General features: G+C 48.3%; 6 protein-coding genes across 6 annotated transcripts; 3 read left to right on the forward strand and 3 right to left on the reverse strand.

Annotated features, from left to right (window-relative positions):
* Positions 1-2,994: 2,994 nt before the first annotated feature.
* LOC105945567 (olfactory receptor 11L1-like) lies at positions 2,995-3,942 on the forward strand. The gene has a single exon (XM_012953935.2). The coding sequence runs from the start codon at positions 2,995-2,997 to the stop codon at positions 3,940-3,942; it is 948 nt and encodes a 315-aa protein (XP_012809389.2).
* Positions 3,943-11,701: 7,759 nt separating this feature from the next.
* On the forward strand, positions 11,702-12,619 carry LOC105945568 (olfactory receptor 24-like). The gene has a single exon (XM_012953936.2). It carries the CDS (start codon positions 11,702-11,704, stop codon positions 12,617-12,619), a length of 918 nt encoding a protein of 305 aa, XP_012809390.2.
* Positions 12,620-28,805: 16,186 nt separating this feature from the next.
* LOC100491243 (E3 ubiquitin/ISG15 ligase TRIM25) lies at positions 28,806-30,494 on the forward strand. Its single transcript, XM_012953940.2, has one exon. It carries the CDS (start codon positions 28,806-28,808, stop codon positions 30,384-30,386), a length of 1,581 nt encoding a protein of 526 aa, XP_012809394.2. The 3' UTR covers positions 30,387-30,494.
* Positions 30,495-34,727: 4,233 nt separating this feature from the next.
* LOC116409658 (olfactory receptor 11L1-like) lies at positions 34,728-35,648 on the reverse strand. Its single transcript, XM_031898394.1, has one exon. It carries the CDS (start codon positions 35,646-35,648, stop codon positions 34,728-34,730), a length of 921 nt encoding a protein of 306 aa, XP_031754254.1.
* A 206-nt stretch (positions 35,649-35,854) lies between these two features.
* LOC100491417 (olfactory receptor 11L1-like) lies at positions 35,855-39,416 on the reverse strand. Its single transcript, XM_031898395.1, has 2 exons — positions 38,490-39,416; positions 35,855-35,869 (listed from the first exon to the last, which is right to left on the reverse strand). Exons 1-2 carry the CDS (start codon positions 39,414-39,416, stop codon positions 35,855-35,857), a joined length of 942 nt encoding a protein of 313 aa, XP_031754255.1.
* A 7,964-nt stretch (positions 39,417-47,380) lies between these two features.
* LOC100494882 (olfactory receptor-like protein DTMT) lies at positions 47,381-49,556 on the reverse strand. Its single transcript, XM_004919448.2, has one exon. The coding sequence runs from the start codon at positions 49,523-49,525 to the stop codon at positions 48,560-48,562; it is 966 nt and encodes a 321-aa protein (XP_004919505.2). The 5' UTR covers positions 49,526-49,556; the 3' UTR covers positions 47,381-48,559.
* Between the last annotated feature and the right edge of the window lie 20,644 nt (positions 49,557-70,200).

The raw sequence follows: 70,200 nt of genomic DNA on the forward strand, positions 1-70,200 counted from the left end.
TGATTTTTATGACATTTCCAAAAATCACCTAAAAACCTCCAGTATGCAGCATCTTATTTTCTATAGGTCATTAGGTACCAAGATAAAACCCCCTAAATATGAACCCCGGGGGCTACTGAACAGTTTGATGCCCACTGTACATAGGTTTATCAAAGCACATGGCACTTAGAGACCCCCCAAATATACCTTGTGCCACTAATTTCATGGCATACCTTAACCTAATTCATAAGCAGATGGTTTCTATGACATTTCAGAAAATCGCCTAAAAAATTTTGCAGTTTGCCGCATTTATCTCACACAATTTCTTGCGTACAAAGGCGAATTACCCCAAATAGGAACACTTAAGGTCTACTGAGCAGTTTGATGCCCAATATGCATAGATAGTCTGTGGTATAAACTATATATACAGAGCCCCCTGACAGCGTATTATGTGCCGTAACCCCCCCTAATTATACAGAGCCCCCTGTCAGCGTATTATGTGCCGTAACCCCCCTAACTATAAAGAGACCCACACAAAACCATATATTTTTGGAAAGTACACATTCTGATGAATTCAAAATAGGTACAGTTATTTTCCTACACCAAATTACCACATGGCAAAGCTATGCTACAAACAGATCAGGAACACTAATAAAGGGATAAAAATGCAATAAAACCACAAAAATTGTGTAAATCAATGAAACAATAAAATAATTCACACAGCAGCATATTTAGTGGAGAATAGCTGATCCAATAGTCACGCTGCCAAAATAACATTTTTAGGGAAAAAACTAAAGACAAAGGGAAAAAAAGTAAAAGTATACATGTGTACACATCTAAAATTTGTGTGACAGTGTGTAAGTGTGTATATAAGTATGATAAATTGTGTGTGTAAATGTGTGTAAGTGTGTGTATTAGGCAAATAAAGAGCACTTACCAGTAGAAGGTCTCAGGGATCGCAGGCAGGGGTCCTCTCTGTAGTCCTCGCAGCACAGGAAGTGCGTGGGTGGTGCTGGGGGGGCAAGGAGCAGAAGAAGACACAGGACAAGCAGCAGATGTGATGCAATTGCGTCAGATGCTTGTAGGTCGGTCCTGCGATCGCGTCAAATCATTGGACCAACTTGCCAGCCCCCTTGTTGGGTGTGGGGGCACAGCAGACTCTCAGCACTGGCGGCTTTTGCATTGAATCGCATTAGTACCAAAAATGTAGGTACTACGTTGTTGGCACATAACTGCTTTTTTTTAAAACAACATAGTACTTATGTTGCTGGCAGGGAAAGGGTTAAATGGAAAAAAGGTGTGGAGATCAAAACAAACATGAAAAGGGTTCCTGGGGGTGCCAATAAGAGCTATAATTGGCTACCTAATAGCCCCTATGTAGACTGGAAGCCTACAGATGGCTCGGTTTTGGCATTGTACTTTTTTGCAACCAAAACTTGTCTCCTTACCAGGAATTTAAAAATAAGCACCTGCTTTAAGGCACCGGGTTACTGGTTGGGGGTCACTGATGTAGAACAATCATTAACAGAACTAGTATGAGCATCAGTAGCCTCATCAAAGCACAAGGGAAGGGCCCGGCTAACAGAGCGCAATATAACAAGTTCTCCCAAAAGTGTCATAAGAATAGAAGAGGGGGCCTAAAATAATCTTCTCTCCTCACATTCCAAGGATAAGTCCAGAAGGTCTTCGATTGGAGTCAATAGGAATGCTTAGATGATCAACCATAGGAGGTGGTACATTCCTTGTTTTTGGCTAAAATGAAGAACGTGGCATCTAAGTCCAAACTTTGAGGAAAGCCACCACCTTCCACAGGCAGCTGAGATTGTCTAGGACTATCGGATGGGGGGCCGGGGGGGTTAAAATCAGTGGTTGTCACCAACCTGTTCTTCTTTGCCTTCAGTAGGTCCATTATTTCCATTACCTGCAAAACTGAAAGGTTCATCGGCAGTGGGAACCTGAGGTACCAGAAGCCAATTCAGCCCCTCAATCCTCTGTTCAGGGCCTGAGATCAGATAGAAAGAGCAGTTTCGGCTCCAACCAGGAGCAAGGAGCTGGGAGTATCTTCCCTACAGGCACTGTTGCCTTAGTACAGGGCACGGTTAAGAGGCAGGTATCAGGTCAGTTCCTATCCCTGATCCATAGTCGGCTGTGAGGGACCCTTGGCTGCTAAGGGGCACCCTGAGGAACTGAGATACTTGTCCAGAGTTTCCTTTGAAGACTGGAGAAAAGGTCCATGCTCCTTAATCTTTCTGCTGTTGTGTCGGTTACTAATGAACTTTATATTCACTGATTAAATCCATCAGGAAATTACTGTTCCTTATTCTGCTACTGGGAGTTTTAATGTAGAAATTGTAAGAAGAAATAGTTTCCTGCTACTTCCTATGAGAACAAAATATAAATTTTAGATAAAAAAATAAATATTAACGTTTCAATAGCAGCAAATATAAAATATAATTCATTACAAATATTTTTCTTTTAAATTTCTGCTGCTGTTTCAAAATATGGTGAGTATATCATTAAAAATAATTGTCTTTACCCAAAGGATTGTTAATTACCCCAAACCCCCGAGACTCCCGGAGATTCCCCAGTAGGTTTCCCAGCTGTGGGGGTTACTGGCACCGGGTAATAAAAGGAGATCTGTTCTTCCCTGCCAAGTCAGTATCTGGGGCGGTTCTGGTAGGTGCAAATCAGTAGAATATTCCCCCAAGAACATCTTTTCCTGATTTGATTGGAAAGAAATGGTTGGGATTGTGTTAGCAAAATGGCAGGAGAAATGCAGAGCAGGTTACACATTGGGAGAAGCTCATGGAGGCATCTTCCTATGGTTCCACAGTCACATATGATTGTATTTTTCCTGCAGAAATGGATTCACTAATTCCCAAAGAATGAAGAACAACTGCTCGGAGCTTGTGTTCCCCTTTTGGGATGCAGAACCTTGATATAAATAGGAATAAGCTGAGTAGGAACCTCGGCTCATTCTCTTTTGACCTTACTGGGTTTGCTTTTACCAAGGCTATGGATGAGAAGAACCAGACGTGGGTCAGTGAGATTGTTCTCTTGGGATTTCAGAATCTCCACAACTTCAAGGTTCTCCTGTTCTCTCTGTTCCTTCTGATTTATATTCTGACAGTTTGGGAGAACGTCCTCATCATAGTGTTGGTGGCCTTCAGCCGGAACCTCCACTCCCCCATGTACTTCTTTCTCCAGCAGTTGTCCCTCTCTGATCTACTGCAGACTGCAACTGTTGTGCCCAAAATGATCCAAACTATAATAAAGGAAGGAGCTACAACAACATTTGGTGTCTGTATTATACAATTTTATTTTTTTGCAGGCTGGGAAGCTTTTCAGTGTTTGCTCCTAGCAGTAATGGCCTATGACAGATATGTGGCCATCTGCATCCCCCTGAGATACACTTCTATCATGTCCCACAGGGTTTGTGTTGGATTAATACTTTTTTCAGGGTTTTTGGGCTTTGGCACTGTGCTCATTACTGTGAATCTTATTGTTAATCTACCATTTTGTGGACTAAATATCATTAACCATTTCTTCTGTGATCTTTCTCCTCTTCTAGAACTTTCCTGCTCAGACACTTTCCTAGTGAGAATTGAAATTACTTTATTGTCAATCCCTGTCATTATTTGCCCCTTTATCCTCATCACTGTATCATATATGTGTATTGCCCATGCAATCCTAAAGATAGTGTCCCATACCGGGAGGCAAAAAGCCTTCTCCACCTGCAGCTCCCACTTGGCCGTGGTCTCCATGTTTTATGGGACTCTCATTGCTATTTATGTGGTTCCTCCCAGAAAGGAATCTCAGACCATAAGCAAAGTTCTCTCCCTGTTGTACACAGTAGGGATCCCATTGGGTAACCCGGTTATTTACAGCCTGAGATGTCAGGACATGAAAGAAGCTCTGAAAAAATCTTTAATAAACGTTGCATGTTGTGCGCCAACACATTGATAGACGGGATTGGATAGTGGGACGTGTGTAATTCACTGCGGCTCTACTCCCCAAACTAATGAATAACACTGGGTGAGTACATGTAGTTTATCTTCTGGGGGACCCCTATTCGCCATTCAGACCCCTGACAAGCAGAGGCACCCCCATAGGTCACTGTCCCAATCCATTTCTTGGGATGATGGTAAATAAATGGTGGGACTAACTGATTTCCAAACCACTTATGAACTGTACTCACTGCTACAGCAGTTGGCCAGTGGCATCTCAATGCACAAATAGAGCACAGGGTAGTAACGGAGCTAATTCCAGGGATCACGTTGTTGTGTAACATGGGGTAGGGGAGATAGCTCTCAGTACAAGTTGATCCAGGGACTGGTCCGATTGCCATCTTGGAGTCAGGAAGGAGGCTTCAGATGGGGTTATTTGCCTTCCTCTGGATCAACTAGTAGTTAGGCAGGTTATATATAGGCATTATGGTTGAATGGACGTATGTCTTTTTTCAACCCAACTTAATATATTACTATGTAGAACATTCAGCAGATCCCATGAGCCTCCACCCAACTATATAGAGCAGAACATTCAGCAGATCCCTGAGCCTCCACCCAACTATATAGAGCAGAACATTCAGCAAATCCCATGAGTCTCCACCCAACTATATAGAGCAGAACATTCAGCAGATCCCATGAGCCTCCACCCAACTATATAGAGCAGAACATTCAGCAAATCCCATGAGCCTCCACCCAACTATATAGAGCAGAACATTCAGCAGATCCCATGAGCCTCTGTCCACCCAACTATATAGAGCAGAACATTCAGTAGATCCCTGAGTCTCCAGCCAACTATAGAGCAGAACATTAAGCAGATCCCTGAGCCTCCACCCAACTATATAGAGCAGAACATTCAGTTGATCCCTGAGTCTCCAGCCAACTATATAGAGCAGAACATTAAGCAGATCCCTGAGCATCCACCCAACTATATAGAGCAGAACATTCAGTAGATCCCTGAGTCTCCAGCCAACTATATAGAGCAGAACATTCAGCAGATTCCATGAGCCTCCACCCAACTATATAGAGCAGAACATTCAGCAGATCCCATGAGCCTCTATTCACCCAACTATACAGGGTTATGGGAGATAGCTCTTAGTACAAGTTGATCCAGGGACTGGCCATCTTGGAGTCAGGAAGGAATTTTTTTCCCTCTGGGGCAAATTAGAGAGGCTTCAGATGGGGTTTTCGTCTTCCTCTGGATCAACTGGCAGTTAGGCAGGTTATATATATGCATTATGGTTGAACGGGATGGTCTTTTTTCAAGACCTGATTGGGGAAAGTGGCCCCTGACCAGGGCGTTGGCCTCACAGGTTGGACCCTCCCCTTTAGTTATGAGGAATACCCAATGGCCCCATACCATCCCCTCATGTATCAATGCTTTGATTGGAACTTTTTCTTCTCACTTCCCAAATTCAAATTATGTTTTCCAAAATGCAACCGTTGGGGCAGTGAGACGAGGAGAAAAAACCCAGTGTCAAAAATCTGAAACCTCTAAAGTTTAGAAGGAAAAGAAGGTTCTTCATGGGAAGGGACCTCTGCCATTGGCTTCTACGTCATCTCTTTTAGCGGCAGAATTGTCTCATTTGGATTTTTAGCTGTTTTGACGCATAGTAAATCTCAAAAAAAATTGCATATGTGTGACTTTTTGAAGTTTTGACGCAAAAAATCTGAATCAGATAAAAAAAAATCTGCACCTTAGTAAATGGCCCCCATAGTGGGTCAAAGTGACCAGATGAAACCCTCCATGTTCATAGTATATAGATAACAAGGCAGTAGGCACTAATGTAGTTCCAACAGGACAAAATCCAACAGACGCCATTACTGTGCTGTGATTGGCTGAGAGCACTTACTGCAGCATTGCTGCCCTATTCATACAGTACCTGGGGGGGCTGTCTCACAGCACAGGCAAAAAAGCCATCCCATAATCCAGTCCCGGATCCTTATAGAAAAGCCCCCCATTTCCCTTTGATCCCCTGCACTGAGCACCATGGAAAGATACAAAGTTCCCCAAATGTAATAAGATAAGGGGGCTTTTGGCAGAGCCCAGAATACTCACCCCCCCCACCCAGCACTGAGATACAAGTGTAACTAATAAGCTAAACAGGTCTCTTGGGGGGAACTGAGACTCACGGCTTAAAGGGCAACTTCACCTTCATTAGCAAAACTGAAATAACACATAAAACAAGATCCCAAACCTCCAGAAATGTGTTCCAACTTTACATAACCTGACAAATTTTGTAAAATGGGAGTGGCGTTTAGGGGGTGTGGCATCAAAAATGGGCATGGCCAAAAAATTCCACCATGCTACACGCAGCGTTTCTTTTTGTCCCTCTTTACATTTATCAAATTTCGGGGGGGGGGTATGTATGATAAGTTTTCTATGGATAAAACTGTTCTTCACCTTTGCCTGGTCTGGTCAGTGCATAAATATCTTTGTCGCGGTCATTCGGTGGGACAGTTTTCTGGACAAAACCAACAGAAGCCTTACAAGAAGGTGGGCTGCCCCACGTGAGGATCAAACTCACGAGCTTCAGATTATGAGACGCGCTATTTTGACTTGTAAAACTTAAGGTGCAACAAAAACACTGCCCCCCATCAAGCTCTTCCAAAAGCAGCCAGTTTCCATCACTTTGCTCTATGGATTTCGAAGCCATTGGTGGCTAGTCCTGGCTGATAAGACTCGGGGACAGTTGTGCTCTAGATCCTTGGGAAAAGCTTCTGGATGTATAATCTGTGTGGGCACAAAAGCTGCAATTTTGTCTGCCAGATGGCAAAGGGTTGAAAGGAATGATTGTAAGCTCTTTTGGGCAGGGCCCTCTTCACCTCTTGTTTCGGTTACTGATTGCTTTATATGTTACTCCTTGTAGAGTGTAAGCTCTTTTGGGCAGGGCTCCCTTCCCCTCCTGTATCGGTTATTGGTTGCTTTATATGTTACTCCTTGTAGAGTGTAAGCTCTTTGGGGCAGGGCTCCTTCCCCTCCTGTATCGGTTACTGATTGCTTTATATGTTACTCCTTGTAGAGTGTAAGCTCTTTTGGGCAGGGCTCTCTTCCCCTCCTGTATCGGTTACTGATTGCTTTATATGTTACTCCTTGTAGAGTGTAAGCTCTTTGGGGCAGGGCTCCCTTCCCCTCTTGTATCGGTTACTGATTGCTGTATATGTTACTCCTTGTAGAGTGTAAGCTCTTTGGGGCAGGGCTCCCTTCCCCTCCTGTATCGGTTACTGATTGCTGTATATGTTACTCTGTATGCCCAATGTATGTAACCCACTTATTGTACAGCGCTGCGGGGTATGTTGGCACTTTATAAATAAATGTTAATGTAATGTAATGTAAAATTATGCTTTTCTCAGACTGCCCAAGACCAAGGTGAATAAAAGGGAGAGGTGTCTATAATGTCCTATAATATCCTATAATGTCCTATAATGTCCCATAATGTTGTATAATGTCCTATAATATCATATAATGTCCTATAATATCCTATAATATCTCAGAATGTCCTATAATGTCCTATAATATCTTAGAATGTCCTATAATATCCTATAATGTCCTATAATGTCCTATAATATCATATAATGTCCTATAATATCATATAATGTCCTATAACAGTGCTGTCCAACTGGCGGCCCGCGGGCCGCATGCGGCCCGCGACCCCCCTCTGTGTGGCCCCCCACCTGTCTGGCTGCTTTGATGGCTTACTCTTGTGTAAGCTTTAAATGGTATCAGTACTGTGATTAACTGGCACCCTGCATGGTTCTCACCTCAGATTCAGGCTGTAAACCCCCTGTATTGTTTAAATATGTAATCCCCTGTGTTGTTCACACCTTTTAATCTCTGCATTGTTCAACCCCTGCAGTGTTCACACCTCAGGCTCAGGCTGTAATCACTCCCATTGTTCCCCTGTTCACACCTCAGGAGCAGTAGAAACCCATAAATACACCCTGCACACTACAAAAAGAACATATACTGAGGTGGTACTGCAATTAAAAAGTTTTTTAATATATAGTTATTGTGCAGACTGTTGGAGCAGTGCCAGCATTGTGTCACTGTAGGCTGCCTGTGTGTGCCATCATAGGGCAAGCAGAGTATGGCACACACAGGCAGGGTAGGGAAGGCAGAGTATGGCACACACAGGCAGAGTATGGCACACATAGGCCAAGTATGGCACAAACCAGTCAAGAATGGCAAACACAGTGAAAGTATGGCACATGCAGGCAGGGTAGGGAAGGCAGAGTATGGCACACACAGGCAGGGTAGGGCAGGCAGAGTATGGCACACACAGGCCAAGTATGGCACAAACCAGCCAAGTATGGCACACAGGCAGGGTAGGGAAGGCAGAGTATAGCACACACAGGCAGGGTAGGGAAGGCAGAGTATGGCACACACAGGCAGGGTAGGGAAGGCAGAGTATGGCACACACAGGCAGGGTAGGGCAGGCAGAGTATGGCAGGTTTTTGCTGTACTACAACTATTAATATGGGTATGGTCATGTGATAACATGGGTGTGGTTTCAAGTGGGTGCAGTTTCAAAAAGGGAGTGGTCAAAACTGGCTTCCATTATCGGCCCTCCACCACGTAGGTCGGATAAATTCCGGCCCTCGGTACAACAGAAGTTGGACAGCACTGTCCTATAATATCCTATAAAATCTCAGAATGTCCTATAATGTCCTATAATATCTCAGAATGTCCTATAATGTCCTATAATATCTTAGAATGTCCTATAATATCCTATAATGTCCTATAATGTCCTATAATATCATATAATGTCCTATAATATCCTGAACAGCTCCCTGTCCCTGGCGCCTCTATAGGAAGTGTTGGAACTGGAATAGGGAGACCCACGTTCCTCCAAAGCCACAAAAAGTTGAGTCTGTGCTAGGGATGTAGCGAACCTCAAAAAAAAAATTTGGGGACTTACGCCAAAAAGCGCGAATATACCCCATAGACTTCAATGGGAAGGCAAACTTTAAAACCTAGAAAAGCCATTTCTGGCCAGAAAACTGATTTTAAAGTTGTTTAAAGGGTGCCACGACCTGGGCACTGGCATGCTGGAGGGGGATCAAGGGCAAAAATGTCTCTGAAAAATACTTTGTTGACACAGCGTTGCGTAAAAACAGGCAGACCTAGCGGAAATACGCAGCGTTTTTTGCTATTTCGCACTATTAGCACCATGGAAACGGGATTTGCTTACACCAGTACTAGGCTGAAAAACGCCATGTGTGGTTGTGCGGCATTTTTAGGCTCAGAAAAAACGCAGAGAAAAAACGCAGCGAAAAAAAAAACGCGGCAAACCCAAATTGCGAACATACGCGGAAAGTTTGCGAACTTCCGAACTTGCGAACACCCGATGTTCGCGCGAATTAGTTCGCCGGCGAACAGTTCGCTACATCTCTAGTCTGTGCCTCGTAGCGAGAGAAGGGAATTCCGGCTCAAGGAACACAATTAGCGTACGTAGCGTACTTGCACTAACAGGGATCTTACAATAATGTAACAAACAAGGGTTACAGAGTAACAATAGGAGTAGAGGCCCCTACTCGCAAGAGCTTACAATCTAAAGGGTACATTTGAAACATAAGGAAAAACAAGATACACCAAGTATACTCCCCTAACCAGATGGGTCTTTAGGGAGTGTTGAAAAGTTTGGAAGGAAGGGGAGAGTCTCATGGGCCGAGACAGAGAGTTCCAGAGGCAGCAGGAGCCCGAGAGAGAGACCCTCACAGTCATAAATGGGAAGAAGGAATGAGAGGAGAAGAGAGGGCAGGGCAGACGAGATGAGAGCTGAGATATAGGGAGGGGCTTCAGTGTTAAGGGCTCTGAATGTGAGTGTTAGTAATGTGAATTTAATTGGAGAGGAGATTGTTGGGCAGGGAGAGGCTGATGTGGAACCCCTGAGATAGATGGATGAGTCGGTCCTTCAGCTCCTGCTTTGGGTGGTCCTACAGCTCCTGTTGTTCATTCGGGTAGTTCTTTAGCTCCTACTCTGGGTGGTCCTCAAGCTCCTACTGTTGATCCATGTGGTCCTTCAGCTCCTATTCTTGGTGATCTGCCAGTTCCTGCTGTTGATTCATGTGGTCCTTCAGCTGCTGCACCAGATAGTTCTCCTAATCTTTCTCCAGGTTGCTCTTCTGTTCCTGGCTGCTCTTCAGCTCCTGTTCCTGGTGGCTCTCCAGCTCCTGATCATGGTGGCTCTCCAGCTTCTGTTCCTGGTGGCTCTCCAGCTCCTAATTCTAGCAACTCTCCAGCTCCTGATCCTGGTGGCTCTCCAGTTCCTAATTCTGGCAACTCTCCAGCTCCTGATCCTGGTGGCTCTCCAGCTCCTCTTCCTGGTGGCTCTCCAGTTCCTAATTCTGGCAACTCTCCAGCTCCTGATCCTGGTGGCTTTCCACCTCCTGATCCTGGTGGCTCTCCAACTCCTGATCCTTGTGGCTCTCCAGCTCCTGATCCTGGTGGCTCTCCAGCTCCTGATTCTGGTGGCTCTTCAGCTACTGCTCCAGGTGGCTCTGCAGCTCTTGCTCCTGATCCTGGCAGCTCATCTGTTGAATTTGCCAATTTTGTTAAAATTAAATAATTTCCCTATTCTTGCATTTCATGGAGGGAGATTTTGCATGTAGAATCAGGAACTACCTGGTTTAGAACCAGGAACCTGAGATATACTGGCCGCTGCTCTAGGTTGAGCTACAGGTTTGAGTGAGTGGCCAGACCAGGCTTGAGGGTCATGTAATTGTCCAGCATGGCATAGATCCTTCTGTCTGTCTTCTGGTCATCTTCTCTCAGTGGTCAATACAGATCTTGCAAGAGCACATCTGCATTTACTGGTCATTATTACGCTTTATATTACATCACTGAGACAATTATGCTGTTTGAACATTAACTGAACCTGATTAATTTCTTGTTAGGAAGATGAACTGTGATATTCCCCAAAGGGCTGTTAATTAGCCCAAACCCCCGAGTCTCCTGGAGATTCCCCAGTAGGTTTCCCAGCTGTGGGTGTTACTGGCACCGGGTAATAAAAGGAGATCTGTTCTTCCCTGCCCAGTCAGTATCTGGGGCGGTTCTGGTAGGTGCAAATCAGGTGAGTAGAATATTCCCCCAAGAACATCTTTCCTGTAAAGTGATTTGATTGGAAAGAAATGGTTGGGATTGTGTTAGCAAAATGGCAGGAGAAATGCAGAGCAGGTTACACATTGGGAGAAGCTCATGGGGGCATCTTCCTATGGTTCCACAGTATCTGGGGCGGTTCTGGAAGGGGCAAATCAGTAGAATATTCCCCCAAGAACATCTTTCCTGTAAAGTGATTTGATTGGAAAGAAATGGTTGGGATTGTGTTAGCAAAATGGCAGGAGAAATGCAGAGCAGGTTACACATTGGGAGAAGCTCATGGGGGCATCTTCCTATGGTTCCACAGTATCTGGGGCGGTTCTGGAAGGGGCAAATCAGTAGAATATTCCCCCAAGAACATCTTTCCTGTAAAGTGATTTGATTGGAAAGAAATGGTTGGGATTGTGTTAGCAAAATGGCAGGAGAAATGCAGAGCAGGTTACACATTGGGAGAAGCTCATGGTGGCATCTTGGAAAGAAATGGTTGGGATTGTCATCATAACGTATTTTTCCAGTATGACCTTGCATACAATTTACAGCAATATACAGATTCGTATTCATTCAGAACCTTACGTTTCCTATAGAGGCTCTAAAAAGTGCTAATTTGTTCATGCAGGCAATGTATCCAAACAACTGGACATCAGTCAATGAGATTGTCCTCTTGGGATTTCAGAATCTCCACAACTTCAAGGTTCCCCTGTTCTCTCTGTTCCTTCTGATTTACATTCTGACAGTTTGGGAGAACATCCTCATCATAGTGTTGGTGGCCTTCAGCCGGAACCTCCACTCCCCCATGTACTTCTTCCTCCAGCAGCTGTCCCTCACTGACCTACTGGGCTCCACTAATATTGTCCCCACCCTGCTCCAAACTGTAATAAATGAAGGAAAGACAATTCCTCTTGTTAACTGTATAACACAATTGTATATTTGGGGCGTTTCAGAAGCCTTTGAGTGTTTACTCCTAGCAGTAATGGCCTATGACAGATACGTGGCCATCTGCATCCCCCTGAGATACACTTCTATAATGTCCCACAGGCTTTGTGTTACATTCATTCTCGTATCATGGGCTGTTGGCTTCGGCATTGTATTGATTATTGTGCATATGGCGGCTACACTAACATTCTGCAAGCGCAATACCATTAACCATTTCTTTTGTGATTTAATCCCTCTTGTAGAACTTTCCTGCTCAGACACCGTATTTGTGCAAATAGATTTAATACTCAACACAGTCCCTCTAGTTTTCTTCCCCTTTATGCTCATCAGTGTATCATATATGTGTATTGCCCATGCAATCCTAAAGATAGTGTCCCATACCGGGAGGCAAAAAGCCTTCTCCACCTGCAGCTCCCACTTGGCCGTGGTCTCCATGTTTTTTGGGGTGACAGTTGCAATTTACTTAGTTCCCCCCAGAAAACAGTCATTGGCAATAAGCAAAGTCCTCTCGCTGTTATACACGGTAGTGATCCCCATGATTAACCCCCTGATTTACAGCTTGAGAAGCAAAGAAATAAAACATTCCCTGAGAAAGTGTTTTTGAAAATAAACTCCATATAAACACTCATATATACTGTATATTATAAACCTTACTCACTACGTGACTCAAGTGGAAAGAGTAGCGAGGAGGGAATTTTTTCGCCAGGAATGGATTCACAGCAAAATTCCGTATTTTGCCATCTGAGAATTTTTTCATGAAACTGAGGAAAAAAAAAATTGGCGAGACAAAAAACTTGCTGCAGAAAAAAACGCCCATTGACTTTATTGCATTTGGAGTAAGAAAAAAAGTTGCGGGGGGCGGTGCCTAGCCAGGGTGGAGACCAGACGCACCTTATGAGCTCCGTCCAACTGATCCGACATTACCCGATACTAAGCTATCAGATAAAGATACAGAATGGGTTTCTCTTTTATACAAACACGACATGGGTAAGCGACAAACTCGGGCACATCATACCCCAATGTCACCTTCCCCCCCCAATGCCCCCAGCCAAGACGCTCAGCGTCTCTCAAGATGGCACCGAGTCAGACCCAGCTCTCCTGGGTCCTTCCCATGTCGCTGCTTCTCCTTCACGCTCAGTGAGGACTTTGCTGTCTCCTATATCGACACCTTTACAACAGTCTCCACAACATTTAATCTCAGCCTTACCAGTGACTGCCCAGGTTCTTGGCCAACACTTACAATCCACCATAACGCAGTCTCTTTGGCAGTAAGTGCAGCCATAAAAGATCTCCAAAGAGATGTTACAGACTTAGACAAATTGGAGACCTACACTGATGACATTACTCAGAGATTGATTAATGTAGAGGAGGACAATGCTTTTCTTAAAGAGAAAGTACACAATTTGAGAAACATGTGTGAAGACCTTGAGGATAGGTCTAGAAGGCAAAATCAAGTTCCGGGCAAATAGCTCCGTCTGACATCCCCAGTTATCTTAAAGACTTATGCTCCTCTATTTGCCCGGATATATCTGCAGACTCATCATTCTTTGGGCCCTAAACCCCCTCTCACCAAGCCTCCAAGAGATATAATCTCATGCTTTCATTATTATCAGAGCGAAGAAGCCATATTAGCTAAAACTCCCTCTGTCAATGGAATGACAATCACAATCACAAAATTCAAATATTTACTGAGTTATCCTATCACTTATCTCAGTGCTGTCCAACTGGCGGCCCGCGACCCCCCTCTGTGTGGCCCCCCACCTGTCTGGCTGCTTTGATGGCTTACTCTTGTGTAAGCTTTAAATGGTATCAGTACTGTGATTAACTGCCCCCTGCATGGTTCTCACCTCAGATTCAGCCTGTAATCCCCCTGTATTGTTTAAACATGTAATCCCCTGTGTTGTTCACACCTTTTAATCTCTGCATTGTTCCCCCCTGCAGTGTTCCCACCTCAGGCTCAGTCTGTAATCACCCCCATTGTTCCCCTGTTCCCCCCTCAGGAGCAGTAGAAACCCACAAATAATCCCTGCACACTATAAAAAGAACATATACTGAGGTGGTACTGCAATTAAAAAGTTTTTTAATATATAGTTATTGTGCAGACTGTAGGATCAGTGCCAGCATTGTGTCACTGTGTGCTGCCTGTGTGTGCCATACAGCATAGGGCAAGCAGAGTATGGCACACACAGGCAGGGTAGGGCAGGCAGAGTATGGCACACACAGGCAGGGTAGGGCAGGCAGAGTATGGCACACACAGGCATGGTAGGGCAGGCAGAGTATAGCACACACAGGCAGCATAGGGCAGGCAGAGTATGGCACACACAGGCAGCATAGGGCAGGCAGAGTATGGCACACACAGGCAGCATAGGGCAAGCAGAGTATGGCACACACAGGCAGGATAGGGTAGGCAGAGTATGGCACACACAGGCAGCATAGGGCAGGCAGAGTATGGCACACACAGGCAGGGTAGGGTATGCAGAGTATGGCACACACAGGCAGCATAGGGCAGGCAGAGTATGGCACACACAGGCAGGGTAGGGCAGGCAGAGTATGGCACACACACAGGCAGCATAGGGCAGGCAGAGTATGGCACACACAGGCAGGGTAGGGCAAGCAGAGTATGGCACACACAGGCAGGGTAGGGTATGCAGAGTATGGCACACACAGGCAGGGCAGGGTAGGGCAGGCAGAGTATGGCACACACAGGCCAAGTATGGCACAAACCAGCCAAGAATGGCACACACAGTCAAAGTATGGCACACACAGGCCAAGTATGGCACACACAGGCAGGATAGGGCAGGCAGAGTATGGCACACACAGGCCAAGTATGGCACAAACCAGCCAAGAATGGCACACACAGTGAATGTATGGAACACAGGCAGGGTAGGGAAGGCAGAGTATGGCACACACAGGCAGGGTAGGGCAGGCAGAGTATGGCACACACAGGCAGGGTAGGGAAGGCAGAGTATGGCACACACAGTCAAAGTATGGCATACGCAGGCAGGGTAGGGAAGGCAGAGTATGGCACACACAGGCAGGGTAGGGCAGGCAGAGTATGGCACACACAGGCAGGGCAGGGAAGGCAGCGTATGGCACACACAGGCAGGGTAGGGTAGGGCAGGCAGAGTATGGCACACACAGGCAAGGTAGGGAAGGCAGAGTATGGCACACACAAGCAGGGTAGGGAAGGCAGAGTATGGCACACACAGGCAAGGTAGGGAAGGCAGAGTATAGCACACACAGGCAGGGTAGGGAAGGCAGAGTATGGCACACACAGGCAGGGCAGGGTAGGGCAGGCAGAGTATGGCACACACAGGCAGGGCAGGGCAGGGAAGGCAGAGTATGGCACACACAGGCAAGGTAGGGAAGGCAGAGTATGGCACACACAGGCAAGGTAGGGAAGGCAGAGTATAGCACACACAGGCAGGGTAGGGAAGGCAGAGTATGGCACACACAGGCAGGGCAGGGTAGGGCAGGCAGAGTATGGCACACACAGGCAGGGCAGGGAAGGCAGAGTATGGCACACACAGGCAGGGTAGGGAAGGCAGAGTATGGCACACACAGGCAAGGTAGGGCAGGCAGAGTATGGCACACACAGGCAGGGTAGGGAAGGCAGAGTATGGCACACACAGGCAGGGTAGGGAAGGCAGAGTATGGCAGGTTTTTGCTGTACTTCAACCATTAATATGGGTATGGTCATGTGATAACACGGGTGTGGTTTCAAGTGGGTGCGGTTTCAAAAAGGGGAGTGGTCAAAACTGGCTTCCATTATCGGCCCTCCACCGGAAAAATTCCGGCCCTCGGTACAACAGAAGTTGGACAGCACTGACTTATCTCATCACACTCAGCAAAGAAGAGATCTCAGGCCTCTCACACAGAAACTGAGGGAAATGGCATTCCCGATAGATGGGGATTCCTATTTTAGTTGATGGTGAATCGATCGGGTCAGACTTACACTTTACAAAACCCTCAAAATGGCAGAAGGTTTGTGATTGCCTTTGGCCTGACGATTAAGGATACCACTACAACCAAGCAAGCTTCTCCGATATTGAACATTTTGCCCACAATGGACCACAATCCGAAATCAGCATGGATCTCCTAAATTTGCTTCGAGCCCTTCTCTACCTAGAGATCCCTGAACCATCAGATCTCAACTCTTTGTATCTCCACAATTCCCATATCGTTTGGACAAAGCCAAAGATTTAGCCCTTGTTTAATCTACCAACCTTGTGACTCCACCTCAACGTTGATCACCTCCAACTGAAGGATCCTATTTTGCTCCATTTTGGCCTCGGTTTTAATATTATACCCGGCCTTCTTTTCTGACCTGTTGTTACTGGGATATTGTAAACAACAAAGGGATTTACCCCCTGCACAAATCAACTTATTTGCTTCATATTATTGAGGTTCATTTTTTGGTTCTTTTTATCTCTCATTTAGTTTGTTGATACTATAATGTTACACACGTTGGTTATATCTTTATGCTTAAGGTGCTTTCGCCTTATTTATGCAACTGGTTTAAACATGCAGTATGGGAATATGCCAGAGTGGTTCCTGGGAATCTGGTCGACTGATATCAGTTACTGTATATACTCGAGTATAAGCCTAGTTTTTCAGGACCCAAAATGTGCTGAAAAAGTCACCCTCGGCTTATACTCGAGTCGGGTGCCATGGGTCCCTCTAGACTAGCACCCTCTCTCCTTTATGTGCAAATTAGGCCACCCGCAACCAGACCCTCCAGTGCCCTGGCCTAGGCTCCCACTAGCAATACTTATTTCCCCTTACATCTCCTCCGGGACTGGGTCTGCTGCCAGTTTGCCAATGTGCAATGAGCGTGGGGTAGTACTCATATTGTTTTTGTTGACCCTCTCCTCCGCTTACAGAGCTAGTTCACTGTTTTCTGTGAAAAATATATACCTCACTGATGCCTTAATTAATGTAATTTTATTGGTATTTATTTTGAATATTAAAACTTAGCAGTAGCGGCTGCATTTCCCACCCTAGGCTTATACTCGAGTCAATACGTTTTTTCAGTTTTCTTAGGTAAAATTAGGTACCTCGGCTTATATTCGGATCGGCTTATACTCGAGTATATACGGTAATCCCCTCGGTGTTGGCGCAAAACACATGATGCATATTTCTTTTTTAGACCCCTATGGCTAAGTTTATATCACTGAACGTCAAAGGACTTAATAGTATTTATAAAATATATTTAACTTTGAAGGAGATCAGACACTCTAAAGCCGAGATAGCCTTCCTTCAAGAAATACATTTCCAAAAAGATAACACAAGCAAACTCAACTCTAAATCTTACCCTTTGGCATATTATACATCGGGCCCTCACAAAATAGCAGGGGTAGCTATACTTCTCCATAAAGACTGCCCCTTATCCATCGACCAGGTTCTCAGGGACCCGAATGGCCATTATCTGTTATTAACGGGTAGATATGCCAATATACCAATTTGGCTGCTCAATATATATATTCACCAAACAGAAAGCAGATTAGATTCCTGAAGAAAATAATTTTTAAGACTCGGCACTCAGACAAACATTAGAGGAGGCAATTTTAATTTAGCATTTTCCCAAAATGTTGATAGACCTCAACCTTCACCCCATCTCTTGGTCACACCATGCACCCATAATTCTCGCTATAGACCTAATTTAACCTCCCTCCTAGAGAGCCACACTGGGGTCTCAATGAAACCCTTTTACACTTTTCAACAACTTGAAACTAAGCTGAAAGAATATTTTCAGATAAACGAGGGGTCGGTGGAATCCTTATCAACCCCCTGGGAAGCCCATAAGGCTACGAGTAGAGCTATATCAACCCACAAAAAGGCAATACGCCACCTCCTACTCCAGCCTCCATAAACAACTTAGAGATGTAGAAACACAATTCAATGTAACTGGAGCGGACACCCTTTTAACCCAATTGATTGAATTAAGGAAAGATCTAATGGCCCTAAAGCATAGACAGGCAGCCATATTGTGGACAAAACAAACCTTCTACGACATAGCTGCTAAACAGCACACTTTACTGGCCAGGAAGTGAAAAGCCCAAAAAGCCCAATCGAGAATTACTTCCATCCAACTCCCCAACAGCTCAACAGACATTTGACCCCAATCAAATTGGCACTCAATTCCATAACTACTATAGCAAACTTTATCATTTAAACCCAACACCCACAAGGGCAAGAGATCACGTAAATTATATATCCAATTTTCTTGAAGGCCTTTTCAATTTATTTAACCTTTCCAAATTCTCAGATGAAGATATACAATTATTGAACAGGGATATCACTATAGAAGAGCTTTCTCTCACACTTAAAAATATGCCCAACGCTAAAACTCCTGGCCTAGATGGCTACTACAAATTGTTCCAGCAAATTCTATCCCTTCATATGCTATGGTTATTTAATGAATTTCTCCAGGGAAAGTCTATTCCCACCTCTGACCTAATGTCATATCTAGCTTTAATGCCTAAAGAGCGAAAAGACCCAACCCTATGCACAAAATATAGGCCCATCGCCCTTCTGAACTCAGACCTTAAATTGGTTTCTAAAATACTAACCAATCATCTGGCTAGAATACGCCCAAGACTGATGGGTATGGACGGAGTCGGTTTTATAATGGAAAGACAGGCAGGAGACAACACCAGGCGAACAACTGACCCTATAGCGATCTTACAGAGACAAGGTGCCCCTGCACTGATTGGTCCTTTTTGTTTACCCTCGTGCAACATCTTAACCTTTCCACACTTATTGGCCCTGCAAAGTTTGTACAGTTCCCCCACAACTTTCATAAAACTCCTTGGCCAGTCACATAAACCAATACCAATTTTTAATGGAACAAGGCAAGGCTGCCCTCTCTCACCCCTTTTGTACACATTGAGTTTAGAACCCCTGGCAGCCGCTATAAGGTCCCATCCAGACATTACGGGAGTTACAGTTGGTTCTACCCAATACAAAATAGCTTTATTTGCAGACGATGTCCTGCTCACATTATCTAATCCCCATATCTCACTTCCAAATCTACATCAAGTCCTAGACAAATATATATTATTATTCTCTGGGTATAAGCTCAATGTCACTAAAACTGAAGCTCTTCCATTAAACATCCCACAAAAACTACTCTTAATTTTAACTATAAGTGGAAGTCGGATTCTATAGCTCATCTGGGAACCCAAATTCCTGCCAATTATGCCCAATTATACAACTGTTATTTTTAGCCTCTAATACAGAATACAAAAATATTACTACAAAAATGGTGGAAATATACTATCTCATGGCTAGGAAGAACTGCAGCAATTAAAATGAGCATATTACCCGAATACCTCTATTTATTCCAGACTCTCCCAGTTGCCATATCCCCTAGAATATGCCAAACAATTCAGGCATATTCCATCATTTTATTTTGGAACCACCGTCAGCACCGTATCTCTCCATCAGTGATGATGACGGCAGTCAGACAACAACTGAGACAGCTCCCAGCTTGGTGCCATTGGCCCTCACATACAATCTGGGGCTACATCGGTCAGAAACCAAATGCAACCATAAGCTGAAATCCGAATGGCCCCTGAATGCAATTACTTGCACAACCTAAAATTTCAACTAGGCACCAATTTTATTCTAGGTGGGCCAAGGCTCTAGGTGGGCCAAGGCTCCAGGTGGGCCCAGGCTCTAGATGGGCCAAGGATCTAGGTGGGCCAAGGCTCTAGATGGGCCAAGGGTCTAGGTGGGCCAAGGCTCCAGGTGGGCCCAGGCTCTAGGTGGGCCCAGGCTCTAGGTGGGCCAAGGCTCTAGGTGGGCCAAGGCTCTAGGTGGGCCAAGGCTCTAGATGGGCCAAGGCTCTAGGTGGGCCCAGGCTCTAGGTGGGCCCAGGCTCTAGGTGGGCCAAGGCTCTAGGTGGGCCAAGGCTCTAGGTGGGCCCAGGCTCTAGGTGGGCTAAGGCTCTAGGTGGGCCAAGGCTCAAATGGTTACTGTTGGGACTTCCATGGTCAAATTCCATCCTTCCATTTTAAACAATACATGAGAATCAACCACAGATAAATATGAAATGGCTTGAATACCACTTGTTAGACCCCTACACCTCCCACACTAAGGCAAACCCCTCTACAGCATTAGAAAGTTTGGCACTCAAAGGCCTACCCCAAAAAGGGCTCATATCAAAACTCTACAATATACTCACCTCTCCACCAGATCCTCTACAACATAGACTAAACTACATGGATAAATGGGACAAAGTTCTCACTCTCACGCCTCTCACGCCTCTGCAAATGGAGAATTGGAGGATTGGAGAAGCGAAGAGCTTTCCACCTCCAACTCCAGTTGTTGCCAATGGGAAGCCATTTTGGAGCGGTTAGTCGGCCAACATAGATCTCTGCTCCATGGGGCCTTCCCCTTGAGAAGAAGAGGAGTGTTCATGTGCCCCCCTGGGGTCTATAGCCTTTGAGTATGTGATGCTCATGGCATCATGTGTTCCCTCAGGGTAGGGGGGGCCCATGGCATCATGTGATGTCCCTCAGTGTAGGGGGGGGCTACGGCATCATGTGATCTCCCTCAGCGTAGGGGGGGCCCATGGCATCCCGTGATCTCCCTCAGCATGGGGGGGGGCTACGGAATCATGTGATCTCCCTCAGTGTAGGGGGGGCCCATGGCATCATGTGTTCTGTCAGCATAAGGGGGGCCATGGCAATGCCCCAGGCACAGTTCAGTAGCCACAAGTTGCCAGCCCAGCATTCCCCACATGAGCTGATTCTGGCAGCTTTGAGCCACTTCCCCAATAAACAGGATAAATATAGAGCCCCCACCCCCCCCCCGGCCCCCCCGGCACAGCCTCCAGCCGTCTGATAAACCCACAAACGTCCTCTTTCCATTCTCCCTCGCTGTGTGACGCGTAGGGGCAGTCACGGGACCCCCCCACATGGCTAATTATATAGTAGGTACAGTAGCCATTGGGGCAACACAATAGTCCATCAGGCTTAGCCCTTCCAAATAATATATATATATACAAAGACCTAGGGATACTCATATATACAGGTACCGGCCTGAAGGGATTTATCCTGGATGGCAGGGTATTTACTGTATCCCCCAGTTTTAGGTTATGAGATCTGTGGGGCAGTAGGGCAGTAGGGCAGTAGGGCAGTAGGGCTGTAGGGCAGTAGGGCTGTAGGGCAGTAGAGCAGTAGGGCTGTAGGGCAGTAGGGCAGTAGGGCTGTAGGGCAGTAGGGCAGTAGGGCTGTAGGGCAGTAGGGCAGTAGGGCAGTAGGTCTGTAGGTCTGTAGGGCTGTAGGGCAGTAGGGCTGTAGGGCAGTAGGGTAGTAGGGCAGTAGGGTAGTAGGGCAGTAGGGCTGTAGGGCAGTAGGGCAGTAGGGCAGTAGGGCAGTAGGTCTGTAGGGCTGTAGGGCAGTAGGGAAGTAGGGCAGTAGGGCAGTAGGGCAGTAGGTCTGTAGGGCTGTAGGGCAGTAGGGCAGTAGGTCTGTAGGGCTGTAGGGCAGTAGGGCTGTAGGGCTGTAGGTCTGTAGGGCTGTAGGGCTGTAGGGCAGTAGGGCTGTAGGGCTGTAGGGCTGTAGGGCAGTAGGGCAGTAGGGCAGTAGGGCTGTAGGGCTGTAGGGCTGTAGGGCAGTAGGGCTGTAGGGCTGTAGGGCAGTAGGGCAGTAGGGCAGTAGGGCAGTAGGGCTGTAGGGCAGTAGGTCTGTAGGTCTGTAGGGCAGTAGGGCTGTAGGGCTGTAGGGCAGTAGGGCAGTAGGGCTGTAGGGCAGTAGGGCAGTAGGGCAGTAGGGCAGTAGGGCAGTAGGTCTGTAGGGCAGTAGGGCTGTAGGGCAGTAGGGCAGTAGGGCTGTAGGGCAGTAGGGCTGTAGGTCTGTAGGGCTGTAGGGCAGTAGGGCAGTAGGGCAGTAGGGCTGTAGGGCAGTAGGGCTGTAGGGCAGTAGGGCTGTAGGTCTGTAGGGCTGTAGGGCTGTAGGGCAGTAGGGCTGTAGGGCAGTAGGGCAGTAGGGCTGTAGGGCAGTAGGGCTGTAGGGCAGTAGGGCTGTAGGGCAGTAGGGCTGTAGGGCTGTAGGGCAGTAGGGCTGTAGGGCAGTAGGGCTGTAGGGCTGTAGGGCTGTAGGGCAGTAGGGCTGTAGGGCAGTAGGGCTGTAGGGCAGTAGGGCAGTAGGGCTGTAGGGCAGTAGGGCTGTAGGGCTGTAGGGCTGTAGGGCTGTAGGGCTGTAGGGCTGTAGGGCAGTAGGGCAGTAGGGCAGAAGGGCAGTAGGGCAGTAGGGCTGTAGGGCAGTAGGGCAGTAGGGCTGTAGGGCAGTAGGGCTGTAGGGCAGTAGGGCTGTAGGGCTGTAGGGCAGTAGGGCTGTAGGGCAGTAGGGCTGTAGGGCTGTAGGGCAGTAGGGCTGTAGGGCAGTAGGGCAGTAGGGCAGTAGGGCTGTAGGGCAGTAGGGCTGTAGGGCAGTAGGGCTGTAGGGCAGTAGGGCTGTAGGGCTGTAGGGCAGTAGGGCTGTAGGGCAGTAGGGCTGTAGGGCAGTAGGGCAGTAGGGCAGTAGGGCTGTAGGGCTGTAGGGCAGTAGGGCAGTAGGGCAGAAGGGCAGAAGGGCAGTAGGGCAGTAGGGCTGTAGGGCAGTAGGGCTGTAGGGCAGTAGGGAAGTAGGGCAGTAGGGAAGTAGGGCAGTAGGGCAGTAGGGCAGTAGGGCAGTAGGGCTGTAGGGCAGTAGGGCTGTAGGTTTGTAGGGCAGTAGGGCAGTAGGGCAGTAGGGCTGTAGGGCAGTAGGGCAGTAGGGCAGTAGGGCAGTAGGGCAGTAGGGCTGTAGGGCAGTAGGGCAGTAGGTCTGTAGGTCTGTAGGGCAGTAGGGCAGTAGGGCAGTAGGGCAGTAGGGCTGTAGGCAGTAGGGCAGTAGGGCAGTAGGGCTGTAGGGCAGTAGGGCTGTAGGGCAGTAGGGCAGTAGGGCTGTAGGGCAGTAGGGCTGTAGGGCAGTAGGGCTGTAGGTCTGTAGGGCTGTAGGGCCTGTAGGGGCAGTAGGGCTGTAGGGCAGTAGGGCAGTAGGGCTGTAGGGCAGTAGGGCTGTAGGGCTGTAGGGCAGTAGGGCTGTAGGGCAGTAGGGCTGTAGGGCTGTAGGGCTGTAGGGCAGTAGGGCTGTAGGGCAGTAGGGCTGTAGGGCAGTAGGGCAGTAGGGCTGTAGGGCAGTAGGGCTGTAGGGCTGTAGGGCTGTAGGGCTGTAGGGCTGTAGGGCAGTAGGGCAGTAGGGCAGAAGGGCAGTAGGGCAGTAGGGCTGTAGGGCAGTAGGGCAGTAGGGCTGTAGGGCAGTAGGGCTGTAGGGCAGTAGGGCTGTAGGGCTGTAGGGCAGTAGGGCTGTAGGGCAGTAGGGCTGTAGGGCTGTAGGGCTGTAGGGCAGTAGGGCTGTAGGGCAGTAGGGCTGTAGGGCTGTAGGGCAGTAGGGCTGTAGGGCAGTAGGGCTGTAGGGCTGTAGGGCTGTAGGGCTGTAGGGCAGTAGGGCAGTAGGGCAGAAGGGCAGTAGGGCAGTAGGGCTGTAGGGCAGTAGGGCTGTAGGGCAGTAGGGAAGTAGGGCAGTAGGGAAGTAGGGCAGTAGGGCAGTAGGGCAGTAGGGCAGTAGGGCAGTAGGGCTGTAGGGAAGTAGGGCAGTAGGGCTGTAGGGCAGTAGGGCAGTAGGGCTGTAGGGCAGTAGGGCTGTAGGTCTGTAGGGCAGTAGGGCAGTAGGGCAGTAGGGCAGTAGGGCTGTAGGGCAGTAGGGCTGTAGGGCTGTAGGGCAGTAGGGCAGTAGGGCAGAAGGGCAGTAGGGCAGTAGGGCTGTAGGGCAGTAGGGCAGTAGGGCTGTAGGGAAGTAGGGCAGTAGGGCAGTAGGGCTGTAGGGCTGTAGGGCTGTAGGGCAGTAGGGCAGTAGGGCTGTAGGGAAGTAGGGCAGTAGGGAAGTAGGGCAGTAGGGCAGTAGGGCAGTAGGACAGTAGGTACAGTAGGGAAGTAGGGCAGTAGGGCAGTAGGGCAGTAGGGCTGTAGGGCAGTAGGGCAGTAGGGCAGTAGGGCAGTAGGGCAGTAGGGCTGTAGGGCAGTAGGGCAGTAGGTCTGTAGGGCTGTAGGGCAGTAGGGAAGTAGGGCAGTAGGGCAGTAGGGCTGTAGGGCAGTAGGGCAGTAGGGCAGTAGGGCAGTAGGGCTGTAGGGAAGTAGGGCAGTAGGGCAGTAGGGCAGTAGGGCAGTAGGTCTGTAGGGCTGTAGGGCAGTAGGGAAGTAGGGCAGTAGGGAAGTAGGGCAGTAGGGCAGTAGGGCTGTAGGGCAGTAGGGCTGTAGGGCTGTAGGGCAGTAGGGCAGTAGGGCAGTAGGGCTGTAGGGCTGTAGGGCAGTAGGGCAGTAGGGCAGTAGGGCTGTAGGGCAGTAGGGCAGTAGGGCAGTAGGGCAGTAGGGCTGTAGGGCAGTAGGGCAGTAGGTCTGTAGGTCTGTAGGGCAGTAGGGCTGTAGGGCTGTAGGGCAGTAGGGCAGTAGGGCTGTAGGGCAGTAGGGCAGTAGGGCAGTAGGGCTGTAGGGCAGTAGGGCAGTAGGGCAGTAGGGCTGTAGGGCAGTAGGGCAGTAGGGCAGTAGGGCAGTAGGGCAGTAGGGCAGTAGGGCAGTAGGGCTGTAGGGCAGTAGGGCAGTAGGTCTGTAGGTCTGTAGGGCAGTAGGGCTGTAGGGCTGTGGGGTAGTAGGGCTATAGGGCTGTAGGGCAGTAGGTCTGTAGGGAAGTAGGGCAGTAGGGCAGTAGGGCAGTAGGGCTGTAGGGCAGTAGGGCAGTAGGGCAGTAGGGCAGTAGGGCTGTAGGGAAGTAGGTCTGTAGGGCTGTAGGGCAGTAGGGAAGTAGGGCAGTAGGGCAGTAGGGCTGTAGGGCAGTAGGGCAGTAGGGCAGTAGGGCAGTAGGGCTGTAGGGCTGTAGGGCAGTAGGGCAGTAGGGAAGTAGGTCTGTAGGGCAGTAGGGCAGTAGGGCTGTAGGGCAGTAGGGCAGTAGGGCAGTAGGGCAGTAGGGCTGTAGGGCAGTAGGGCAGTAGGGCAGTAGGGCAGTAGGGCTGTAGGGCAGTAGGGCAGTAGGGCAGTAGGGCTGTAGGGCAGTAGGGCAGTAGGGCAGTAGGGCTGTAGGGCAGTAGGGCAGTAGGGCTGTAGGGCAGTAGGGCAGTAGGGCAGTAGGGCAGTAGGGCAGTAGGGCAGTAGGGCAGTAGGGAAGTAGGTCTGTAGGGCTGTAGGGCAGTAGGGAAGTAGGGCAGTAGGGCAGTAGGGCTGTAGGGCAGTAGGGCAGTAGGGCAGTAGGGCAGTAGGGCTGTAGGGAAGTAGGGCAGTAGGGCAGTAGGGCAGTAGGGCAGTAGGTCTGTAGGGCTGTAGGGCAGTAGGGAAGTAGGGCAGTAGGGAAGTAGGGCAGTAGGGCAGTAGGGCTGTAGGGCAGTAGGGCTGTAGGGCTGTAGGGCAGTAGGGCAGTAGGGCAGTAGGGCTGTAGGGCAGTAGGGCAGTAGGGCAGTAGGGCAGTAGGGCTGTAGGGCAGTAGGGCAGTAGGGCAGTAGGGCAGTAGGGCTGTAGGGCAGTAGGGCAGTAGGTCTGTAGGTCTGTAGGGCAGTAGGGCTGTAGGGCTGTAGGGCAGTAGGGCAGTAGGGCTGTAGGGCAGTAGGGCAGTAGGGCAGTAGGGCAGTAGGTCTGTAGGGCTGTAGGGCAGTAGGGAAGTAGGGCAGTAGGGCAGTAGGGCTGTAGGGCAGTAGGGCAGTAGGGCAGTAGGGCAGTAGGGCTGTAGGGAAGTAGGGCAGTAGGGCAGTAGGGCAGTAGGGCAGTAGGTCTGTAGGGCTGTAGGGCAGTAGGGAAGTAGGGCAGTAGGGAAGTAGGGCAGTAAGGCAGTAGGGCTGTAGGGCTGTAGGGCAGTAGGGCAGTAGGGCAGTAGGGCAGTAGGGCAGTAGGGCAGTAGGGCTGTAGGGCTGTAGGGCAGTAGGGCAGTAGGGCTGTAGGGCTGTAGGGCAGTAGGGCAGTAGGGCAGTAGGGCAGTAGGGCTGTAGGGCTGTAGGGCAGTAGGGCAGTAGGGCAGTAGGGCAGTAGGGCTGTAGGGCTGTAGGGCAGTAGGGCAGTAGGGCTGTAGGGCAGTAGGTCTCAGTTTGCTCATTTACAATCATTGCAAATCAAAACGGGTACAATTCTGTTTAGAGAAGTGCACTGAGCTCCAGCCGGGTACTGATTATGTTACCTGGGAGAGTTACCTCCAATCTATCAATGCTTGTTGGAGCCAAAGTCTGCTATTTCCAAGCTGTTCTTAATATCTTACTTCTCGGGGGTGGGGCAATTACAGGAGCTTTACTGTCACTAATATCTCATTCATGGGGATCTATGTTCTCCAACTTCACCAATAGATTGGTCCTCTTAGGGGACACTTTCTTGCTGAGGCCCTCTGCTCCCAGGCTCTCCAGCAGCATCCACCCCTATAAAACAGGTCCAAGAGTCCAGAGAGACCCATTATATCAGCTATGGACCAGAACTTGTTATACTTCCCCCAAAGGGCATAGATGACAGTAACCAGGACTTCCTGACAAGTAGGGGAATTTCATGGGCACCAACACCTATTTGTCTATTTCTAGAGAAAGAAAGGGGGCACAAGTTGTTGGCATCCCTAAGGCTAATTTCCAGCCTCCACCCCCGACTAACATGAGTCTGTGGGGTAAAATGATAGCAAATAATAATGCTGCACTTGGTAATAATCTGCCCCACTAAGGAGAAGGATTGTACATAGAAATATTATGCAGGGTCAGACTTACTGAACTAAAGTCGCCTGTTAGAGTCAGTTTTGCTTTAGTTCTGTAAGTCTGACCCTGCTCTGTAATTGGCCGGTTGCACTAGGGAACTATTGACACAATAGGCAGTTACAGCGCAGAAGTGAAGGGCACTTTGGCACTTGCTGGGCACACAAGGACAGTTAGATTTGGGGGGAAGACACTACACACAGTTGTTTTTTATCGTTTTACAAATTGCCCCAGGCCTCTTCTCTCAGTTCAGGAGCATGGAGAACTGTGACTTTTAGGGTTGCCACCTGGACAGTACTTTAGTGGCTGGTAAATAACTAGCCAGGGCCTGGGCCAGTAGAACAAATTTATGGGCAATGCTGGTAAATGTGTAATCGCCTGTTTTTCTGTCCATGGCCCACCCCCAATTCCAGCTCAAAGACTGTATCGCTCTGATACCGCCCTTCCCCCAACTCACCAAATTTCTTCAACATTGGCCCAATGCATCCGCCACCTTCCATGACATCACTCCACCCCTTTTGGTAATAACCCCACCCATTTTGCCTCATAAGCTCACCCATAGTTACCTGCCACCCTGCCCTGTTCCCTAGCTGCTATTTTTTCTTAACAAAATGGCAGCCCTAGTGACTACCACATTAACATTTGCATCTTGGGTGCAGTTACCCGGGGGGAACAAGTGTAAAGGCCATGTTCTTGCACTCCCACCATGGGAACAGTACTGATCAAATATAATGTTATATATAATATTGATTGTCCAACAGCTCAGCACCTAAACCCCATGGACATAGTCTGTAGGACCTGGAGGAATTAGGGCTTAAATCCAGTTAATATTGGGTGGCCATTCTCTACTCATACTTCTACTCTACTCTACTCATACTTGGTCAGGCTGATGGTCCTCTCCTGACTCTTTGCTTGGTGTTTATGGGTAAGGCTGAGACTTACAAGGTTAAGAGGAAGCCTAAGAGACTGCTCCTGACTCCTGAGATTGCTTGGTGTTTATGGGTAAGGCTGAGACTTATAAGGTTAAGATGAAGTCTAAGAGACTGCTCCTGACTCCTGAGATTGCTTGGTGTTTATGGGTAAGGCTGAGACTTACAAGGTTAAGAGGAAGCCTAAGAGACTGCTCCTGACTCCTGAGATTGCTTGGTGTTTATGGGTAAGGCTGAGACTTATAAGGTTAAGATGAAGTCTAAGAGACTGCTCCTGACTCCTGAGATTGCTTGGTGTTTATGGGTAAGGCTGAGACTTATAAGGTTAAGATGAAGTCTAAGAGACTGCTCCTGACTCCTGAGATTGCTTGGTGTTTATGGGTAAGGCTGAGACTTACAAGGTTAAGAGGAAGCCTAAGAGACTGCTCCTGACTCCTGAGATTACTTGGTGTTTATGGGTAAGGCTGAGACTTATAAGGTTAAGATGAAGTCTAAGAGACTGCTCCTGACTCCTGAGATTGCTTGGTGTTTATGGGTAAGGCTGAGACTTACAAGGTTAAGAGGAAGCCTAAGAGACTGCTCCTGACTCCTGAGATTGCTTGGTGTTTATGGGTAAGGCTGAGACTTACAAGGTTAAGAGGAAGTCTAAGAGACTGCTCCTGACTCCTGAGACTGCTTGGTGTTTATGGGTAAGGTTGAGACTTACAAGGTTAAGAGGAAGCCTAAGAGACTGCTCCTGACTCCTGAGATTGCTTGGTGTTTATGGGTAAGGCTGAGACTTACAAGGTTAAGAGGAAACCTAAGAGACTGCTCCTGACTCCTGAGATTACTTGGTGTTTATGGGTAAGGCTGAGACTTACAAGGTTAAGAGGAAGTCTAAGAGACTGCTCCTGACTCCTGAGACTGCTTGGTGTTTATGGGTAAGGCTGAGACTTACAAGGTTAAGAGGAAGTCTAAGAGACTGCTCCTGACTCCTGAGATTACTTGGTGTTTATGGGTAAGGCTGAGACTTACAAGGTTAAGAGGAAGTCTAAGAGACTGCTTCTCCCTGTGGGTGTTTGTGGTTCGATGGGGGAAAACTGGAAACTTACAGAAGGAACTCTCAGTTGAGCTGTTGGTCCTGTAGTGATGGCGACTGCTGATCTGAGAGACGAGCTGAGCTGCTCCATCTGCCTGAGCGTTTATACCGATCCGGTAACCCTGCCCTGTGGGCATAACTTCTGCCATGGCTGTATTGGGGGGCTGCTGGATACCCAGGAGGGGTCGGGGGGTTATTCCTGCCCTGAATGCAGAGCAAAGTTTCAGGAGCGCCCTGCCCTACAGAGGAACACAACTCTGGGTAACTTAGCAGAACTATTCTTTTCTACTCACCCAGAGCATGATGGGACTGGGATCTACTGCACTTACTGTATTAACTCTCCGGTACCTGCTGCTAAATCCTGTATCCTGTGTGAGGCTTCTCTGTGCGATGCCCACGTGAGGGTCCATAGCAAGTCTGCAGAACATGTACTGACGGAACCCACCGCCCTGGAGAACATTAAATGTTCTGTACATCACAAGTTTCTGGAGTATTACTGCTGTGAGGATGGGGCCTGTATCTGTGTGTCCTGCTGCCTGGCCGGGGAGCACCGGGGCCACAGGGTGGAGCTGCTGAGTGAGGCCTCTGAGAAGAAGAAAGAAACACTGAGGAAAGTTCTGGAGAACCTGAGCCCAGAGAGAGAGGAGACTGAGAGAGGAGCCCAAAGGCTGCTGGAGAGCTGGAGAGAAGTGGAAGAAAAAGCAGCCGCTGAGACAGAGAGAGTCACTGCCCTGTTTAGGGGCATCAGGGAAGAGCTGGAAGCCCTAGAGAAGCGACTCCTGAGTGACATCTCCAGGCAGAAAGAGGAGCTTTTTATCCAACTCCATGACCTGATCCAACAGCTGGAGATAAAGAGGGACGAGCTGTCCAGGAAGATCCGTCACATTGAGGAGCTGTGCAACATGGCAGCTCCACTCACTGTCCTACAGGGACAATGGGAATCCCTTGCCTTCTGTGGGGCTGAGGGGGCAGATACTGAGGGCAGAGAGAGGGAGGGTATAAAGGTCCTGGCTGTAGGGGATCTGGATATGGACCTGGTCTTTGGCACATTAACTAGAGGCCTCGCTGGCATTGGGGCTGGGATTAAAGGAAAGATCTATGGACATGAAGCTACAAACCTGTTACTGGATACAGACACACTGGGGAAATACGTATCAGTATCGGGGGGCAGGAAATCGATATCCCATTCCCGTACCGACCAGCATCGCCCCCCAACCCCGGGAAGGTTCCAGCGCTATCCTCAGGCTTTAACCTCCCACAGGTTCAGATCAGGGCAACATCACTGGGAAGTGGAGGGGAGTAAATTGGGGGGCTGGGGGGTAGGAGTGGCCTATCCCAGTATAGAGAGAGGGGGGTACGATTCCTTCCTTGGGGATAATGACAAGTCCTGGGCTTTGTACCGATGGGATAATAAATACTCAGTGAGATATAACAGGGGAGAAACCCAGTTACCCCACATCCCTTATTGTGGGAAAATCAGGATCTCATTGGACTATGAGGCCGGACGCCTGTCCTTCTATGAGCTGAGTGAGCCAATCAGGCACTTACACACCTTCTCCGCCTCCTTCGCTGAGCCCCTACATGCGGCAATTGGGGTATGGAATGATGCCTGGGTGAGAATCATGAGTTAGGGCCCTGCCCAATGCCCCCCAGGAACGCCATTCCCAGAGCCACACGTGGCCCTAACATGGTAGGGATGGAAGTCAACGCCTCCTTCACTGAGCCCCTTCATGCTGCATTCTGGGTATGGGGAGGTGCCTGGGTGAGAATCATGAATTAGGGCCCTGCCCAATGCCCAGCAGGAACCCCAGGAGCCACACGTGGCCCTAACATGGTAGGGATGGAAGTCAACGCTGGGGCCATATTTATATTGGGCAGTGTCCCTTAGAATTTACATTTTAATCAGAATTACATGAATTGCTTTATTATGGGGGGTCTTCCAGTGTCCTGCCCACCCTCCCCTCTTGGCCAATGAGTGCTACTCCCCCTTTTACATGGGCAGCTCCTTATGGAACCCCTTGTCCTTTTAGCTGCATTTATTGCCTCGTACCTATTGTTTCACTCTCTGTTCTGCTTTGTTTCTAGATATTAAATGTGTTAATGTTAATACTAATGTTAGAGTTTGAGCTATAAATGAAATATCTCTAACTGATCCGAAATACCAGTCAGCATCATGGGGGCATCATGGGAAAGCACCGAGCATGGGACACTGGGGTGGAAGTTTGTCCTTTATTGGGTGCCGTAGCCCCCGGGAGTTGCACCGTGTATCCCTGCGGGGAGTAGGGAGGTGTTAGTGGCCCCAGTGACAGACTGTGGCTCCTGGTTGGGAGTTTCCATCTACAAATGCCCCCGAGCTGACTGGCATTGCCCATTACTGTTATTAGATATTATTTCTGTGTTGCCTGCAGATTTTCAGAAGTGTGTTGGATACAATTAAAGGCAAAGTTGAAGTTGGAATAAAATATTTACATGAATACATGTTTTGGGGAGGTTTCTATAGCCCCCCAATATTTATATGAGTCACAGAGTGGGATAGAGTGGGATAGAGTGGGGCAGAGTGGGATAGAGTGGGATAGAGTGGGATAGAGTGGGATAGAGTGGGACAGAGTGGGATAGAGTGGGACAGAGTGGGATAGAGTGGGACAGAGTGGGATAGAGTGGGATAGAGTGGGACAGAGTGGGATAGAGTGGGACAGAGTGGGATAGAGTGGGATAGAGTGGGATAGAGTGGGACAGAGTGGGATAGAGTGGGACAGAGTGGGATAGAGTGGGATAGAGTGGGATAGAGTGGGATAGAGTGGGACAGAGTGGGATAGAGTGGGATAGAGTGGGACAGAGTGGGACAGAGTGGGACAGAGTGGGATAGAGTGGGATAGAGTGGGACAGAGTGGGACAGAGTGGGATAGAGTGGGATAGAGTGGGATAGAGTGGGACAGAGTGGGACAGAGTGGGATAGAGTGGGATAGAGTGGGACAGAGTGGGATAGAGTGGGACAGAGTTGGATAGAGTGGGACAGAGTGGGATAGAGTGGGACAGAGTGGGATAGAGTGGGACAGAGTGGGACAGAGTGGGACAGAGTGGGATAGAGTGGGACAGAGTGGGACAGAGTGGGACAGAGTGGGATAGAGTGGGATAGAGTGGGATAGAGTGGGACAGAGTGGGATAGAGTGGGACAGAGTGGGATAGAGTGGGACAGAGTGGGATAGAGTGGGACAGAGTGGGTCATTATATATGTCTCAAGAAATAATTCCAAATTCTTTTCTATTGTGTTTGTCAAGCAAAATAAACTTCACTCACTGTATAAATAATATAAATCTTCAGTTTCCTTCAGTCTGGGAATTACACAGTCACAGGCAGCAGGTCGGCGCCACTTTGTGGGCACTGTTAGTAAGGCGGAGCTTTGTATCACCCCAAAATCTTGTGTATGCGCCATAGAGGGGGACCCGATGCCCATGCACTGGCTACACAATTAGATGGTGAGGAAAATTGAGTGCTGAATGAAAAATAAAAGTAATTGCCTGCCCCGCCTCTATGAGTAAGGCATAATGGGCGGGGCAGGCAATATACAATTGACAGCTGTGATTTTAAATGTCTTTATAAGGGGTTTGGGTTTGTAATAAAAAAGGAATTTGGGTTTCATGTTTAATTGGAAAAGGACTTTTATTATACAGCTTTTTGGGTGACAGTTCCCCTTTAACGCAACAGGAAAAATCTACTAAGGGTTTTTGGGAAATGTTCACTTATATCCGTATTAGTGATGAGCAAATCTTTCTTTTTTCACTTGGCCAAAAAATTCACAAAACTACAGAAAAATTTGCGAAACTACAGAAAAATTCTCAAAATGGTGAAAAATTTGTGAAACTACAGAAAATTCTCAAAATGGTTGAAAAATTTGTGAAACTACAGAAAAATTCTGAAACTGGTGAAAAATTCGTGAATTACAGGAAAATTCTCAAAATGGCAAAAAAAATTGAGAAACTACAGAAAAATTCTCAAAATGGAGAAAAATTCACAAAACTACAGAAAAATTCACAAAACTACAGAAAAATTCTCAAAATGGAGAAAAATTCATAAAACTACAGAAAAATTCGCAAAACTACAGAAAAATTCTCAAAATGGTGAAAAATTTGTGAAACTACAGAAAATTCTCAAAATGGCGAAAAATTTGTGAAACTACAGAAAAATTCTCAAAATGGCAAAAAAATTCTTAATACTACAGAAAAATTCTCAAAATGGAGACAAATTCACAAAACTACAGAAAAATTCTCAAAATGGCAAAAACATTTGGTAAACAACAGAAAAATTCTCAAAATGGCGAAAAATTTGTGAAACTACAGAAAATTCTCAAAATGGTTGAAAAATTTGTGAAACTACAGAAAAATTCTGAAACTGGTGAAAAATTCGTGAATTACAGGAAAATTCTCAAAATGGCAAAAAAAATTGAGAAACTACAGAAAAATTCTCAAAATGGAGAAAAATTCACAAAACTACAGAAAAATTCTCAAAATGGAGAAAAATTCATAAAACTACAGAAAAATTCGCAAAACTACAGAAAAATTCTCAAAATGGTGAAAAATTTGTGAAACTACAGAAAATTCTCAAAATGGCGAAAAATTTGTGAAACTACAGAAAAATTCTCAAAATGGCAAAAAAATTCTTAATACTACAGAAAAATTCTCAAAATGGAGACAAATTCACAAAACTACAGAAAAATTCTCAAAATGGCAAAAACATTTGGTAAACAACAGAAAAATTCTCAAAATGGCGAAAAATTCACAAAACTACAGAAAATTCTCAAAATGGCAAAAAAATTTGGGAAACTACAGAAAATCTCAAAATGGTGAAAAATTCACAACTTTTTTTCCCCGCAACTGCCTCTATTCTGATGCGCCCGTATCAAAATAGGCACGGTTGCGTCAAAATAGACTTTTTTGGCACTGGACAAATTCTTTATCGCCAAATTTTTGCAGAAGTTTCGCAAAACATTTCTCCAATCCCGAAATGCAGAAATTCACCGCGAATCCATGGCTGGCAAAAATATTCGCTCATCGCTATTACGGATGTGTTTTTTGGCAGTATCTAATTGTTTCTGTTTTTCCTCAAAAAATTTGTATGATTTTTTTTAAAAACCACGAACGTTCAAGATTTATAAAACTTTATGTGACTTTTTTAGGCAGACAAAAGCAGCCGGGTTTCAGCTGCCGAGATCTATTGTGTCCTATCGAGGCTTTTACTATACAATAACAGCCTGTCCTTGACACATTTTCAAGGGTAAGTTAAACACATGATTGTTTTCTATATCACACACTATCAAGGGCAACTTACACACATTATTGTTTTCTATTTCACACATTTTCAAGGGCAAGTTAAATGCATTATTGTTTCTCAAAATGCAAGTGAGGAAAATGAGCGCCATATACCTGTATATTCTTGAAAATATTGTAATACTTTCACAAAAATTGTCAAAATTTTTTTAAAAAAAAACAATAAATCAAAGCTTTTGTACAATCAACTTACAAATTATTATTATTATCATCAGTGATTGATTTTTTTTTTTTTAAATAAAAAAACTCTCTGGGGTTTATGTGAGCTTCTAAAAACCAAAACAGGGCCGGCAGTTCTGACCCAGACAGCCCTTCCAAAAACTGCATGGGGGGCGACCTACTGATAACCCAATACAATAGAGAGCTTTTCTCTTTCTCCTGGTCCTGTGAGGGTCTGGGCACGACTGGAGGTGGCAGAGCAGGGGACGCAAGGGATTGGCCACAATCCTGATTGGTTAGCATTGGCACGTCTCTCCATACTGATTGGTGTAGGGGTATTACACATAGTCCATGGGATAAGATAAGCCAATACTACAGACTCATAGGAAGTTGGTATTTGGGAAATGTATGTATCTTAATATTCCTGTTAATGAGGAAATGAAGGCGACTTGTATAATTGTATCGTTTTATCCAAAAATAGATGCGAATTTATTTTAATATCATTTTAAATGCTTCTTTTATATCTTTATTTCTCAGGCTGTAAATAACGGGGTTAACCAATGGAATCACTACAGTGTAAAGCAGGGAGAGAACTTTGCTTACGGTCTGTGATTGGTTACTGGGGGGAACCATATAAATAGCAATGAGAGTCCCATAAAACATGGAGACCACGGCCAAGTGGGAGCTGCAGGTGGAGAAGGCTTTTTGCCTCCCGGTATGGGACACTATCTTTAGGATTGCATGGGCAATACACATATATGATACAATTATAAGTACAAAGGGGCAAATAATGAGAGGCAATGACTGTATGATTACATCTATTTCCAGAAAAGAAAGGTCTGAGCAGGAAAGTTCTAGAAGAGGAAGGAAGTCACAGAAGAAATGGTTAATGGTATTTTGGTCACAGAATTGTAGGCTCCCTATTATATTTACAGTAATCATTGCATTGCTAAAGCCAAGAGCCCAAAACATGAGAATGAATGTAACACAAGCTCTGTGGGACATGATAGAAGTGTATCTCAGGGGGATGCAGATGGCCACATATCTGTCATAGGCCATTACTGCTAGGAGCAAACACTCAAAGGCTTCTGGGGCACAAAAAAAATAAAACTCAACGAAACACCCAACAAGGGACAATGTGGTTCCATCATGAATCACAGTTAGGAGCAGGGTGGGGACAATATTAGTGGAGCCCAGTAGATCAGTGAGGGCCAACTGCTGGAGAAAGAAGTACATGGGGGAGTGGAGGTTCCGGCTGAAGGCCACCAACACTATGATGAGGACGTTCTCCCAAACTGTCAGAATATAAATCAGAAGGAACAGAGAGAACAGGGGAACCTTGAAGTTGTGGAGATTCTGAAATCCCAAGAGAACAATCTCACTGACCCACGTCTGGTTCTGCTCATCCATAGCCTTGGTGAAATTACTTCTGAGATATGACTGACTGGCAGGGTAACAAATTTCCATACTTCATCCCTTCAAATCAAAAGCAAACCCAGTAAGGTCAAAAGAGAATGAGCCGAGGTTCCTACTCAGCTTATTCCTATTTATATCAAGGTTCTGCCTCCCAAAAGGGGAACATAAGCTCCGAGCAGTTGTTCTTCATTCTTTGGGAATTAGTGAATCCATTTCTGCAGGAAAAATACAATCATATGTGACTGTGGAACCATAGGAAGATGCCTCCATGAGCTTCTCCCAATGTGTAACCTGCTCTGCATTTCTCCTGCCATTTTGCTAACACAATCCCAACCATTTCTTTCCAATCAAATCACTTTACAGGAAAGATGTTCTTGGGGGAATATTCTACTGATTTGCCCCTACCAGAACCACCCCAGATACTGTGGAACCATAGGAAGATGCCCCCATGAGCTTCTCCCAATGTGTAACCTGCTCTGCATTTCTCCTGCCATTTTGCTAACACAATCCCAACCATTTCTTTCCAATCAAATCCCTTTACAGGAAAGATGTTCTTGGGGGAATATTCTACTGATTTGCACCTACCAGAACCACCCCAGATACTGACTGGGCAGGGAAGAACAGATCTCCTTTTATTACCCGGTGCCAGTAACACCCACAGCTGGGAAACCTACTGGGGAATCTCCGGGAGACTCGGGGGTTTGGGGTAATTACCAGCCCTTGGGGGAATCTGATCATTTATTTTTATAGTAAACAAGTTAAACAAGTTTTTATCATATTTATTTATTTCTGTTCATTAGACATTTGCCTTCTTGTTACTATGATATATCCGTAGGCTCAATATTAGCACCTATAATAATCCTGATATTGGTTTCATATTGACCATAATATTCAGGGGCACAATGTGCTTCATTAATGTAAGTCAATGCTACAAGTATTCTGACCTGGATCAATAAATAATTGTTTTATAAAACCTCTATAAATTGAAATGTGGGTATTAGGGGTCCATCACCCCAAGAATATTTCTCCTCATTGGTTTATTGCCAAGTAATCCTTGACTTCCATGAGAGGGCAAATAATAAATGACTATAGAATAAGATGCATTTGCCCTTAGCAACTGCCCCAACCTGCCCTTATCTGTCAGTTCTCTGCAGCGAACCTCTGTTTAACACTAACTACACAGGGCAGAGTAATGGCCAATCATGCACCGACTTATATAGACAGTGGGAGGGCTCAGATACCATTGGTTGATGGGGAAGAAGAGGGCGGGAAAATACCATGTATGTGTTTGTGGCGTGTACCCAAAACTGTTTTGATCAAACCCCCATTGAATATGGACGTTGGCTTTAAAGTGACAGTGACACCTTTTGGGTTTGAGATTAGATTTTAGAGAGTTATAATAACTATTCATCACAAAACAACTGGCATAAACCCACCAAGTTAGCAAAATCAGCTCGACTTCCTTATATAGAGAAGGATAAATCTGGGATCTAGAACTGGGATTGGATCAGGGGATCAGTTCCTCTCACTGAATTGTATCTGGCTCTATGGGAAGATCTGGGATTGGATCAGGGGATAAGTTCCTCTCATTGAATTGTATCTGGCTCTATGGGAAGATCTGGGATTGGATCAGGGGATAAGTTCCTCTCATTGAATTGTATCTGGCTCTATGGGAAGATCTGGGATTGGATCAGGGGATAAGTTCCTCTCATTGAATTGTATCTGGCTCTATGGGAAGATCTGGGATTGGATCAGGGGATAAGTTCCTCTCATTGAATTGTATCTGGCTCTATGGGAAGATCTGGGATTGGATCAGGGGATACGTTCCTCTCATTGAATTGTATCTGGCTCTATGGGAAGATCTGGGATTGGATCAGGGGATAAGTTCCTCTCATTGAATTGTATCTGGCTCTATGGGAAGATCTGGGATTGGATCAGGGGATAAGTTCCTCTCATTGAATTGTATCTGGCTCTATGGGAAGATCTGGGATTGGATCAGGGGATAAGTTCCTCTCATTGAATTGTATCTGGCTCTATGGGAAGATCTGGGATTGGATCAGGGGATAAGTTCCTCTCATTGAATTGTATCTGGCTCTATGGGAAGATCTGGGATTGGATCAGGGGATAAGTTCCTCTCATTGAATTGTATCTGGCTCTATGGGAAGATCTGGGATTGGATCAGGGGATAAGTTCCTCTCATTGAATTGTATCTGGCTCTATGGGAAGATCTGGGATTGGATCAGGGGATAAGTTCCTCTCATTGAATTGTATCTGGCTCTATGGGAAGATCTGGGATTGGATCAGGGGATACGTTCCTCTCATTGAATTGTATCTGGCTCTATGGGAAGATCTGGGATTGGATCAGGGATAAATTCCTCTCATTGAATTGTATCTGGCTCTATGGGAAGATCTGGGATTGGATCAGGGATAAGTTCCTCTCATTGAATTGTATCTGGCTCTATGGGAAGATCTGGGATTGGATCAGGGGATAAGTTCCTCTCATTGAATTGTATCTGGCTCTATGGGAAGATCTGGGATTGGATCAGGGATAAGTTCCTCTCATTGAATTGTATCTGGCTCTATGGGAAGATCTGGGATTGGATCAGGGATAAGTTCCTCTCATTGAATTGTATCTGGCTCTACACATCACACCCCATTCAGAACTCTATTGGCTTTGTCTATAGTCTAAGACATTTGAGTTGAGAGATGTGAGTAGAGGAGAGATACATTTGATCAGAATTGTTATGATAAAACAATTTAACAAAGGCCACTAAGATGGCTGTAAATAAATTAAATGTTACTATAACAACAGGGGATAATTATATGATGACAGACTGTATGATATTTAATGATATATTTAAGGGCTTCTTGGGCATCTTTATTTCTCAGGCTGTAGATAATTGGGTTAAACAATGGGATCAGTATGGTGTATAACAGAGAGAGAACTTTACTTATTGTCTGGGATTCTTTCCTGGGGGGAACAATATAAAGAGCAATTATAGTCCCATAAAACATGGAGACCACGGCCAAGTGGGAGCTGCAGGTGGAGAAGGCTTTTTGCCTCCCGGTATGGGACACTATCTTTAGGATTGCATGGGCAATACACATATATGATACAGAGATGAGAATAAAGGGGCAAATAATAACAGGAACAGACAATATAATTACTTCTAATTGTACTATGAAAGTATCTGAGCAGGAAAGTTCTAGAAGAGGAAAGAAATCACAGAAGAAATGATGAATGGTATTTCGGTCACAGAAATGCAATGTGGCTATTAGATTTGCAGTGATGAGTATAGCGCCCAGGCCAATCAGCCATGACACGAACATTAATGTAACACAAACCCTGTGGGACATTATAGAAGTGTATCTCAGGGGGATGCAGATGGCCACATATCTGTCATAGGCCATTACTGCTAGAAGGAAACCCACAAATGTTTCTAACCCACCAAAAATATTAAACTGTGTTATACACCCAACAAGGGACACTGTGGCTCCTTCATTTAGTATCGTTTCCAGCAGGGTGGGGGCAATATTGGAGGATGTGAGAAGGTCAGAGAGGGCCAACTGCTGGAGAAAGAAGTACATGGGCGAGTGGAGGTTCCGGCTGAAGGCCACCAACACTATGATGAGGACGTTCTCCCAAACTGTCAGAATGTAAATCAGAAGGAACAGAGAGAACAGGGGAACCTTGAAGTTGTGGAGATTCTGAAACCCCAAGAGGACAATCTCACTGACCCACGTCTGGTTCTTCTCATTCATTGTCTGGGGGAGGCAAAAACATGGTAAAATAAATAACTGGTATAATAAGTTAATAATAGGGATGCACAGAATGGAGGATTCGGTTTGGGATTTGGCCAAGATTCTGCCTTTTTTGAATCCAACTGCCTGGCCAAACCAAATCCTTAAATACCTGGGACTCGTGGTGACATCAACACGGAAGTAAAAAATTATTATACTTTATACTATACTATACTCATTATACTTTACATCAGGGATCCCCAACCCTTAACACTCATGAACTGCACTCAGATGTAAAAATTGTTGGTTGGTGAGTCACATAAGTATAAAACTGTTCTTGGGGTGCCAAATAAGGACTGTGATTGGCTATTTGGTAGCCCCATGTGGCCTGCAGGTGTAAAACTGTGTCTCTGGGCTTCCAAAACTTCCCCCAAGCCAGAAATAAAAAATGGCCCCTACATTGAGGGTACTGGGAGCGACATCAGATGTTGAGTTTCCCCTGTAACTTCTACTAGGACTTGGGTTCTGGGTGTTTAAAGAGAAACAAACTCATTGGAGGACTGGAACAACAGCACATGGAACGGGCCAAGCAAATTTAGGATGAATGGATCCAGTCTTTAGATCATCAAAGTCCCCTAGGGGCCAATATTTAACAATCTTTTTATTATCAGTTTTTCTTGACTTCGCCATCATGGATAAGTCCATAAGGATAAGAACGATGTGAGGTTCCATCAAGATGAACATTTCTTCATTGAACAAACAGTTGAAATCCATCTTCCTGTCTCTCTACTCTCCCATATGCCCGGACTTGGGCACATTTAGTTGGGTTACAATCATGGGTAGTGATAATAAATAATGAACTAATTACACCATTAACGAAAGCTTGGCTAATTGTGACTGGGCACCTGGTTGTACCTACCCAGAGACTGACACCTCAGTACAGTGAGATAACTCCTTGCAGAACCTACACATGATGGGAGTTAGATGCCTGGATCATGTAAGGCAGTGACCCCCAACCAGTAACTCGGGGGAACATGTTGCTCCCCAACCCCTTGGATGTTGCTCCCAGTGGCCCCAAACCAGGTGCTTATTTTTTAATTTCTGACTTGGGGGCATAAAAACAGCCAAACAGAGCCTCCTGTAGGCTGCCAGTCCCCATAGGGGCTACCAAATAACCAATCACAGCCCTTATTTGGTACCCCAAATCTTTTTATATTTAAATGTGGCTCACAGGTCACAAAGGTTGTAGATCCCTGATGTAAGGAAAGTTCTGGGGAAGATATTATTGGAGTTACAGTATGTGTAGCCTACAGACTTACCTTGGCATTCACTGTCCATGTCCAACCCATGTCTCTCATTCCTTCATGTGCTTTAATGTGTTCTGCCCCAGAGCTGTGTCACCCATTCACCTCGATGCCCTTGGCCTGGGTAACAACATTGGATAAATATAAGAGTAAGTTTTTTCCTAATTGGGTCCATTTCTTCCCACAGACTTTCATAGAGTTTTCCTGTGATAATTCATAAAATAATGTTTTCTCATGAAACTGAGTCCGACCCAATGTGGTAACATTTCTCATCAAATCAAGAAAAGATGGCTCTGCATTTCTCCTGCTATTTTTTGCATATTCTACTGATTTGCCCCTACCAGAACCGCCCCAGATACTGTGGAACCATAGGAAGATGCCTCCATGAGCTTCTCCCAATGTGTAACCTGCTCTGCATTTCTCCTGCCATTTTGCTAACACAATCCCAACCATTTCTTTCCAATCAAATCACTTTACAGGAAAGATGTTCTTGGGGGAATATTCTACTGATTTGCCCCTACCAGAACCGCCCCAGATACTGTGGAACCATAGGAAGATGCCCCCATGAGCTTCTCCCAATGTGTAACCTGCTCTGCATTTCTCCTGCCATTTTGCTAACACAATCCCAACCATTTCTTTCCAATCAAATCCCTTTACAGGAAAGATGTTCTTGGGGGAATATTCTACTGATTTGCCCCTACCAGAACCGCCCCAGATACTGTGGAACCATAGGAAGATGCCCCCATGAGCTTCTCCCAATGTGTAACCTGCTCTGCATTTCTCCTGCCATTTTGCTAACACAATCCCAACCATTTCTTTCCAATCAAATCCCTTTACAGGAAAGATGTTCTTGGGGGAATATTCTACTGATTTGCACCTACCAGAACCGCCCCAGATACTGACTGGGCAGGGAAGAAGAGATCTCCTTTTATTACCCGGTGCCAGTAACACCCACAGCTGGGAAACCTACTGGGGAATCTCCAGGAGACTCGGGGGTTTGGGGTAATTACCAGCCCTTGGGGGAATCTGTAAGTTTCTTTGAATTCATTAAATTGTAAAACACACCAGATATTTCATTGATACACCAATGTGTCACTGTTACTGCTGTTATTATTATTATTATTATTATTATTGCCCATTAATTCAGGCCCTTTCCGGTTTCCCAGAATTTACTCACATTAAGGCCATTATGGAGGCCTATACAGGACTGGGGGTGAGGGGCAGATAAGAACAAAAAACCCCCACCCGACATCCTCTCCCAAGCACGTAAATTTAACACTCCAGGGGAGGAACAGTCGGGCAGGTTGAGCGCCGGCTAGGGTTGGGTCTGGGCCGCTGGGGTCCACTGGAGCCAGGGCCCACCAGGCTTTTTCCCGGTGTCCCGGCGGCCCAGTCCGACCCTGTTTGGGGGACAAGGAGACTTAGGGGAACAAGGAGAATTGGGGAAACAAGGAGAATTAGGGGAACAAGGAAACTTAGGAGAACAAGGAGAATTAAGGAAACAAGGAGAACTAGGGGAACAAGGAGAATTAGGGAAACAAGGAGAATTAGGGGAACAAGGAAACTTAGGAGAACAAGGAGAATTAAGGAAACAAGGAGAACTAGGGGAACAAGGAGAATTAGGGGAACAAGGAGAATTAGGGGAACAAGGAGAATTAGGGGAACAAGGAGAATTAGGGAACAAGGAGAATTAGGGGAACAAGGAGAATTAGGGGAACAAGGAGAATTAGGGAAACAAGGAGAATTAGGGGAACAAGGAGAATTAGGGGAACAAGGAGAATTAGGGAACAAGGAGACTTAGGGGAACAAGGAGAATTATGGAAACATGAAGAATTATGGAAACAATGAGAATTAGGGAACAAGGAGAATTAGGGGAACAAGAAGAATTAGGGGAACAAGGAGAATTAGGGAACAAGGAGAATTAGGGGAACAAGGAGAATTAGGGGAACAAGGAGAATTAGGGAACAAGGAGACTTAGGGGAACAAGGAGAATTAGGGAACAAGGAGAATTAGGGAACAAGGAGAATTAGGGAACAAGGAGAATTAGGGGAACAAGGAGAATTAGGGGAACAAGGAGAATTAGGGGAACAAGGAGAATTAGGGAACAAGGAGACTTAGGGGAACAAGGAGAATTAGGGAACAAGGAGACTTAGGGGAACAAGGAGAATTAGGGAACAAGGAGAATTAGGGGAACAAGGAGAATTAGGGGAACAAGGAGAATTAAGGAAACAAGGAGAATTAGGGGAACAAGGAGAATTAGGGAACAAGGAGACTTAGGGGAACAAGGAGAATTAGGGGAACAAGGAGAATTAGGGAACAAGGAGACTTAGGGGAACAAGGAGAATTAGGGGAACAAGGAGAATTATGGGAACAAGGAGAATTAGGGGAACAAGAAGAATTAGGGGAACAAGGAGAATTAGGGGAACAAGGAGAATTAGGGAACAAGGAGACTTAGGGGAACAAGGAGAATTAGGGGAACAAGGAGAATTATGGAAACAAGGAGAATTATGGAAACAAGGAGAATTAGGGGAACATGGAGAATTGGGGGAACAAGAAGAATTAGGGAAACAAGGAGAATAAGGGAACAAGGAGAATTAGAGGAACAAGGAGAATTAGGGGAACAAGAAGAATTAGGGGAACAAGGAGAATTAGGGAACAAGGAGAATTAGGGGAACAAGAATTAGGGCAACAAGGAGAATTAGGGGAACAACGAGAATTAGGGAACAAGGAGAATTAGGGGAACAAGAAGAATTAGGGGAACAAGGAGAATTAGGGGAACAAGGAGAATTAGGGAACAAGGAGACTTAGGGGAACAAGGAGAATTAGGGGAACAAGGAGAATTAGGGGAACAAGGAGAATTTGGGAAACAAGAAGAATTAGGGGAACAAGGAGAGTTAGGGGAACAAGGAGAATTAAGGAAACAAGGAGAACTAGGGGAACAAGGAGAATTAGGGGAATAAGGAGAATTAGGAGGACAAGGAAAATTAGGGGAACAAGGAGAATTAAGGGAACAAGGAGAATTGGGGAAACAAGGAGAATTGAGGAAACAAGGAGAATTAGGGGAACAAGGAGAATTAAAAGAACAAGGAGAACTAGGGGAACAAGGAGAATTAGGGGAACAAGGAGAATTGAGGAAACAGGGAGAATTAGGGGAACAAGGAGAATTAGGAGAACAAGGAGAATTACGGGAACAAGGAGAATTACGGGAACAAGGAGAACTAGGGGAACAAGGAGACTTAGGAGAACAAGGAGAATTAGGGAAACAAGGAGAATTAGGGGAACAAGTAGAATTAGGGGAACAAGAAGAATTAGGGGAACAAGGAGAATTGAGGAAACAAGGAGAACTAGGGGAACAAGGAGAATTAGGAGAACAAGGAGAATTACGGGAACAAAGAGAATTGAGGAAACAAGGAGAACTAGGGGAACAAGGAGACTTAGGAGAACAAGGAGAATTAGGGGAACAAGGAGAACTAGGGGAACAAGGAGAATTAGGGGAACAAGGAGAATTGGGGAAACAAGGAGAATTAGGGGAACAAGGAGAATTAGGGAAATAAGGAGAATTAGGGGAACAAGGAGAATTGAGGAAACAAGGAGAATTAGGGGAACAAGGAGAATTAGGGGAACAAGGAGAATTAGGAGAACAAGGAGAATTACGGGAACAAGGAGAATTGGGGAAACAAGGAGAATTAGGGGAACAAGGAGAATTAGGGGAACAAGGAGAATTAGGAGAACAAGGAGAATTACGGGAACAAAGAGAATTGAGGAAACAAGGAGAACTAGGGGAACAAGGAGACTTAGGAGAACAAGGAGAATTAGGGGAACAAGGAGAACTAGGGGAACAAGTAGAATTAGGGGAACAAGGAGAATTGGGGAAACAAGGAGAATTAGGGGAACAAGGAGAATTAGGGAAATAAGGAGAATTAGGGGAACAAGGAGAATTGAGGAAACAAGGAGAATTAGGGGAACAAGGAGAATTAGGGGAACAAGGAGAATTAGGAGAACAAGGAGAATTACGGGAACAAGGAGAATTGGGGAAACAAGGAGAATTAGGGGAACAAGGAGAATTAGGGGAAGAAGGAGAACTAGGGGAACAAGGAGAATTAGGGGAACAAGGAGAATTAGGGGAACAAGGAGAATTGGGGAAACAAGAAGAATTAGGGGAACAAGGAGAATTGGGGAAACAAGGAGAATTAGGGGAACAAGGAGAATTAGGGGAACAAGGAGAATTAGGAGAACAAGGAGAATTACGGGAACGAGGAGAATTAAGGAAACAAGGAGAACTAGGGGAACAAGGAGACTTAGGAGAACAAGGAGAATTAGGGGAACAAGGAGAAGTAGGGGAACAAGGAGAATTAGGGGAACAATGAGAAATGGGGAAACAAGGAGAATTAGGGGAACAAGGAGAATTAGGGGAACAAGGAGAATTAGAGGAACAAGGAGACTCAGTAGATGATTTACTTTCCTTTCTCATTTTCTTTCTCTACCTACACACACCCCATTGGCTGTTTGGGGGTAACAGTTACGCTTTGTGTCTTCTTGGTTTTTTGGTTCCAACACAATCCAGACACACATTGGTCACTGGTTTTCCAATTAAGAAGTTAATGAATCATTTTCTGTTGTAAATTCTTATATTTATTTACCTTAATGTTTGTCATCCACTGGCTCCTGACAACAAATAATCTAAAGTTCTAATTTGTCTGCTCATCATTTGACAATTGTTTTGTATATGGAATTAAATACTGCAGAATGGGGGGGGGGAGCAGCGCAACATCGTTATCGTTCAGACATCAACAACTGACTCTATGGGGCCCATTTACGTTTTTGGGTTTTTTTTCTCTCAAAGAAAAATAGAAATTTCTCGAAATGTTTTTTTTTTGTTTTTTTTTAAACAACCCAGGAACATTTGGGATTTATACAACTTTATTTGACTTTTTTTAAACTGCCAAGAACCATTGAGTCCTATGGAGGATTTTTAAAAAAAAACACAAAGAAATGGAATAGTCAGTGACAGCCAGTCCTCGGCACATTTTCAAGGGGAAGTTAAACACATTTTTGAAACACACTAAAAAAGGCAACTTAAACACGTTATTGTTTTCCATTTCACTTATTTTCTAGTGGAATTTATATGCATTATTGTTTGTCAAGATGCAAGTGAGGAAACTGAGCACAAATGCTCCTAAAATGGCTGCTGGATAACTTCCTGTTTGGAGAAAATATGTTTTTTTTCGGCAAAATTCAAAACTTTTGTACAATCAACTTACAAATTATCGTGGCTATTAATAAATACATCATTGTTCAAATTTTTTTAATCACAAAACTCTCAGGAGTTTATGTGTGATTCTAAAAACAAAAATATCCAATTTTTAGGAAATCTGCCCCTATAAATACCCAAAATATGAACCATTAACTTTTTCTATTTCTTATAGTGAGATTCCAAAGATCATCTTTCCCATGATGCATGATTGGATTGATATGAAGGGTCAGAATATAAATGGGGAGGGGCTTTGAGTTTTTTTTGTTTCTTTTAAAGATGATTCAGTTTTAATATCAGTACAAACCAAAAAGAGAGAATTAGACATATTTGTGTATTTCACGGTGATCTGGAAAGTAAACATTTCCCATTGGTCTTTAATTTGCATTTATTCAAATAGATTCAGGGTTTTTTTGGCAGAACCAAATTCCCATTTCTGTCCTAGAAAAATATATAGAAAAGGAAATATTTATTATCAGGAAAGATGATATTGATGTTGATTATTTCATGGAACTTATTCACATAATTCTCATAAGATTAAATGTTCTAAATAAGCAAATAAATTAGATTTGATTCTAAAAAGTGATTTTCCCAAATAATAAAATGGCTCATAATACAAGTTCATTTTAATAAAATCATGAAAAAGCAAAAACAATTCTAGATTTTCAATAACGCGACAAGACTGCAGCGACTCCACTCCTGTAGCGCCGGTTACGGGTTTTTTCTTTAATAAATACCGACTATTTGTGGTTCTTAAGAACATTCCCAAGCTTTGTCACATTTGTATTTTTTCACTGCGGTTTTTCTTGAATCGTGAAAAAAAAAAACTTGAATTTCAATAAATCGGCCCCTAAGGGGCTGATTTACTAATCCACTAATCCGAATCTGAATGAGAAAAATTCGGATTGGAAAACCAACATTTTGCGACTTTTTCGTATTTTTTGCGATTTTTTCATCGCCGTTACTACTTTTCCGTAAATTGTCGCGACTTTTTCGTAACCGTTACAACTTGCGCGAATTGTCGCAACTTTTGTATTGAGAGCTCGAAAAAGTCGCGTCAATTTGCGAAAAAGTCGCAAAGTACCGATCATTACGAAAAAAACGCATTCGGACGCTTTTCGGACGTTCGTGGATTAGTAAATGTGCCCCTTAGAGTTGAATAAAATGAATTGGTGACATTTATCTAAAAACTCCATCATTTCTAGTTTTTTAAAAATTTTTAAACACGACTAAACTCATTTCCTCTAATGTCTAACATTTAATAAATAAATCTGATAGGAAAAGTCTGTACAAGAAAAAATTTTAAAAAAACTCAAATTTTTCGAGATGTCGCTCTGAAACCGTAAGTTTTGTGGCACAAAAAAGCAGCATCAAAAATCCAAAAACTCTAAAGTTTTGAGACAAAAGAAGGATCTTCCAGTGGAGGGACCTCGGCCATTGACTTCTACATCAGATTCGGATTTTTAGCCATTTAGATGCATAGTAAATTTTTGTCAACTTTTAGCACCACCGGATACAGTTATACAGAGAGCAGCACATTCTCATTGAGCCAAGACCTCCCACAAGAACCCCCCATTAACTGGTACTGACTTAAGGCCCAACTAGAAGCTCAGTAGGTTCATTACCTACAGTTTTGCTTGGGGCAGGTAAGGTGGGGTTTAATTTAGTCATAGTAAAACATTGGGGGGAAAACCCTGTGTTTCCAGTGAGGGGTGGTGGTACCCTAAATGTCTGCACAGTCGAAGGCTGATAGCCAATCACAACTCTGTATTGACTCAAAGATGGGCTGCAGTTCCCTGTCGGGTGCGTCTACTTCAGTACAATGTGCCACCCACACTGCTACATAGCCAAGGAAATGGGGCGGGAACAGTAGGGTTTGGGGTGAATTTTTAAGGCATATAAAATATTATCATAGAGACTAGTGATGAGCGAAATTTTTCTCCAGGCACAGATTTGCAGCCAAATTCCGCATTTCGCCATTAGCAAAAATTTGATGTAACAAAAATTTGACAAGTGAGGAAAAAGTGGTGGTTGAGCGCGTCAGAAAAGTTGCTCAGTAGCTGCATTTCGCCAAATTTTTGGAGAAGATTTTTGGCAAATTTTCAGCAGTTGGTATAAAGATGCACATTTTCAAAATTTGTTGTACAAGTAATTTGTAAATTGGTTTTATGCATTTGTATAAGTGACTTTTTGTATGGGGAAAGCCAAGGCAAAATGGCCGTACCCTAAATAATCCTTTTAGCCAATGTATATCTACCGTTAGGGTGCGCCAAGTCTGTCCCCTCCGGGCGCTTGTTCTACAGTCGAGGCAACGTGGAGACAAGACCTGGAGTGTAGCGCCTACACAGTAAGTGGGGTATCGGCCAATCAGACTGGGGAAGTACTTTTAGGCGCAACCTCTCTGTCCTGGACCCACTGAGCCCATTCCCATTATCTTCTTGCAGTCAGGGACTGGGTAAAGTGGGAGGAGACAGGGAGAGCAAAGGGGGTAAGAAACTGACCCAAGAATCATAAATATTACACCGGTAACTTTGGCATCTCTGACCGTAATGACTCTTGTAATCATTAGCGACTGCCCATTCATATATATATCTAACAGATTGGAAAAATTAATTCAATTTTATCTTGAGGGCCCCTTGGATCTCTTTATTTCTCAAGGTGTAAATAAGGGGGTTCACCATAGGGATCACTACTGTGTACAACAGGGAGAGAACTTTGCTAACGGCTGAAGATTGTTTCTTAGAGGGAAACAAGTAAATAGCAATGAGAGCCCCATAAAACATGGAGACCACGGCCAAGTGGGAGCTGCAGGTGGAGAAGGCTTTTTGCCTCCCGGTATGGGACACTATCTTTAGGATTGCATGGGCAATACACATATATGATACAATGAGAAGTATGAACGGCATAAAAACCATGGGGACAAATAGAAAAAATGCTTCAATTTGCAGAGGAAACTTGTCGGAGCAGGAAAGCTCTAGAAGTGGGTAGAAATCGCAGAAGAAATGGTCAATGGTGTTTTGGTCACAAAACTCTAATGCTCCCATGAGATTTGCTGTAATCACTGCAATGCCGAAGCCAAGAAGCCATGACATTAGGATTAATATAAAACACACCCTGGGGTTCAATATAGAAGTGTATCTCAGGGGGATGCAGATGGCCACATATCTGTCATAGGCCATTACTGAGAGAAGTAGAAACTCACAACCTTCTGAACCACCAAAAAAATATAACTGAGTGATGCAACCAGGAAGAGACAGCGTGGTTCCACCATAGATTATAGTCTGAAGCAAGATTGGTACAATATTTGTGATCTGCAGGAGATCAGACAGAGCCAACTGCTGGAGAAAGAAGTACATGGGGGAGTGGAGGTTCCGGCTGAAGGCCACCAACACTATGATGAGGACGTTCTCCCAAACGGTCACAATGTAAATCAGAAGGAACAGAGAGAACAGGGGAACCTTGAAGTTGTGGAGATTCTGAAATCCCAAGAGAACAATCTCACTGACCCACGTCTGGTTCTTCTCATTCATTGCCTGGGAATATAATGTACAAAATAATTCATAAAAAAAAACCATCCATTCAATTAAATATCAAGCAAAGATGGGCAGATCATCGGAGAGCCATGGAAACTTCTAAATAGCTGATTCCCTACAAGTTAGTCATTTTATTAGTCATTAATTGCATTTAATTTGAACCCTATATATGTTGCTATATGCACAAACTATGAACTTCTCCCCCTCTCCAATGAATAACTTCTTACCCTTCTCCTGGTAGGAACTCCCATTACCTAATTGCCTTTACATGAATAGGACTCTTCCTATGCTACTGGTACAATAGTCATTGCTCAATCATGACTTGATGTCTTCTTCTTCTTCTTCTTCTTCTTCTTCTCTACACAAATGATTAAAGTTACAATTCTTACATTGAAATTCAGATCTTAGGGTTGGTCATATGGTGGAAGAAAATGAGGTTCAGTTATATAATGCAGTATCAGAATATTAAAATGTTATTGACATAAATCATAATCTATATGGAGTAAATATCCAAAAGGCACATAATGGATAAAGAACAGAAGAAATGAAGTCCCAAAGTAAAACATCAAATACTGTGGAACAACCTCATGATAATATAATAATGTAAAGATTCCCCCACCATGTAAAAGGCATTTAAAAAATAATACATTTCTTTTATGCAGAATGAGTGAGTATTAATAACCTATAGACACATAATGAAAAGAGAGAAAGGAAGAGATAAAGTCCAAGAGTAAAAAACCTCAAAAACTGTGGAACCATAGGAAGATGTTCTTGGGGGAATATTCTACTGATTTGCACCTACCAGAACCGCCCCAGATACTGACTGGGCAGGGAAGAACAGATCTCCTTTTATTACCCGGTGCCAGTAACCCCCACAGCTGGGAAACCTACTGGGAAATCTCCAGGAGACTCAGGGGTTTGGGGTAATTACCAGCCCTTGGGGGAACCTGATTACTGATGTTTATAATAATGATTACAAGAAGCCGTTTCTCCTTTGGTTCTATGACAAAGTTGTAGGTCTCATTATAAGGTGATCGGTCCCATATTGGCTGCAGGATGATCAGGGCTATAATGTGCCGCAGCCAATGTCGGTGCTACAAGGACATGAGTGCATTGAGGACAGGTTGGGAGAGGGCAGGTTGGGAGAGGACAGGTTGGGAGAGGGCAGGTTGGGAGAGGGCAGGTTGGGAGAGGGCAGGTTGGGAGAGGGCAGGTTGGGAGAGGGCAGGTTGGGAGAGGACAGGTTGGGAGAGGGCAGGTTGGGAGAGGGCAGGTTGGGAGAGGGCGGGTTGGGAGAGGACTGGGTTGGGAGATGGCGGGTTGGGAGAAGACAGGTTGGGAGAGGACAGGTTGGGAGAGGGCAGGTTGGGAGAGGGCAGGTTGGCAGAGGACTGGGTTGGGAGATGGCGGGTTGGGAGAGGACAGGTTGGGAGAGGACTGGGTTGGGAGATGGCGGGTTGGGTGAGGACAGGTTGGGAGAGGACAGGTTGGGAGAGGGCAGGTTGGGAGAGGAGGGGTTGGGAGAGGACAGGTTGGGAGAGGGCAGGTTGGGAGAGGGCAGGTTGGGAGAGGACGGGTAGGGAGAGGACAGGTTGGGAGAGGGCAGGTTGGGAGAGGGCAGGTTGGGAGAGGACAGGTTGGGAGAGGACTGGGTTGGGAGATGGCGGGTTGGAAGAAGACAGGTTGGGAGAGGACAGGTTGGGAGAGGACAGGTTGGGAGAGGACTGGGTTGGGAGAGGACAGGTTGGGAGAGGACTGAGTTGGGAGATGGCGGGTTGGGAGAGGACAGGTTGGGAGAGGACAGGTTGGGAGAGGACAGGTTGGGAGAGGGCGAGTTGGGAGAGGACTGGGTTGGGAGAGGACAGGTTGGGAGAGGACTGGGTTGGGAGATGGCGGGTTGGGAGAGGACTGGTTGGGAGAGGACAGTTTGGGAGAGGACAGGTTGGGAGAGGACAGGTTGGGAGAGGACTGGGTTGGGAGATGGCGGGTTGGGAGAGGACTGGTTGGGAGAGGACAGTTTGGGAGAGGACTGGGTTGGGAGAGGACAGGTTGGGAGAGGACTGGGTTGGGAGATGGCGGGTTGGGAGAGGACAGGTTGGGAGAGGACAGTTTGGGAGAGGACAGGTTGGGAGAGGGCGAGTTGGGAGAGGACTGGGTTGGGAGATGACGGGTTGGGAGAGGACTGGGTTGGGAGATGGCGGGTTGGGAGAGGACAGGTTGGGAGAGGACAGGTTGGGAGAGGACAATTTGGGAGAGGACAGGTTGGGAGAGGGCGAGTTGGGAGAGGACTGGGTTGGGAGATGGCGGGTTGGGAGAGGACTGGGTTGGGAGATGGCGGGTTGGGAGAGGACAGGTTGGGAGAGGACAGGTTGGGAGAGGACAGGTTGGGAGAGGGCAGGTTGGGAGAGGACTGGGTTGGGAGATGGCGGGTTGGGAGAGGACAGGTTGGGAGAGGACAGGTTGGGAGAGGACTGGGTTGGGAGAGGAGGGGTTGGGAGAGGACAGGTTGGGAGAGGGCAGGTTGGGAGAGGGCAGGTTGGGAGAGGACGGGTTGGGAGAGGACAGGTTGGGAGAGGGCAGGTTGGGAGAGGACAGGTTGGGAGAGGACTGGGTTGGGAGATGGCGGGTTGGGAGAGGACAGGTTGGGAGAGGACAGGTTGGGAGAGGGCAGGTTGGGAGAGGAGGGGTTGGGAGAGGACAGGTTGGGAGAGGACTGAGTTGGGAGATGGCGGGTTGGGAGAGGACAGGTTGGGAGAGGACAGGTTGGGAGAGGACTGAGTTGGGAGATGGCGGGTTGGGAGAGGACAGGTTGTGAGAGGGCAGGTTGGGAGAGGACTGAGTTGGGAGATGGCGGGTTGGGAGAAGACAGGTTGGGAGAGGGCAGGTTGGGAGAGGGCAGGTTGGGAGAGGATGGGCTGGGAGAGGACAGGTTGGGAGAGGGCAGGTTGGGAGAGGGCAGGTTGGGAGAGGACAGGTTGGGATAGGACTGGGTTGGGAGATGGAGGGTTGAGAGAAGACAGGTTGGGTGAGAACAGGTTGGGAGAGGACAGGTTGGGAGAGGACTGGGTTGGGAGAGGACAGGTTGGGAGAGGACTGGGTTGGGAGATGGCGGGTTGGGAGAGGACAGGTTGGGAGAGGACAGGTTGGGAGAGGGCGAGTTGGGAGAGGACAGGTTGGGAGAGGGCAGGTTGGGAGAGGACTGGGTTGGGAGATGGCGGGTTGGGAGAGGACGGGTTGGGAGAGGACAGGTTGGGAGAGGAGGGGTTGGGAGAGGACAGGTTGGGAGAGGGCAGGTTGGGAGAGGGCAGGTTGGGAGAGGACGGGTAGGGAGAGGACAGGTTGGGAGAGGGCAGGTTGGGAGAGGGCAGGTTGGGAGAGGACAGGTTGGGAGAGGACTGGGTTGGGAGATGGCGGGTTGGAAGAAGACAGGTTGGGAGAGGACAGGTTGGGAGAGGACAGGTTGGGAGAGGACTGGGTTGGGAGAGGACAGGTTGGGAGAGGACTGAGTTGGGAGATGGCGGGTTGGGAGAGGACAGGTTGGGAGAGGACAGGTTGGGAGAGGACAGGTTGGGAGAGGGCGAGTTGGGAGAGGACTGGGTTGGGAGAGGACAGGTTGGGAGAGGACTGGGTTGGGAGATGGCGGGTTGGGAGAGGACAGGTTGGGAGAGGACAGTTTGGGAGAGGACAGGTTGGGAGAGGGCGAGTTGGGAGAGGACTGGGTTGGGAGAGGACTGGGTTGGGAGATGGCGGGTTGGGAGAGGACAGGTTGGGAGAGGACAGGTTGGGAGAGGACAGGTTGGGAGAGGGCGAGTTGGGAGAGGACTGGGTTGGGAGAGGACAGGTTGGGAGAGGACTGGGTTGAAAGATGGCGGGTTGGGAGAGGACAGGTTGGGAGAGGACAGTTTGGGAGAGGACAGGTTGGGAGAGGGCAGGTTGGGAGAGGGCAGGTTGGGAGAGGACGGGTTGGGAGAGGACAGGTTGGGAGAGGGCAGGTTGGGAGAGGACAGGTTGGGAGAGGACTGGGTTGGGAGATGGCGGGTTGGGAGAGGACAGGTTGGGAGAGGACAGGTTGGGAGAGGGCAGGTTGGGAGAGGAGGGGTTGGGAGAGGACAGGTTGGGAGAGGACTGAGTTGGGAGATGGCGGGTTGGGAGAGGACAGGTTGGGAGAGGACAGGTTGGGAGAGGACTGAGTTGGGAGATGGCGGGTTGGGAGAGGACAGGTTGTGAGAGGGCAGGTTGGGAGAGGGCAGGTTGGGAGAGGATGGGTTGGGAGAGGACAGGTTGGGAGAGGACTGGGTTGGGAGAGGGCAGGTTGGGAGAGGACAGGTTGGGATAGGACTGGGTTGGGAGATGGAGGGTTGAGAAAAGACAGGTTGGGTGAGGACAGGTTGGGAGAGGACAGGTTGGGAGAGGACTGGGTTGGGAGAGGACAGGTTGGGAGAGGACTGGGTTGGGAGATGGCGGGTTGGGAGAGGACAGGTTGGGAGAGGACAGGTTGGGAGAGGGCGAGTTGGGAGAGGACAGGTTGGGAGAGGGCAGGTTGGGAGAGGACTGGGTTGGGAGATGGCGGGTTGGGAGAGGACGGGTTGGGAGAGGACAGGTTGGGAGAGGACAGGTTGGGAGAGGACAGGTTGGGAGAGGGCAGGTTGGGAGAGGAGGGGTTGGGAGAGGACAGGTTGAGAGAGGGCAGGTTGGGAGAGGGCAGGTTGGGAGAGGACAGGTTGGGAGAGGGCAGGTTGGGAGAGGGCAGGTTGGGAGAGGGCAGGTTGGGAGAGGACTGGGTTGGGAGAGGACTGGGTTGGGAGATGGCGGGTTGGGAGAGGACAGGTTGGGAGAGGACAGGTTGGGAGAGGACTGGGTTGGGAGAGGAGGGGTTGGGAGAGGACAGGTTGGGAGAGGGCAGGTTGGGAGAGGGCAGGTTGGGAGAGGACGGGTTGGGAGAGGACAGGTTGGGAGAGGGCAGGTTGGGAGAGGACAGGTTGGGAGAGGACTGGGTTGGGAGATGGCGGGTTGGGAGAGGACAGGTTGGGAGAGGACAGGTTGGGAGAGGGCAGGTTGGGAGAGGAGGGGTTGGGAGAGGACAGGTTGGGAGAGGACTGAGTTGGGAGATGGCGGGTTGGGAGAGGACAGGTTGGGAGAGGACAGGTTGGGAGAGGACTGAGTTGGGAGATGGCGGGTTGGGAGAGGACAGGTTGTGAGAGGGCAGGTTGGGAGAGGATGGGTTGGGAGAGGACAGGTTGGGAGAGGGCAGGTTGGGAGAGGGCAGGTTGGGAGAGGACAGGTTGGGATAGGACTGGGTTGGGAGATGGGGGGTTGAGAGAAGACAGGTTGGGTGAGGACAGGTTGGGAGAGGACAGGTTGGGAGAGGACTGGGTTGGGAGAGGACAGGTTGGGAGAGGACTGGGTTGGGAGATGGCGGGTTGGGAGAGGACAGGTTGGGAGAGGACAGGTTGGGAGAGGGCGAGTTGGGAGAGGACAGGTTGGGAGAGGGCAGGTTGGGAGAGGACTGGGTTGGGAGATGGCGGGTTGGGAGAGGACGGGTTGGGAGAGGACAGGTTGGGAGAGGAGGGGTTGGGAGAGGACAGGTTGGGAGAGGGCAGGTTGGGAGAGGGCAGGTTGGGAGAGGACGGGTAGGGAGAGGACAGGTTGGGAGAGGGCAGGTTGGGAGAGGGCAGGTTGGGAGAGGACAGGTTGGGAGAGGACTGGGTTGGGAGATGGCGGGTTGGAAGAAGACAGGTTGGGAGAGGACAGGTTGGGAGAGGACAGGTTGGGAGAGGACTGGGTTGGGAGAGGACAGGTTGGGAGAGGACTGAGTTGGGAGATGGCGGGTTGGGAGAGGACAGGTTGGGAGAGGACAGGTTTGGGAGAGGGCGAGTTGGGAGAGGACTGGGTTGGGAGAGGACAGGTTGGGAGAGGACTGGGTTGGGAGATGGCGGGTTGGGAGAGGACGGGTTGGGAGAGGACAGTTTGGGAGAGGACAGGTTGGGAGAGGGCGAGTTGGGAGAGGACTGGGTTGGGAGAGGACTGGGTTGGGAGAGGACTGGGTTGGGAGATGGCCGGTTGGGAGAGGACAGGTTGGGAGAGGACAGGTTGGGAGAGGACAGGTTGGGAGAGGGCAGGTTGGGAGAGGACTGGGTTGGGAGATGGCGGGTTGGGAGAGGACAGGGTGGGAGAGGACAGGTTGGGAGAGGACTGGGTTGGGAGAGGAGGGGTTGGGAGGGGACAGGTTGGGAGAGGGCAGGTTGGGAGAGGGCAGGTTGGGAGAGGACGGGTTGGGAGAGGACAGGTTGGGAGAGGGCAGGTTGGGAGAGGACAGGTTGGGAGAGGACTGGGTTGGGAGATGGCGGGTTGGGAGAGGACAGGTTGGGAGAGGACAGGTTGGGAGAGGGCAGGTTGGGAGAGGAGGGGTTGGGAGAGGACAGGTTGGGAGAGGACAGGTTGGGAGAGGACAGGTTGGGAGAGGACAGGTTGGGAGAGGACTGAGTTGGGAGATGGCGGGTTGGGAGAGGACAGGTTGTGAGAGGGCAGGTTGGGAGAGGGCAGGTTGGGAGAGGATGGGTTGGGAGAGGACAGGTTGGGAGAGGACTGGGTTAGGAGAGGGCAGGTTGGGAGAGGACAGGTTGGGATAGGACTGGGTTGGGAGATGTAGGGTTGAGAGAAGACAGGTTGGGTGAGGACAGGTTGGGAGAGGACAGGTTGGGAGAGGACTGGGTTGGGAGAGGACAGGTTGGGAGAGGACTGGGTTGGGAGATGGCGGGTTGGGAGAGGACAGGTTGGGAGAGGACAGGTTGGGAGAGGGCGAGTTGGGAGAGGACAGGTTGGGAGAGGGCGAGTTGGGAGAGGACTGGGTTGGGAGATGGCGGGTTGGGAGAGGACGGGTTGGGAGAGGACAGGTTGGGAGAGGACAGGTTGGGAGAGGACAGGTTGGGAGAGGGCAGGTTGGGAGAGGAGGGGTTGGGAGAGGACAGGTTGAGAGAGGGCAGGTTGGGAGAGGGCAGGTTGGGAGAGGACAGGTTGGGGAGAGGGCAGGTTGGGAGAGGGCAGGTTGGGAGAGGGCAGGTTGGGAGAGGACTGGGTTGGGAGAGGACAGGTTGGGAGAGGACTGGGTTGGGAGATGGCGGGTTGGGAGAAGACAGGTTGGGAGAGGACAGGTTGGGAGAGGACAGGTTGGGAGAGGGCAGGTTGGGAGAGGGCAGGTTGGGAGAGGACAGGTTGGGAGAGGACTGGGTTGGGAGATGGCGGGTTGGAAGAAGACAGGTTGGGAGAGGACAGGTTGGGAGAGGACAGGTTGGGAGAGGACTGGGTTGGGAGAGGACAGGTTGGGAGAGGACTGAGTTGGGAGAATGGCGGGTTGGGAGAGGACAGGTTGGGAGAGGACAGGTTGGGAGAGGACAGGTTGGGAGAGGGCGAGTTGGGAGAGGACTGGGTTGGGAGAGGACAGGTTGGGAGAGGACTGGGTTGGGAGATGGCGGGTTGGGAGAGGACAGGTTGGGAGAGGAAAGTTTGGGAGAGGACAGGTTGGGAGAGGGCGAGTTGGGAGAGGACTGGGTTGGGAGATGGCGGGTTGGGAGAGGACTGGGTTGGGAGATGGCGGGTTGGGAGAGGACAGGTTGGGAGAGGACAGGTTGGGAGAGGGCAGGTTGGGAGAGGACAGGTTGGGAGAGGACTGGGTTGGGAGAGGACTGGGTTGGGAGATGGCGGGTTGGGAGAGGACAGGTTGGGAGAGGACAGGTTGGGAGAGGACAGGTTGGGAGAGGACTGGGTTGGGAGATGGCGGGTTGGGAGAGGACAGGTTGGGAGAGGACAGGTTGGGAGAGGACTGGGTTGGGAGATGGCGGGTTGGGAGAGGACAGGTTGGGAGAGGACAGGTTGGGAGAGGGCAGGTTGGGAGAGGACTGGGTTGGGAGATGGCGGGTTGGGAGAGGACAGGTTGGGAGAGGACAGGTTGGGAGAGGACTGGGTTGGGAGAGGAGGGGTTGGGAGAGGACAGGTTGGGAGAGGGCAGGTTGGGAGAGGGCAGGTTGGGAGAGGGCAGGTTGGGAGAGGACAGGTTGGGAGAGGACTGGGTTGGGAGAGGACTGGGTTGGGAGATGGCGGGTTGGGAGAGGACAGGTTGGGAGAGGACAGGTTGGGAGAGGACAGGTTGGGAGAGGACTGGGTTGGGAGATGGCGGGTTGGGAGAGGACAGGTTGGGAGAGGACAGGTTGGGAGAGGACTGGGTTGGGAGATGGCGGGTTGGGAGAGGACAGGTTGGGAGAGGACAGGTTGGGAGAGGGCAGGTTGGGAGAGGACTGGGTTGGGAGATGGCGGGTTGGGAGAGGACAGGTTGGGAGAGGACAGGTTGGGAGAGGACTGGGTTGGGAGAGGAGGGGTTGGGAGAGGACAGGTTGGGAGAGGGCAGGTTGGGAGAGGGCAGGTTGGGAGAGGGCAGGTTGGGAGAGGACAGGTTGGGAGAGGACTGGGTTGGGAGAGGACTGGGTTGGGAGATGGCGGGTTGGGAGAGGACAGGTTGGGAGAGGACAGGTTGGAAGAGGGCAGGTTGGGAGAGGACTGGGTTGGGAGATGGCGGGTTGGGAGAGGACAGGTTGGGAGAGGACTGGGTTGGGAGAGGAGGGGTTGGGAGAGGACAGGTTGGGAGAGGACTGGGTTGGGAGAGGAGGGGTTGGGAGAGGACAGGTTGGGAGAGGGCAGGTTGGGAGAGGGCAGGTTGGGAGAGGGCAGGTTGGGAGAGGACAGGTTGGGAGAGGACTGGGTTGGGAGAGGACTGGGTTGGGAGATGGCGGGTTGGGAGAGGACAGGTTCGGAGAGGACAGGTTGGAAGAGGGCAGGTTGGGAGAGGACTGGGTTGGGAGATGGCGGGTTGGGAGAGGACAGGTTGGGAGAGGACAGGCTGGGAGAGGACAGGTTGGGAGAGGACTGGGTTGGGAGATGGCGGGTTGGGAGAGGACAGGTTGGGAGAGGACAGGTTGGGAGAGGGCAGGTTGGGAGAGGACTGGGTTGGGAGATGGCGGGTTGGGAGAGGACAGGTTGGGAGAGGACAGGTTGGGAGAGGACTGGGTTGGGAGAGGAGGGGTTGGGAGAGGACAGGTTGGGAGAGGGCAGGTTGGGAGAGGGCAGGTTGGGAGAGGACGGGTTGGGAGAGGACAGGTTGGGAGAGGGCAGGTTGGGAGAGGACAGGTTGGGAGAGGACTGGGTTGGGAGATGGCGGGTTGGGAGAGGACAGGTTGGGAGAGGACAGGTTGGGAGAGGGCAGGTTGGGAGAGGAGGGGTTGGGAGAGGACAGGTTGTGAGAGGGCAGGTTGGGAGAGGGCAGGTTGGGAGAGGACTGAGTTGGGAGATGGCGGGTTTGGAGAGGACAGGTTGGGAGAGGACAGGTTGGGAGAGGACAGGTTGGGAGAGGGCGAGTTGGGAGAGGACTGGGTTGGGAGAGGACAGGTTGGGAGAGGACTGAGTTGGGAGATGGCGGGTTGGGAGAGGACAGGTTGGGAGAGGACAGGTTGGGAGAGGACAGGTTGGGAGAGGGCGAGTTGGGAGAGGACTGGGTTGGGAGAGGACAGGTTGGGAGAGGACTGGGTTGGGAGATGGCGGGTTGGGAGAGGACAGGTTGGGAGAGGAAAGTTTGGGAGAGGACAGGTTGGGAGAGGGCGAGTTGGGAGAGGACTGGGTTGGGAGATGGCGGGTTGGGAGAGGACTGGGTTGGGAGATGGCGGGTTGGGAGAGGACAGGTTGGGAGAGGACAGGTTGGGAGAGGGCAGGTTGGGAGAGGACAGGTTGGGAGAGGACTGGGTTGGGAGAGGACTGGGTTGGGAGATGGCGGGTTGGGAGAGGACAGGTTGGGAGAGGACAGGTTGGGAGAGGGCAGGTTGGGAGAGGACTGGGTTGGGAGATGGCGGGTTGGGAGAGGACAGGTTGGGAGAGGACAGGTTGGGAGAGGACTGGGTTGGGAGATGGCGGGTTGGGAGAGGACAGGTTGGGAGAGGACAGGTTGGGAGAGGGCAGGTTGGGGAGAGGACTGGGTTGGGAGATGGCGGGTTGGGAGAGGACAGGTTGGGAGAGGACAGGTTGGGAGAGGACTGGGTTGGGAGAGGAGGGGTTGGGAGAGGACAGGTTGGGAGAGGGCAGGTTGGGAGAGGGCAGGTTGGGAGAGGGCAGGTTGGGAGAGGACAGGTTGGGAGAGGACTGGGTTGGGAGAGTACTGGGTTGGGAGATGGCGGGTTGGGAGAGGACAGGTTGGGAGAGGACAGGTTGGGAGAGGGCAGGTTGGGAGAGGACTGGGTTGGGAGATGACGGGTTGGGAGAGGACAGGTTGGGAGAGGACAGGTTGGGAGAGGACAGGTTGGGAGAGGACTGGGTTGGGAGATGGCGGGTTGGGAGAGGACAGGTTGGGAGAGGACAGGTTGGGAGAGGGCAGGTTGGGAGAGGACTGGGTTGGGGAGATGGCGGGTTGGGAGAGGACAGGTTGGGAGAGGACAGGTTGGGAGAGGACTGGGTTGGGAGAGGAGGGGTTGGGAGAGGACAGGTTGGGAGAGGGCAGGTTGGGAGAGGGCAGGTTGGGAGAGGACGGGTTGGGAGAGGACAGGTTGGGAGAGGGCAGGTTGGGAGAGGACAGGTTGGGAGAGGACTGGGTTGGGAGATGGCGGGTTGGGAGAGGACAGGTTGGGAGAGGACAGGTTGGGAGAGGGCAGGTTGGGAGAGGACAGGTTGGGATAGGACTGGGTTGGGAGATGGAGGGTTGAGAGAAGACAGGTTGGGTGAGGACAGGTTGGGAGAGGACAGGTTGGGAGAGGGCAGGTTGGGAGAGGGCAGGTTGGGAGAGGACTGGGTTGGGAGAGGACAGGTTGGGAGAGGACTGGGTTGGGAGATGGCGGGTTGGGAGAGGACAGGTTGGGAGAGGACAGGTTGGGAGAGGGCGAGTTGGGAGAGGACAGGTTGGGAGAGGACTGGTTGGGAGAGGGCAGGTTGGGAGAGGACTGGGTTGGGAGATGGCGGGTTGGGAGAGGACGGGTTGGGAGAGGACAGGTTGGGAGAGGACAGGTTGGGAGAGGGCAGGTTGGGAGAGGAGGGGTTGGGAGATGGCGGGTTGGGAGAGGACAGGTTGGGAGAGGACAAGTTGGGAGAGGACAGGTTGGGAGAGGGCAGGTTGGGAGAGGGCAGGTTGGGAGAGGACTGGGTTGGGAGATGGCGGGTTGGGAGAGGACAGGTTGGGAGAGGACAGGTTGGGAGACGACTGGGTTGGGAGATGGCGGGTTGGGAGAGGACAGGTTGGGAGAGGACAGGTTGGGAGAGGGCAGGTTGAGAGAGGACTGGGTTGGGAGATGGCGGGTTGGGAGAGGACAGGTTGGGAGAGGACAGGTTGGGAGAGGACTGGGTTGGGAGAGGACTGGGTTGGGAGATGGCGGGTTGGGAGAGGACAGGTTGGGAGAGGACAGGTTGGGAGAGGGCAGGTTGGGAGAGGACTGGGTTGGGAGATGACGGGTTGGGAGAGGACAGGTTGGGAGAGGACAGGTTGGGAGAGGACAGGTTGGGAGAGGACTGGGTTGGGAGATGGCGGGTTGGGAGAGGACAGGTTGGGAGAGGACAGGTTGGGAGAGGGCAGGTTGGGAGAGGACTGGGTTGGGAGATGGCGGGTTGGGAGAGGACAGGTTGGGAGAGGACAGGTTGGGAGAGGACTGGGTTGGGAGAGGAGGGGTTGGGAGAGGACAGGTTGGGAGAGGGCAGGTTGGGAGAGGGCAGGTTGGGAGAGGACGGGTTGGGAGAGGACAGGTTGGGAGAGGGCAGGTTGAGAGAGGACAGGTTGGGAGAGGACTGGGTTGGGAGATGGCGGGTTGGGAGAGGACAGGTTGGGAGAGGACAGGTTGGGAGAGGGCAGGTTGGGAGAGGAGGGGTTGGGAGAGGACAGGTTGTGAGAGGGCAGGTTGGGAGAGGGCAGGTTGGGAGAGGATGGGTTGGGAGAGGACAGGTTGGGAGAGGGCAGGTTGGGGAGAGGGCAGGTTGGGAGAGGACAGGTTGGGATAGGACTGGGTTGGGAGATGGAGGGTTGAGAGAAGACAGGTTGGGTGAGGACAGGTTGGGAGAGGACAGGTTGGGAGAGGGCAGGTTGGGAGAGGGCAGGTTGGGAGAGGACTGGGTTGGGAGAGGACAGGTTGGGAGAGGACTGGGTTGGGAGATGGCGGGTTGGGAGAGGACAGGTTGGGAGAGGACAGGTTGGGAGAGGGCGAGTTGGGAGAGGACAGGTTGGGAGAGGACTGGTTGGGAGAGGGCAGGTTGGGAGAGGACTGGGTTGGGAGATGGCGGGTTGGGAGAGGACGGGTTGGGAGAGGACAGGTTGGGAGAGGACAGGTTGGGAGAGGGCAGGTTGGGAGAGGAGGGGTTGGGAGAGGACAGGTTGAGAGAGGGCAGGTTGGGAGAGGACAGGTTGGGAGAGGACAGGTTGGGAGAGGGCAGTTTGGGAGAGGGCAGGTTGGGAGAGGACTGGGTTGGGAGAGGACAGGTTGGGAGAGGACTGGGTTGGGAGATGGCGGGTTGGGAGAAGACAGGTTGGGAGAGGACAGGTTGGGAGAGGACAGGTTGGGAGAGGGCAGGTTGGGAGAGGACTGGGTTGGGAGATGGCGGGTTGGGAGAGGACAGGTTGGGAGAGGACAAGTTGGGAGAGGACAGGTTGGGAGAGGGCGAGTTGGGAGAGGACAGGTTGGGAGAGGACAGGTTGGGAGAGGACTGGGTTGGGAGATGGCGGGTTGGGAGAGGACAGTTTGGGAGAGGACAGGTTGGGAGAGGACAGGTTGGGAGAGGGCAGGTTGAGAGAGGACAGGTTGGGAGAGGGCAGGTTGGGAGAGGGCAGGTTGGGAGAGGACGGGTTGGGAGAGGACAGGTTGGGGAGAGGGCAGGTTGAGAGAGGACAGGTTGGGAGAGGACTGGGTTGGGAGATGGCGGGTTGGGAGAGGACAGGTTGGGAGAGGACAGGTTGGGAGAGGGCAGGTTGGGAGAGGAGGGGTTGGGAGAGGACAGGTTGTGAGAGGGCAGGTTGGGAGAGGGCAGGTTGGGAGAGGATGGGTTGGGAGAGGACAGGTTGGGAGAGGGCAGGTTGGGAGAGGGCAGGTTGGGAGAGGACAGGTTGGGATAGGACTGGGTTGGGAGATGGAGGGTTGAGAGAAGACAGGTTGGGTGAGGACAGGTTGGGAGAGGACAGGTTGGGAGAGGGCAGGTTGGGAGAGGGCAGGTTGGGAGAGGACTGGGTTGGGAGAGGACAGGTTGGGAGAGGACTGGGTTGGGGAGATGGCGGGTTGGGAGAGGACAGGTTGGGAGAGGACAGGTTGGGAGAGGGCGAGTTGGGAGAGGACAGGTTGGGAGAGGACTGGTTGGGAGAGGGCAGGTTGGGAGAGGACTGGGTTGGGAGATGGCGGGTTGGGAGAGGACGGGTTGGGAGAGGACAGGTTGGGAGAGGACAGGTTGGGAGAGGGCAGGTTGGGAGAGGAGGGGTTGGGAGAGGACAGGTTGAGAGAGGGCAGGTTGGGAGAGGACAGGTTGGGAGAGGACAGGTTGGGAGAGGGCAGTTTGGGAGAGGGCAGGTTGGGAGAGGACTGGGTTGGGAGAGGACAGGTTGGGAGAGGACTGGGTTGGGAGATGGCGGGTTGGGAGAAGACAGGTTGGGAGAGGACAGGTTGGGAGAGGACAGGTTGGGAGAGGGCAGGTTGGGAGAGGACTGGGTTGGGAGATGGCGGGTTGGGAGAGGACAGGTTGGGAGAGGACAAGTTGGGAGAGGACAGGTTGGGAGAGGGCGAGTTGGGAGAGGACAGGTTGGGAGAGGACAGGTTGGGAGAGGACTGGGTTGGGAGATGGCGGGTTGGGAGAGGACAGTTTGGGAGAGGACAGGTTGGGAGAGGACAGGTTGGGAGAGGGCAGGTTGGGAGAGGGCAGGTTGGGAGAAGACGGGTTGGGAGAGGGCGGGTTGGGAGAGGACGGGTTGGTAGAGGACGGTTTGGGAGAGGGTGGGTTGGGAGAGGGTGGGTTGGGAGAGGGCGGGTTGGGAGAGGGCAGGTTGGGAGAGGACAGGTTGGGAAAGGGCGGGATGGTAGAGGGCAGGTTAGGGTTGACATCTGCACATCACTAACTGCCCCATGGTAATGTAAATGACAAGACTGCATTCCCTGTACCTTCCCAGATAATTGCCTCCTACTCTGAGAGCAAGCAAAGCCAGGACCCCCTGTAACACAATACACACAGTTACCCCCAAGCCCCCCTGTAAGAGCTGGGCACTCTCGGGATCAAACAGACTTGTATACATAAAAGCGCTAACTGCTTGTTGCTGACCATGACCTGCCCATTGACCACGCTGACCCGTTCCCCGTTCCTCCTTGCCTGCTCAGAACTCTCTCCTTGGGTCTCTCTCAGCATCCGAGTAGCAAAGGACTCCTCCCAATGTGAAGGGCGGTGGTTATTGGCAGAAGTGTGAGCCATGACCGGATCCTTGGGGGATACCAACCGTGACAATGGAGCGAATGAATGTGCGATGGCCAAACGCATCAACTAAACCTCTTTTACCCCAGTTCTGTTTGTTGCATAATTGGACGAAATACCTCATATCTTACGTCTATGAAGATTCTCATCCATCCAGGCCATGATATACAGGATCCAGTAGGATTAAGTCTACAAAAACATTTCACCACTCATCTAAGTGGCTTCTTCAGATCAAATGACTGGTAGGGAATTTCCCAGCATTTATACCCTTAAGGGTAGTACAGGCTGTTTAGATGGGGGGGGGGGGGGGGATATTGGTGAGTATGGACTATTGGGTCAGTACGTTCCTAGATATGCTCCATGACAGTACACTGAGCCCCACATGCACTGCCATCTTACGGGGGTCTGGTTGTGGCCCCATCATCTCCATTCTATAGATAAAATAGTGCAACTACTTCAGCGGCAGGAGGCTCCAATCAATTAAAAGACGTGATTGGATCAGTACATTAATAACAACCCCCCCCAACATAGTATCATCGCATTGTCGCCATTTGCCATTAACCCTTTAAGTGCCAAGGGACGTAGATTCTACGTCCCAGGTACCAAGGGACCAAAGTGCCATGGGACGTAGAATCTACGTCCAATGGCACTGTCGGGTTTACAAGCGCTGCGCTCGCTTTTAAAGCAGCGCAGCGCTTGTAAACCCCTCAGATCCCCCTAGGCAACGAGCAGAGTAAGACATACTCACCGATCCGGTCCCCCAGCCGCACCGATCGGTCGCTCCAGCCAATGACAGCAGTGGGCACGCGTTGATGACATGTCCACTGCTGTCCCTTTAAATAGCGCCGCCTACTGTCGGCTCCCTCACTCCTGCTGCGCACGTTGGACCGGATGGAGCTCCCCTGCTGCCTTCCTGCTGGATTGATCGCCCCTGATCGCCTCTGATCGCCTGCCTGCCTTGGGTAAGCTGAACTACAACTCTCTACCACTGTTTATTTTGCTTATTTCTATCTCAACTGTCTAAAAATTTTTTTTTTTTTTTCAATTTTTTCTTCTATCTTTGTCATTATTACACTTTTGTACACATACACACTTATTTACAACTTTCCCAAGCACACACAGACACTCACACACACACTTACACTTACACTTTTTTTTTTTTTTTTTATCTTTCTTTTCTTTTCTTTCTTTCTTTGCTTTCTTTGGCAGTCTTTTTTTTTTACTAAAACTTTATTTCTGATCTTGCTCTATAATTATCTGATTTATTTGGTTGCATTTTAGTGTTTTTTTGGCATTTTCATAATTGATTTCTGTTTTTGAATTATTCTATTGCACTGTAACTTTTTTATTGCTATTGGGTGCTGAATTTGCAGTGACGTTGGTGGATCCAGGGCTCTGACCACCAATTTCATTGCAATTATTGTTCTTCTGTTGGTTTAGGTGGTTTTATTGGATTTTACTGATTTTATGGTGTTTTATCTTTGCATTGTTCTTTGTGTGTTTAGTGCCCCCAAAAAGGTTGCTTTTGCAGTGACATTGGTGGATCCAGGGCTCTTACCGATTTCATTGCAACTATTGTTCTTTGATTGCTTTTAGTGGTTTTATTCCATTTTAACTTCATTTGATTTCAGTTGTTCTAGAAAGGTCCAGAGGTGCTAAGATTGTTCTGGTAGTTTCTATTGCCAAGGGTTAGGCTGATGCCACACATGGCGTAGGGCTGATTTTTTCAGCAAGTGGAAAAACGCTTGCCGAAAATTCAGCCCTACGCTTGCTACTTGTGCCTGCACCCGAATGAATGGGATACGCTCGGGTGCAGGCACATGTAGCCGATATACGCATGAAAACGCGAGACTTTGCATTCTCACGCGTTTTCATGCGTATATCGGCTACATGTGCCTGCACCCGAGCGTATCCCATTCATTCGGGTGCAGGCAAAAAAAAAGGGGTGCATAGAGTGCAGCCCCAATATTATGCATTTTCAGGTTTGGTGGCCATGTACTTATGCGCAACCAGACATAGGTATCGTTTTATTCAGGGGAACTTGCAGATTGATGGTTAGTAAGTTTTTGGTAGTTGCCATGGAGATTTTGGGGAGAAATCTAGGTTTTTTTATCTGGTTTTTCCTTGATTTCTGACCAAAATCTAGGGTTGTATCTGGTTTTTCCTTGATTTCTGACCAAAGCGCTGACTTCTGCAAGGGACTGCGGCCACAATTTTCCATGTAGAAAGAGGAGAGTGGTGTCTCTGAATAGCTGAAGGTGTGCACTTTTCAGAAATATATAGTTTGCGGGGGTTATTTCACAGGTATGGGGGTGTTTAGACTAAATAACTGCAGATAGAGCACAGCCCCCCCTTATGCATTGCCCCGGTTTGGGGGCATTTGGTGGCCACGTCTTTATGTGTACCCATACATACATATGGGGTATCGTTTTATTCAGGGGAACTTGCAGATTGAGGTTTAGTAAGTTTTTGGTAGTTGCCATGGAGATTTTGGGGAGAAATCTAGGTTTGTATCTGGTTTTTCCTTGATTTCTGACCAAAGCGCTGACTTCTGCAAGGGACTGCGGCCACAATTTTCCATGTAGAAAGAGAAGAATGGTGTCTCTGAATAGCTGAAGGTGTGCACTTTTCGTAAATATATAGATTGTGGGGGTTATTTCACAGGTAGGGGTGGTTAACACTGAAAAACTGCAGGTAGTGCACATAGAGCGCAGCCCCCAAAATTTCAACTGAAATTGCCCTTATGCATTGCCCCTGTTTTGGGGCATTTGGTGGCCACGTCTTTACGTGCACCCATACATATGGGGTATCGTTTTATTCAGGGGAACTTGCAAATTGAGGTTTAGTAAGTTTTTGGTAGTTGCCATGGAGATTTTGGGGAGAAATCTAGGTTTTTTATCTGGTTTTTCCTTGATTTCTGACCAAAGCGCTGACTTCTGCAAGGGACTGCGACCACAATTTTTCATGTAGAAAGAGGAGAGTGGCGTCTCTGAATAGCTGAAGGTGTGCACTTTTCAGAAATATATAGTTTGCGGGGGTTATTTCACAGGTATGGGGGTGTTTAGACTAAATAACTGCAGGTAGAGCACATAGAGCACAGCCCCCCCTTATGCATTGCCCCGGTTTGGGGCATTTGGTGGCCACGTCTTTATGTGTACCCATACATATGGGGTATCGTTTTATTCAGGGGAACTTGCAGATTGAGGTTTAGTAAGTTTTTGGTAGTTGCCATGGAGATTTTGGGGAGAAATCTAGGTTTTTATCTGGTTTTTCCTTGATTTCTGACCAAAGCGCTGACTTCTGCAAGGGACTGCGGCCACAATTTTCCATGTAGAAAGAGAAGAATGGTGTCTCTGAATAGCTGAAGGTGTGCACTTTTCGTAAATATATAGATTGTGGGGGTTATCTCACAGGTAGGGGGGGTTAACACTGAAAAACTGCAGGTAGTGCACATAGAGCGCAGCCCCCAAAATTTCAACTGAAATTGCCCTTATGCATTGCCCCTGTTTTGGGGCATTTGGTGGCCACGTCTTTATGTGCACCCATACATATGGGGTATCGTTTTATTCAGGGGAACTTGCAGATTGATGTTTAGTAAGTTTTTGGTAGTTGCCATGGAGATTTTGGGGAGAAATCTAGGTTTTTATCTGGTTTTTCCTTGATTTCTAACCAAAGCGCTGACTTCTGCAAGGGACTGCGGCCACAATTTTCCATGTAGAAAGAGAAGAATGGTGTCTCTGAATAGCTGAAGGTGTGCACTTTTCGTAAATATATAGATTGTGGGGGTTATCTCACAGGTAGGGGAGGTTAACACTGAAAAACTGCAGGTAGTGCACATAGAGCGCAGCCCCCAAAATTTCAACTGAAATTGCCCTTATGCATTGCCCCTGTTTTGGGGCATTTGGTGGCCACGTCTTTATGTGCACCCATACATATGGGGTATCGTTTTATTCAGGGGAACTTGCAGATTGATGTTTAGTAAGTTTTTGGTAGTTGCCATGGAGATTTTGGGGAGAAATCCTAGGTTTTTATCTGGTTTTTCCTTGATTTCTGACCAAAATCTAGGGTTGTATCTGGTTTTTCCTTGATTTCTGACCAAAGCGCTGACTTCTGCAAGGGACTGCGGCCACAATTTTCCATGTAGAAAGAGAAGAATGGTGTCTCTGAATAGCTGAAGGTGTGCACTTTCGTAAATATATAGATTGTGGGGGTTATCTCACAGGTAGGGGGGGTTATCACTGAAAAACTGCAGGTAGTGCACATAGAGCGCAGCCTCCAAAATTTCAACTGAAATTGCCCTTATGCATTGCCCCTGTTTTGGGGCATTTGGTGGCCACGTCTTTATGTGCACCCATACATATAGGGTATCGTTTTATTCAGGGGAACTTGCAGATTGATGGTTAGTAAGTTTTTGGTAGTTGCCATGGAGATTTTGGGGAGAAATCTAGGTTTGTATCTAGTTTTTCCTTGATTTCTGACCAAAGCGCTAACTTCTGCAAGGGACTGCGGCCACAATTTTCCATGTAGAAAGAGAAGAGTGGTGTCTCTGAATAGCTGAAGGTGTGCACTTTTCGGAAATATATAGATTGTGGGGGTTTTCTCACAGGTAGGGGGGGTTATCAATGAAAAACTGCAGGTAGTGCACATAGAGCGCAGCCCCCAAAATTTCAACTGAAATTGCCCTTATGCATTGCCCCTGTTTTGGGGCATTTGGTGGCCACGTCTTTATGTGCACCCATACATATGGGGTATCGTTTTATTCAGGGGAACTTGCAGATCGATGTTTAGTAAGTTTTTGGTAGTTGCCATGGAGATTTTGGGGAGAAATCTAGGTTTTTTATCTGGTTTTTCCTTGATTTCTGACCAAAGCGCTTACTTCTGCAAGGGACTGCGGCCACAATTTTCCATGTAGAAAGAGAAGAGTGGTGTCTCTGAATAGCTGAAGGTGTGCACTTTTCAGAAATATATAGTTTGTGGGGGTTATTTCACAGGTAGGGGGGGTTAACACTGAAAAACTGCAGGAAGTGCACATAGAGCGCAGCCCCCACATTTTTAGCTGTAATTGCCCTTGTGCATTGCCCCTGCTTTGGAGTGTTTGGTGCCCATGTCTTTATGTGCACCCATACATATGGGGCATCATTTTATTCAGGAGGAGTTTGTCTTTCAAATATGCCTTTGTTAGAAAATTTTTATGAGATTTTTTTTTGTCAAATCCACATTTGATCATGCGTCCAAGTTTACGTTTTAGAAAAAAAAAAAATGTCATAAAAAGTTCCAAATTTCACAATGCACTGACAAAAGGTATTTGGCTTTTGAGTGAAAACTACATTGCACCTAGAAACCTGAAGGTCTGTAGTTTCTAAAGATACCAAACATGAGGGGATATTTTAGATTTACATATAAGTTATGCTGCATTAACTGTTACAAGCGCTTTTCTGCTTTGTTCTGGTGTGATATTGTACTAAGTATTGCTTTAGTTTGGGGGTTACTTCTGGACAGGAACTGTGGGGTACCACCACATATTTGGTATCGTTGGAATTGGGAGTATTAGGGCTTTTACAAACAATAAAAAAAGTGAGTAAAATTAACTTTTCTATGGAAAAAAACCTCAAAATATACAGAAATTTTTCATAATTTTATTTTTTTTTTACATATTTCACCCAAAATACACATCATATCTCCAGAAAAGTTATAAAATTTGGTATGTATGTCGAAGCCCAATTAGTGACGAAAAAAACGATATATAATTTCCCTAGTTTCGTGGAGGTTTTCCTACCAAAAAACATTGTTAAAGTGAATGAGTACAAAATGCTTAAAAAACGTCTGGCACTGGGGGGAACCGAAATGACGAATTCGGCTGGCACTTAAAGGGTTAAATTCAGACAATTCAAAACAAGGACATTGTGTATAAACATATCAACGGATATAAAACCAATTCCCAACATATCAAACACAGAATTCAATCCTTTAGTTATTTATCCAAAGATCCATTTCACCTCTTCCATTTTTAGCTTTGACTCTACACTTCCGCCTGTAATGGGACTTTTATCCTGTCAATAACTTGAATCAATAAGCAATTAATATAACCCTGTCTCTAAAATGCCCCACTATGGGGCTGTTCTGTTTGCTCCATTATATATCATTATTGTTCTTCCTCACCCTACACTGAGGGGCTCTGGTGCAAACATATTGGTTGGAGCAACATCTACAGGTCAATAAATTGGCCAGTTACCACTATCTTCTACCTCTGGCCTATCACAGAG

This window comes from Xenopus tropicalis, chromosome 3 (assembly GCF_000004195.4).
Source record: "Xenopus tropicalis strain Nigerian chromosome 3, UCB_Xtro_10.0, whole genome shotgun sequence".
NCBI classification, from domain to species: Eukaryota; Metazoa; Chordata; class Amphibia; order Anura; family Pipidae; genus Xenopus; species Xenopus tropicalis.

Coding starts and splice junctions, on each gene's coding strand:
- LOC100494882 (XM_004919448.2), bottom strand. CDS start 49,525: ATGGTTTTTTTTTATGAATTATTTTGTACATTATATTCCCAGGCAATG.
- LOC100491243 (XM_012953940.2), top strand. CDS start 28,806: ATGGCGACTGCTGATCTGAGAGACGAGCTGAGCTGCTCCATCTGCCTG.
- LOC105945568 (XM_012953936.2), top strand. CDS start 11,702: ATGTATCCAAACAACTGGACATCAGTCAATGAGATTGTCCTCTTGGGA.
- LOC116409658 (XM_031898394.1), bottom strand. CDS start 35,648: ATGGATGAGCAGAACCAGACGTGGGTCAGTGAGATTGTTCTCTTGGGA.
- LOC105945567 (XM_012953935.2), top strand. CDS start 2,995: ATGGATGAGAAGAACCAGACGTGGGTCAGTGAGATTGTTCTCTTGGGA.
- LOC100491417 (XM_031898395.1), bottom strand. CDS start 39,416: ATGAATGAGAAGAACCAGACGTGGGTCAGTGAGATTGTCCTCTTGGGG.